We start from the raw sequence: 70,860 nt of genomic DNA, 5'->3' as shown, positions 1-70,860 counted from the left end.
ATGTTAAAACTGTTAGTTAGTGTAACTTCCCCTGACAGCAGTCAAGAAAAAAGTGCAGACATTCAACTGTTAGTATTAGACAGAACCGTGTAGGAGCCACATTATGTTATTTGTCCATGAGACACTGTGGTTCGTATATTTTAGAAGTGTATTAAACACATTGCATTTATGGTAGTGGTCTGGGTCACACCTGAATCAGCACAGTCACTCTGAGAAATGGACAGCCATTAAAGGATGTGGCCTCAGCTACAGTGTGACACGTCTATTGTTATGATGTCAGAGTCACACACATCATCTGAGTGTCCTGAGGCCAAGTCCAAATCACTGAGGTCACATCCTAGTAAGCCAGGCTGCACCTGAGTCACTGACGTCACCCGTTTCCAAGCCACTGAGACCATATGGAGAGTTCACGTCCAAGTAACAAGTAGTTAGATTCGTCTCCTGCAGGATCCAAAAGTCTGAAAACATTTGATCAGATACATTAAATTCAACAGAATCTCTAGCTGCATGTAGACTTTTGGAACAGACTGCATGTCATGTCTTTCTGACTATTTGACTCTTTGACATGTAGGAGCCCTGTTGGACATCCTCCAGAGGACAGGGGTCAAAGGTTACACAGCCTTCCTGGAGAGTCTGGAGTTGGATTATCCTCAACTGTACAGTCGAATCACTGGAAAGGAGCCCAACAAGACCTTTAGCATCCTTGTTGGTCTGTTTACTTGTCTGTCTGTTTACCTATCTGCAGATTTGCCATCAATAATCAAACCATTTATAAATGCATGTCTCTCTTCAGATACAGCAGGAGAATCAGGTCTGACTCAGTTCTTGATGTCCGAGCTCAGTCGCCTGCAGAGGGCGCTGCAGGATGAGAGGCGAAGGCGGCAACAGGCCTGCACCGTTGCCAAGGAACAGGTTGGCATTGCGACCAGGTTACTAAGGAAGAATTAGAGAGGAGGTTCACAATGTGTCTGTAATGTTGGGACGAGTGTGTTAAATCTCTGTGTTTGGGTTTTGGTGTCCAGGAGGTGTGGTCTCGGCAGCAGCAGCTGAGGGACCGGGAGTTGAGGAAGCTGACTGAGCGCGTGCAGAAGTTTCGGGAGGAGCGGGATCGACTGAGTGAGGAGATGAAGCAGCTCAGAGATCACAACTACTGTCTGATGGCCGACATCAACACCCTGAACCAGGAGAAGAGCAACGCCCTGCTGGTCAACAGAGACCTGCAGATAGAGGTCAGATCAGAACGCCGACCCCCCCATAGCTCTGACATACAGCTAACCGCTGACCTCTGACCTCTTTGCGTTTTTGCAGGTGGAGCGTCTGAAACACATGGTGATGCGCGCTGAAAGTCAGACTCGACTGCTGAGACGTCGAACAGCAAAACCACTGCAGGAGGTAAAGAATGGTTGGGAGTCCAAGGTTTTAAGATATTCACGTCTCGTGAGCATCTTATGAGCCGTCAGAGAAGCTTCTGTGTTCCTTCACCTCCTTTGTCCTCGGTGGTGAAGGGTTCTGATTAGTCCAGTTTGTGTCTACACCCCTGGTCTGAGAATGTACCACATTGCAGTGGAAAGACTGAAGGAACCACTCTGTCCTGAGGCGGGTGGTTTGAAAATGTTTAACAGCTGTTGACTGTGGGTGAAATATCTGGGACCCCCAACCAGTCAGATCACATGTTCAGCAACAATTATCAGGGCCAGGTGTCAGTGAACAGAACCTTTGGTGAACTCGTTATGTTCGTTTCTTGCTCTGTTTACACCTTCGTTTGGGAGAGTAGATATTTCAACTGTTTACACAATTAGATCCTCTCAGGTTCTTCTGAATGTATTCTGATGGATCCAGTCCAAAATAAAACAAACTAAAGGTTAAAGTATGTGGACAGTCTGGGAAACGATCTGCTGCATTAGTGAGGACCAACACTGAAGTAATGTTCCTTAATGTGTGTTTTCAGAGTAGGAGCATGGTCCTGCCCGCAGAGACCTTCTTCCACCCTGGCAGACTGGAGGAGCAGAAAGAGGAGAAACGGGACGAGAAAAAAGAGGAAAAAGAGGAGGACACGAAAGAAGAGAAACAGGAGTTTAAAAAAGAGGAGAAAGAGGAGGAGCAGAGGAAAGAGGAGGAGAAGAAAGAGGAGAAGCGAAAGCACAGTCGTGGTCCTCAGATGAACCTCCTGGCTACAGTGTTCAAACTGAGGAGAGAACTCCACAGGGCGGAGGAGCAGAAAACCAGGGTGAGGTCATTTATCACTGTGTTACTATCGGATTGTATTAAGGCTTTTATTATGGAAGAGATTGAATAAAGATATGACCTAAGATTACAGCATGAGCAGATTTAAAAGTCTATGATCAAGAACTGTCATTTGCATCAAAAACAGTCTGGAGATGACTGATGGTGGCACCTGAGGCCTATAAAACTGTTTCAACCTGTAAAGTGATGTTATTTATTTAGGACATGACCCCTGAGGCACATCATTATTTAGCAGCAGCACAGTAAGGACCCAAAGTTTCTACTTTATTGATTTTTTATGGGTCACAGTGTGAAATGCTTTAGAAAGGTTCTGGCTGGATAGTGTGGTAAGTAAGGCTGTGGACGGACCTCCTTGCTCTTGCCCTGCCTTTGCCCTGTGCCTCACTTGTAGGCCGCGTTGGAGAAAAGTGTTTGCTAAATGTTAATGTTTAAGGTCAGAGAAACAGGCCTTGTCAGTGTCTCCTCGGTGTGTTTGTTTTCAGAGTCTGGAGGAGAAGGAGGAGCTGGAGCTGCGATGTGCTGAGCTGAAAGGAGACGCCAGAATGTACCGCCAACGAAACAAGCAAACCCTCAGACAGCTGGATGAGGTGATCAGAGAGAGAGACAAGGTAAGGAGCAGGAGTCAATATGTTACACATGTCAAACAACGTACTGCAGAAATAGATGAAGAAAAAACAGAAAGATGACGATGATGGTGTCAGGGTTAAGTCTGTGGTTGGTGTTCAGGCTCTGACACTGCAGGCCGAGCAGCAAGAGGAGGCGCGGCTGCTCCTGCAAGAGAAAGACCAGTACCGACAGCAGGTGAGAGAGCTCACCGAGAAATGTGATAAGCTGGAGCTGCTCCTGCTGAGGTCACAGGGGGAGGTCCTACAGCTGAGGACACGACTTCGCAGACTCACCTGCAACACCCACCAGGTGAGGGGGAGCGGGAGGTGATGTAATGATAATATAGGTGATGGTGTACTGACAAAGGCTTTCTCATTTAGTGTGAGAGGAGCAGTGAGGAAGAGGAGTCGACGACAGAGAATGCTGCTAAAGGTCAGTAATGTTAAATGCACAAGTCTGGACAGTGACAACATCGTGTTGATCCTCCACAGTGGATCTGAACTGAAACTATTCACATGTGGTTTCCATCTTACTCTGGAGAACTGTTGACTGTTGGCTCTGACACAGATCCTCTGTCTCCTGGAGGCTGTTCTGGAACAACAAATGTTGTAAAAAGGTTTTTCTTCGTCAGGAATTAAATTCTATGTCGTCCACCACAGTTGTCCTGAACTTAGTTTTTCAGTCTAATGATGTGTGTTCACTGGTGACTTCATATTGACGGTAACATCAACAGGCTCCAAATGCAGCACTTGAAATCAACTGTAGACCTTTTTTCTAATGGTTTATAATAAAATACACATCTTTTGGGGTGAGATGTTAGTTTAAATAAAAGTAGTATCAATCTAGTATCTAATATGTTTGATCAACCCCATAAATTAAAGACTGTGAGATAAAGATAAGATTCAAGATAACTCTTTGGAACATCTTGTTTATTTAGTTTCAAATCCACTGTGGTGGCTAAAGAGACAACTTGATGGTGTCTGAATATACACTCACCTGACTGTCATGTGACGTGCTGCTGTTAAATTTACCATGTGACTGTGTGATCAGGCAGCAGTGAGGAGGTTCGCAGCGGGACGTCAGGGGAAAACGAGGAGGCAGCAGCGCTGCAGCAGCACAACTCACCTCTAGGAGACGCTGCAGAATCTGAACAGAAGCCCAGAACCACAGCATCATGGGTAACATACAGCAGAGCTCAGTCCTCTTCCTCTCTGAGTGTTTGGTGTTCAGACTGATCAGTCTTACATCTTTAACACAGATGTTAGCGTGCACAGTTTTAAAAGCCTGTTTCATTAGAGTCTTCTGTAGTAAACTCCAGGAACGTCTTGACCCTCCAGCTCTGGTTCTCACAGAGTTAATGTTCACTGGTGAAGCTGAAACCATGTTTGTCATGTGAAGCAGTAAATTCAGCGTCAGCTCCGGACGTTTTCTACAGTGACTCACCTGTCTGTCTCTTTCTCAACCTGTCTCTCTGCCACTGCAGGAGGAGCAGACAGACGGCTGTGTGACCTTTAGAAGTCGACAAAACTTCTTTTACCGCAGGTGAAAAGAGGATGTTTTAAACATGAATTAAAATCTGTTGCAGGTTTAATCTGAGCACACCACTGATCTGAGGATGTCTTTTTTCCATGACGACAGGCAGCGGGCCCTTAGGTCAAAGTTCACCAGTACAGAGTTCACAGCCTGTAACCTCGATGACAGCAGTGTCAGTGACATCACCGACTCTGACTGAACCTGATGTCACATGTGTGATGGTTCACCAGCGATGAACCATGATGACAAAATGACCCGAATCTCTTTTGCTTTTTCTACATTTTACTGTGATAATTGAATTGAAAATGCTATAAAATCTGTCAACACACTAACTATAAAGACAATGTTTTAGGTCCTTACAAGTTTATTTCACAATATAATTTCTAATGGTAGGAAATATATTGGTTTGGAATCAGTTTCCCCAGAGGAACATATACAAGCAGATAAATTATATTTATTATTATAACGATAAAAACAGAATGGTTAAAATAATTTAATGCAAAACTTACAGTAGATTTATTTATGTGTTCATCACTTTAATGTTGCAGCTGTATTGAGCTGATTTAAACAATTTATACTGTTTGATGATTGTGTGTTTTAATGTGATATTTATAATTAGAAATATTTGATTATTTACTAGGATCAATAAAATCTGATGATTCTACTGTATTTCTTTTTATTAAGCAGAGCAAGAGTATAAAGTAACTATAATAATAATACTAATATATGTTTCCCTGTGTTTTGTTTACCTGTGCTGAGCATCAGAGGAAGTTAAAGCTCAGAGTTGAATAAAAATCAGAGCAGTTTGAAAAACGACGATTTTCTGTTTTAAGATTTTACAAAGAGGAAGAAATGTTTTTCCACAATGTCCGATTTTTCTCAGCAGACCTTGAACGTCACACAGCGTCCGTTGTCATGGCGACGGAGAGACGCAGAACGAACCGGACCGTTTACCGGACGGTACCGACTGAGGGGGATAAAACCGAGTTACCGAGGCCACTAAACGAACCCGGAACCCCGCCGAACACTCACTGTCCCGGGGATTCGAGGAAATAATCACCGCAGCGTGTTTGCTCTGAGATTCGGTCCGGTTGATGTTAGCTAGTAGCCGGCTAATTTCCGTTAGCATGTGTGAAAGCAGAGCGGTTCCGAGTGGGAAGGTGTACCGACAGGTGTTTGACGCTCAGGTGGGTCCGAGAGTCCGGTTTTAAAGTGAATGTGTATTAGGAACAGGGGACAGGTAACGAACCGTAGGTGCAGAAAAAGAAACGGAAAAGTTTCTGTTTTCATCTCGACTAACGTACAAACCGAACATTGGACCACTTTGGACCAGGTCTAGACAGAAAACCTGTTCACTTCATGTTAAACTGATCAAATCCGGACCAGATTCTCCTGAACAAGCTGTAGTCTCTTTAAAAGACAACTTTAGATTGGTAAAAAGTGAGGAGTCCAAAAAGAACCAGTCCACTTCTTTTTACCATCTAGACCACATTGGACCAGGTCTAGATAAAAAAACACTAGACCCAGAGTTTCACATCCTGAACTAGATAATACCAGGATTGAGGAACATTTTTCAATTTCTGTTTAACTTGGACCAGTTCAGAACCCCAAACCAAGTCACAACTCACAATTTTACCTGAACAGTTTTTACAGTTTGTACGACGACACCTTTGTCCCGATGCTCAGAAAATTAACGTCGTGGTCGTAGTCGAAGGGTCGTGGTACCTTTTTGTCCTGATACAATAACAACTACTATTTCTACACCAGTGGTAACGTGTTAACTTGTCCAGGTTCAGCTGTCCAGGTCTCTGCTGGCAGGACGAAAAGACACGAGGACAAGCTGTCTGTCTGCTGAGGACAGCAACACACACTGCAGCACAACTAGCAGGTAGACAGTCGGGATTATCAGGATCATTAAAAACCTTCAGATTTAATGAGCAGATTAAACATGAGAAAGTAGTTTCATGAAATTGTCAACTCGTGTCTGTCTCTCAGGTTGTTGTGTTCGTCCTCCAGTGGACAGCAGGAGGTGGAAGATGGGGGGGACGAGGACGACGTCAGCAGACTTCCAGACACTGTGGGTTCGTATCATTGGGTGATTTCTCTCTATGTTGCATCATCAGTTCATTAATAGTTCAGTTCAGACTGTGTGATGTGTAAATGTCAACTTTGCAGTTCTGAGGGTTTACAGCATGTGCAGGTTTATAGCTACATAGACAATATATGAGTCCTGTAAACTGTGATACTGAAGGTTACCGGTATAACAAAAATCCTTCATGTATAAATGATGGAAAGTAAGAGGAACCAATAAAGCAGCTGTACACCTGAAGCATTCACTGGTCACATGTCATCTTGTCCCACCCTCACCAACCAGTCACAGCTGAAACTCCACCTGTTCACCCGTCGTTCTCTCTCTTTCATTCAGTGGTTGAGTGCCCGAGCTCTGACATCATCGAACGTCTGACAGAGAAAAGAAGTAAAAAACACGAAGAGGCTCTGAAACAGCTGGATACAGAACTGACAGAGCTCACTCAGGTAGAATATACACTGCTATACAACACCTGAGGTAGTGCACATGTTGGTATACTACATCTGAGGTAGTATCTAACACTCTTCAGCTACTAACTAGATCTATTTGACATGTTCTTTTCTCAGGTGTGTGAGATTCAGGTGAGGACTGTCAGTCAGGAGCTTTTGTCCTCTCTGCAGGAGGTTGACCTCAGATTGGACATCCTGAGGGACAGAATGGAACAGATGGAACACCTGGATCATGTCAGTCTGCAGGTACACATGAACACCTGGATCGTGGTTTGAGGTCATTAGCACCTAACATAGAACTGTATTGAATAATAAGTGTATGGTGAGCTGAATCAATTAGTCTAATTAATCTGAAGCCTTGGTCAACCACACATCACTACAAGAATGAGCAGCAGCTCAGTTGATTTTTACTAATAGAAAAAGTCAAATAACATGTTTAAATTGAGTCTGACTGTTTCTGGAAGCAGTCACAGTCAAACAGTGACTGATGTCACCATATGAATAAGTTCACTGCAAACAGGAGCTTATGACACAGAATTCAGCTGCTTGTAATTACCAGGCACTACTCAAGATGTGTTTGTTTTGGGAGGGGTGTGTGTAGTGTGTAATAGATTGAAACCACTGATGAGACCGAGATCATCTGTTCATTAAGATGTTTCAATAAATCCTATAGAGTTATGTGATGTTTAAAAATCACATGTCCTACGAATGTGGAGTGATTCTAATCGGCTTTAGCTGATACTGGTGTGTGTGTTTGTGTGTGTGTGTTTGTGTGTGTAGGAGGTGTGTGCTCTCTGGCAGCAGGTGGAGGAGGAGATTAAGCTGAAGAAGATCAGAATCATGGCGCTGAACCACAAACTGATCGAGTCTGAGAATCAACGCACTGACAAGGTCAGACAAGGTTTAACAGCACAGAAGGTGCATTATGGATCAATACAAATTAAACTGGTGTCGCTCTGAATGGAAACAGAACCAGGATCAGTCACAAGTCCTGCTGTGTGTGTGTAGATCAGAGCTGTGCTCAGGAAGTACTGTCACCTGCTGGAGAAGATCAGCTTCCTGCTTCCACCAGACGTCCACAGACTGATCCACACCGAGGCCACGGTAACTTCCAGGTACACTCTGACCTCTGACCTCTGACACCCCTTCTTTGACGTTACACTTCTTTCTTTGTGTCAGATGTTGAATCAGTCTCTCCTGGCAAACCGTCGCAGCACGGCCCGACTGCTGCTGCTCCTCCAGGAGGAGAACCTGCAGCAGGAGTCAGTGCTTCGCCTGCACTGGGAAGACTGTCTGAGCCGCTGCAAGAGAAGCAGAGTCAGAGAGGTCGTAGACCGCTTCAGGTGGGTCAAGAACCTGTTTATAGACAGGTCCAAAAACATAAAGAACCAGCATATAGACAGGTGCAAACAGGTGGAGAACCAGGCTACAGGAACAGCTGCTGCTGCTGTAATATCAGTAATAAAAGTAGCTGTACTACAGAGTTTAACCCAAAACTGCTATTCGAGAGTCTTCCTGGTAGATATGACCAGAACATCTTCATGAACTTAAAGCAAGTCCAATTACCATGAACAGCATCTTTGGAATAACATGACATGAATGGCCGAGACTCTTTACAGAGGTAGGAGTTTAGCAGCTGTGTGAGCAGTTTTGTGTAAACTGGTTCTGGATCCTCTAGAGTGAAGAGGCATCACTTTATTATAACAGGTTTGTGTAAACTGGTTCTGATCAACAGTGTTTGTGTTACAGGAGTTTTTGCAGCAGTTATGAGGACCAGCAGCCGGTCTCAGTTCCTAAGATGAATGAAACTCAGAGAGACCTGACTGAACATCGTCAGGACCTGATCAACAAAATCTGGTAACAACAGCAGCGACTGTGTTCTGATGGGTCCAGTTTGTCTCAACTTGTAGATCTGGTCTTGACTCCACCTCAGTGCGGTTTCTGTTGTTAACAGCGTGACCAGAACCTGCAGCCTCACTACAGTTCAGAGAACTAATAATGTTAAAATGAACTCACAGAAGCACAGAAGCTGGGAGATGTGATCAAAATATCATAATGATCATTACTGATTATTTAATATTATTAACCAGGGGTTGCAAAACCTGGTCCCCGAGCTCCAGCCCCTACCTACTGCTGTTTACCTGGATCAGGTGTGTTTAGTCAAACAGAACCTGGAAGCTACCAATTCACCTTGTCTTCTCTGACTCACCTCAGATGGCAGCTTCCAGTTTATCTCATCCTCCAGTCCGAACAGATCAAATCAACCATTTTCTACTGAATCTGACTCACTGCGTTTTCAGCTCTTATTTCAAACATATCCCATCTGCCATCTGTTCTAGTTCCCTCGTCCCACCCACATGCTCCACTGTTCTGCTCTCTGATTGGTTCAACCAGCTGTCAGCCATCAATCAACAAATAGGTAACTGCTAATAATACCTGCTTCTAAATAGTTTTAACCTAAGAGGAAACATCTGAGCAAAGCAAATGTTTCCTGTTCCCTCAGGTTTAAAAGTTCAGTGTTTTGTCTGAGTGCTGGAAGAGTTACTCGTTACCTGAACAGTGTCAAAGTAAAGGTTCACTAAAGGTTTGTTGAAGTTAAAGTTTGTTTTTTGGGCCGAAACCTGATTCTAGTCTCACTGTGTGTGTGTGTGTGTGTGTGTGTTCAGAGAGTTTTCACACCGACTTCCTCCATCAGCTCCGATGTTCTTATGAGCAGAAGTGGCAGGATCGACTGGCAGAGGTGGAGCACTGTAAGGTGAAAACACACGACCGGGAGTGATCCTGCCGTTTGGTCCTGCAGCAAACAAAAATGTCAAACACGTGGTTTAACCCCTGTATGAAATGAGGAGTGCTGATTTTTGATTACTGATTGTGTTATAATGTTTCCTCCTGCAGGAGGCGCTCTCAGCTCTGCAGCTGTCAGAGGAGGAGGTGAATGATGTCGTCAGCTCACAGCTCCTTACTCTGATTGGACAACACCAGCGTCAAGATGAGGAGCGATTGGCTGCTTTAGATGTCAGTGACACAAACCTTCAGAAGATTTTATCAACTGAAGCTGAGTTTGATTCAGTATTTACTTATCAGACCCACCTGTCTGCAGGTGTGCTGTGACTCTGTGGCCCGTCATGCTCTCAGTCTCAGCAGGTGTGTGTTTGCTTTGATGCAAGGAGCAACGTTTCTATGGGAGACACACAGCCACAGCTTACAGAGCAGAGAAGAAGAATTACAACAACACCTGGGTGACCTCCGACGAGCACAGCAACGACGCCTACAGGTAATTCTAAATAATGACACATACAGGTAGTAAGTACACGTATACCTGAGTAAACCTCAGGAATGCTTCTCAGTAATGATGGATACAGGTGACTCATCTTGCATCTAGTAGCATAAAGGTCATACCTTAACCTGTGATGGTGGGAAGTATCTGTCAGTAGGTTGGAGTGTCTCCCATGATGCTTTGCTGTTGTGTTAACAGAGGAAGAAGGTGCATCTGGACAATTTGTTGGGTGGCCTCCGTCAGGAGAGCAATGAGGATGCTCTAAAGAAGTCTCTGGAGAAAACTGTCCTCTACCTGCAGGACGTCAAACACAGGTAGTGCTAGTACAACAGAGGTTAATGATTCATCAGCTGATTACAGGAAACTGAATCTGTTGCTTTTTCAGAATATATGTTTAAGAAGTGTGGTTTTTGTTATTGTCAGTGAATGTTTTTAGATTCTTTACTTCAATTCGAATTAAAGAGTGTGTGTGTGTGTGTGTGTGTGTGTGTGTGTGTGTCTGTGTGTGTGTGTGTGTGCGTGCGCGCGCGCAGCTACAGACAGTGTGTCTCTGAACAGTGGGAGGTGTTGGATCATCTCCCCTCTGTTGTAATGGAGGAGCTCCATGCTTACAGCAGCAGCCTCTGCTCTTTCTACCGTCTCAACCACACTTACACACCGGTAACCAAGACAACCACTCCTCAGACACACCTAGAATCAAAATATAACTGTATAATGTTAAACACAACAGATTATTAGAATATTGGACTGTGTATTTTACCCACTGTATGTCGGGCCAGTGTTTACATCATCAGTCTGTCAGTGAACAGTGCTAGTGGCACCTAAAGAAAGACTACTGTTCTTGGTAAGAGGTAAGAAGTCAGTCTAGAGCTCACAAATAAGATGGTGGATGCTCATCTTAAAGGGAAAGACTACTGCTATTTGTAAGGGTTCCACAGTTTCTAGAACAACTGTATGTTGCAACACTGCAAAGAATAAGGAGACAAATTCTGTTAGAAGCAAACCTAGGTGTGGTCGAATGTGCAAGTTTCAAAATCTTTGGAGAGAAAAACAGAGATGACTGTTGCTGATCTGGCTCCTTCTGGACTTGATGTTGCAAGGGAAACTGTTGTGGGGGTTCTTTGGAGGTCATCATCCAAGAAAAACTTGATTGCTCACTCAGCAGCACATCAAAGACGAATTGAAGTTTGCCTGTGAAGATTTGAGACGTGGATGAATTTTGGAAATGAAGGAAGGGAAGGTCCTTCAACGCTAAAAACACAGTTCTCACAGTTAAACATGGTGGTGGGAGCATAATGCTGTGGGGTGTTGAACTGCGTCAGGTATAGGAAACCTTATTTGGGTGTCAGGGATCATGAATAAAGAAGATTATGCTCACATCTTGAAGGATAACAGTCTAGCTTTAGGTTATTGTTGAGCGTCTCCAGCAAGAGTTATCCTCTTGTAATTTTTAGTCTTTTTAAAATGTTTCTGTCTTCTTATTTCTGTTTTTATAAGGTTCAGTCTGAAAGATTTTCTTTGTGTTTTCTAGGATGAACTTGAGGTTGCTGGATACTCAGTTAAACACGTACAGGCAGATGAAAGAACTGTGAGTGCAGACCCTGCCGAGCCTTCTCAGGATTGGCTGATTGAGGTGAAGCTCTGATGACTGACGAGAAACTGACTTTGTTATTGCTGCAGAAATAATTATGTGTGTTTGTGTTTGTGTGTTCAGGCGGTGTCCACTCTGCTGGATCTCTGTGACACCAGCAATGATGTCACATTTACATCATCAAGAGGTGTGGCCTACACAGGCCCTGCCTTCCAATGTCCTACACCGGACCTGCCACAGGACCTGCAGCAGGAAACACACCTGAGTCTGTTTCCTGTGGAGCTGCTCACACACACACTGAGCAGGTACATTTAAACAGTCTCACTGAGCAGTGACGACTGTGCACAGTAACAAGTGTACTCGCAATGTCTTCACAGTGACAGAAATGTCCTCACAGTGACAGAAATGTCCTCACAGTGACAGAAATGTCCTCACAGTGACAGAAATGTCCTCGCTATGATGGTTTAAACACAGCTCTCTGTTTGTGTGTTTGATGTTCAGGACTCGGACTCTGTTCTTGGATCACCTGGAGCAGCATTTCCATGCTGTTCTGAGTTCTGTTGTTGCCATGGTATCAGAGAGAAAGGAGGCTGTGTCTTCCGAGCAAGAGTTCCAGTTGGTTCAGCTGGACCCTCAACACATCCAGAAGCACATTTACCAGCCCCGCCTGGGTAAAACACACACACAGTTTTTGCACACTTTCATCTTCAGTCCACAATTGTATGAATCTGTAATGACACATTTTCAGTCGTGGTGCAATCACATCTCTGTGGATGAAGACGTCAAACGTCCACCACTTTAGTCCAGAGTGAAATATCTCCGTCACGACTGGACGGACTGTAATTAATGTGGTTCCATTCCTCACGTTTTCATCAGAATCATTTAGATAAATTTATTTAGTGCTTTGTCAACCTGTGTTCACATTCTGGATGAAGACACCATGTAGACGTCTACCAACAGTGTAAGTTGTTTAGCCACTGTGGAACTGAACCTGTGTGTGTTTCAGCTGAGCTGCAGCTCCACTGCCAGCGTGTGGATCTTCACTGTGTGGAGGTTTCGGATGTGTTGACCTCCTGCCGGACGGAGCTGCAAGAGCTGCAGACCTCCATCAGCAGAAAGAACCAGGAGTTCACTGTCACTCTGTCTAACATGGAGGACGACATCTTAACAGCCAAAAGCAGCAAACGGTAAGAGCTGACCTGTGATCAGGTGACTGATTGATGAAACATTCTCACAGGTGTGTGTTTGTCTGTGTGCAGACTGGAGGTGGTGAGCTCCACCCTGCAGGACTGTCTGGATCAACACATTAAAGACACCCAGTGCTGTCAGACCACTTTCAGACAGACACTGCAGAGCAGACTGGATGAGGTCAGAAACACAACAACACAACTCCTCAACTCCTTCAGGTAACACCTGCCACACCTGGAACAGTCACCTGCAACATGTTCCACATTAAACTCAGGTGTGTTCTCTACTGCTGCAGGTTGTTTAGTGAAGGAGGCGACTTTGCTCCTCAGGAGGTGAAGATGTTTCAGAGGAGGCTGAAAGACAAAACCAAAGAGATCGGTGTGACTGAGGAGTCCATCTGCTCCGAGCTCGAGGTGTTTGAGTCCAAGAGTTTACAGCAGGTGTGACCTTTGACCTTTTATCATCATGAGCTTCACCCAGACCTCTCCCAGAACAAAACATGGCAGGGCTGTAATAGTGTACAGTTTTATGTTTGGAAACACGGACACACACACACACAGAGGCAGGCTGGGAAATGTAGCAGAGAAACAGGTTCAGTAAAACCAGACTGGGACGGCGTAAGAACTAAGAGACATGATGTCTGAAGATGAAGAACATGGTGAACAGACCAGTCAGGTGACCGGGGAACTGAGGGCAACGAAAAGAGTGTGTGATGGGGGGAAGTTTGGTTTGCAGTCATCAGTCAGTAAAAAAAAATTGAATAGAGCAATGAAAGGTTTGAAGACAGCTTCACTGTTGTCATCAAGGGAAACTCACAGAAGAGAATCGAGAGGACGACAGATCCCAGCTAGTTTGAAACACCAACAGTTAGACCTGAATGTGTGTTTCTAATAAACAGACCACTGCATGAATGTGTGGTACAGTGTGGTGAGAAGCACACACAGCTGCTCACCTGTTGAACTGTCCAATAGAAATTCTGATTATCATTGGTCCAGTCTGACAGGTGATGTTTGTCGTGCAGGTGAAGGAGGTATCAGATCGTTTGGAAGAGAAAGTCTCCTTCCTCAAGTCTGAGGTGAAATTCACAGAGAAGGTCCAGAAAATCATCAGCAGCACACAAGTTAACATCAAGGCTGAGGTACCTGTCTGTCTACCTGTCTATCTACCTGTCTGTCCGTCTGTCTGACTCTCTGTATTAACCTGCAGGCAGCTGGCAGTAACCAGCAGCAGTCAGTGATCAGCAGCAGGTTGGAGGAGCTAAGGAAGATGTTGGAGAACACACAGGTACACACAGTACTACTGCACTACTACTACTACTACTACTACTACTACTACTACTACTACTGTGTTTTATTTCTATGTTAATATACCTTCATCACTGCAGTACTATAATTTATTTCTGTGTTTACGCCAGAGAGGGACTAGAACTCCAAGTTCAACTTAAATATTTCTATCATGTCTCGGTTTATTGTCCCTCTCTGGCCTGTCTGTGTCTCTCTGGCCTGTCTGTGTCTCTCTGACCTGTCTGTCTGCAGGTGTCTCCAGATCAGGTTTTTTCTTTACTGTCATCAGTCAGTGAAGAACTCAGGATGCGCTGTCAGTACCTGGACTTTGAATTGGTAGGTTTCCTGTATCACCTGTCTATCTGGACTACTACCTGTCTATCTTGACTACTACCTGTCTATCTGGACTACTAGCTGTCTATCTTGACTACTACCTGTCTATCTGGACTACTAGCTGTCTATCTGGACTACTAGCTGTCTATCTGGACTACTACCTGTCTATCTGGACTACTAGCTGTCTATCTTGACTACTACCTGTCTATCTGGACTACTACCTGTCTATCTGGACTACTAGCTGTCTATCTTGACTACTACCTGTCTATCTGATCCACCTGCTGACACCTGGATCTGTTTGTCCCTTTTTCTGTTCATGTGGGTTTCATTGTGTTGTTTTTGTTTTGAGGACCCCACCCTGCAGGACGACCTCACTCTGTCAGCTCGTCCTCAATCCAGTAAGCAGGTCCGATCTGGCCCCCCTCCTAGTTTACTGCAGCCAAGCAGGACAGGTGTGGACCTCCTCGAGGACCCCGTTGTGAGCGTCATCAAGTCCTTAAACAGGTAGATCGTGCAGCTGAACCTCCTGAATATTACTGGAGAACTGCTGATGGTGTTTTTGCCACATGACGTTAAGATTTCTTCTTCTGTCCAACAATTTGGATCATCAGGGTCTTTGTGATCCAGAATGGTCCAGCAGACAGAACAGAGACAGAGGAGAGAGGACAAACGGGTGATTAAATCACACTTACAAGTCATTGAACTGTAACTCTCCAGGCGTGCTTCCATCTACCTGTTCATGTTGTAAACTTGATAAAAACAAAATGTAACTGAGTCGAGAATTTAGATTTTGTATCTTTAAAGAATCATATTGGATGAAAACCCGCCTGCAGAGACTTTATGTCTTTTACAGACTAATCTGTTTTCTGTGGTCAAATCTAAATCTATCATCCATCTTACAGCAGTTTGTATTTTTCTGCAGGACACAGTCCAGTCCAGCGTCTTCCTCACAAATCTACAGACTCTGTCAACGCACCGAGGTACAAACACACACACGTTAGTCTTTCTCCAATTGTCCCCCAACCCAAACCTGATCCTAACCTGCACCATAAACCAGGTCTCGCTAACTGTCTCTGTTCTTTTCCTGACCTGTGTGTTGGTGTCAGTGTGAGGAGGGGCTGCAGGTCCATCAGGATGGACCGAAGGTTCCAGATCTTTGGGCCCAAAGCAGAACAGAACCCACAGTGAGTTTAATCTGATTGTCTGATTTGTACCTGGTGAAGTGTCACAGCCAGGTGTTGATCAGCTGTAAGTCACCTGTGTGTTTGTGTTTCAGCTCCTTCAGCTCCACAGTGAACTCAGTGTTGTGGAAAACCAACGATGTCCTGCTGCTGGTCGCCGAGGTAACAGTTCAAAATATGTTAATAATGTTAATCAAGGTTATCTAAAGTCTCTTCACGTCACAGTCACCTGTTCAGATCCTCCTACACAGCTCTGACAAACTGGCAGATTCACAGGTCGCAGCGTCTCCACCTGCACGTTCAAACATTTCTCTGTCCTTCAGGACTTTTACCTCAGCGAACGACTCAGCAGGTTCCAGCTGGTTCCGGACACTTTGGACCAGTGGGCTGAGAGTATGCAGCAAAGGCTGCTGGGATACCAGGAACAGGCCAGGAGGTTTCTGAGCACGAGCAGAGACGGTACCAACACTTTTGTCTTTTTGTACTTGTGAGGACCCTCTCTGACTCAGATTCACTGCTCTGGTCACATCCCCTAGTGTCACTAGAGTCCGTCTGTGGGTTTATTCAGTAAATTATTGTTCACAGTGTTTCCTGTTACACAGAAAAGTGAAGGATCTGATCAGAACTCCTGTCCGATAACCACTGTGTAAACAGGAATGTGTTTAATAATCATGATTATTAACAAAATGACCTTTTATTTCCAAACCAATAAAACCAGAGTTTATTCAGTTTATTCTACGGCTTTATGACTTCCTGGTGTCCGCTGACTCTGAAGGCATCATAAAGTCCTGTCTGCCTCTCCCTGTCTGTCTGACCCTGTCAGAGCTGATGGTCCAGCTGTCTGTGTTGGACGAGCTGCTGCGTTCGTTACCTTCAGTTTTGACTAGTAACCATGAGCGATGGCAGGGGGCGGAGCTTACAGAGGCGATGAGCAAAATTAGAAAGAAGCTGGAGGAGACACTGGCAGCGAGTGAGAAAGAGAAGGTAAGAACCTGAGACCAGAATATTCTGACACTAAAGATCTAGTCCAGGTAAGAACCAGGTTTCTGTGTCTCAGGGTGTGAATGTCCGTCAGCTGCGAGCGTCTCTCAGAGAAGATGAACTGCAGACTCTGAACAGCAGAGAGGAGCTCCGTCAGCAGCAGCTGCTGAGCGCTGTCCACAGTTCACACCTGGAAATACAGGTAAGAGGAGGGAGGGCTCAGTGGGACACCTGGTATCATCAGGACCTGTCAGACCTGCTGCCTCAGTCTGAGTCTGTCTCTTTTCAGGAGTGTGTCAGAGTCAGAGGGGAGGAGTTTGTGACGTCACTGACATCACTGACAGAGAAGCTGTTTTATCACATGGACAACCTGGTCACACCTGCAGGTAAACTTTCACTTTAACCTTTGACCTTTAGATTAGAATACACTGCAGCAACGATGTGTTGGTGTATTAGACAGAAATCTGTTGTTCAGTGAGTTCTTTATTCCGGTTCTGTAGAAACTGATGCAGCACAGACACAACAGAACCCAGAAGACATCCCCACTACCATGGAAACAAGAACTGAACCAGGACAGAAACCCTGCCCAGGACACAGGTAACATATGATGTCTGGATACCTCAGGTCTGTAGCTCCAGCGTGTGTCTGTCATGTATTAGTTACTCTGGAGTCACAGAGAACAGCTGATAACCAATAAATCAACGTTTTAAAAATCCATCACTCTCCACTGTAGTTACAGTGTTTCTACAATCTTCTTCTCACCGTGCAGATAATTTAAGAATAGATCAGTATTTATATTTATAAATGTAGTAACTTCTGAACTCGTTCATTCAGAATCAGCAGCAGCTGTGTGGTATCCAGCTTCAAACTGTCCACTGCTGACACTGATGATGTAACATGTCTGTAACATGGGTTTAGAGAAGAAGCTGTTATAAAACTAATCTCAGATTCAAGGCAAACAAAAGAACTACACCTCCTTCACAATAAAACTCCTCTAAATCCTTCACAATAAAAGCGATGGCTTCTCACTGATGGATGAGGCAACGCTGTGTTGTGGGTGTTTTTGTCAGGACCTGGTCTGGAATCACGAAACTGTCTCTACCCACAAACAGCACTCTTGATTCACCATCATCTGTTACCACGGTAACAATGGCTGCCATCACCACAGCCAGTTGCACCATGGGACATCAGGCTGTGATCGAGCAGAGAGATGCTGCTGTGAAGGTACACAACATAATAAACATAAAAATCATGAAATCATCAAAAGAAAGATCGTGATTAACGTGTGTGTGTGTGTGTGTGTGTGTGTGTGTGTGTGTGTGTGTGTGTTCCTCAGCGGTGGGAGCAGCTGATCAGGTCGGAGTTGTTGCGTTCCGACGACGACCAACGAAGACGACTGAGTGAACTCCAGAGCTGGAACACACACTGGAAACAACAGATACAAACTCTGAAACACACCCTTCAACATTAAAAACACCTGAGGTGGTGACAGCAGCTGATTGGCTGTGAACGCTGTGATGTCACAATGTTTATTAATGAACCACAGAAGAAGAAGCATGGTGGTGTTTTCTGTGGAGTTCCAGTTCTCCAGCAGCTGGAGGAGTCGCTCCACATTCAGATCCTTTGATGTTCTGTGTCCACAGAATAAATCATATTATAAACAGTTTAAAGTGAGTTTGGTTCTAATGTGTCGGAGCAGGTGACGTCTGTGTGAATGTACAGGTATGTACAGGTACAGGTGTGTCACAGTGCTGGACCAGAGCCCGTGTGTCTGTGTGAATATGTTTCATACAGTTCATTCTCTGGTATTTGTTTTATTCAGTGTGTGATGTCGCTCTGTCCTTCTTCATGAGTCTGGACCAGAACCAGTTTGAACCTGTTAACAAACTGTTTCTCAGTTTCTGAGAATAAAGATGTTTGTTCTCTGTCTGTTACAGTGGTACCTGCATCTCTGGCTGTTTGTTGGAGATGATATAAAGCTGATTTAGTTCTGTTGAGGTTCTGATCTGACTCTATGAGATCCCTGGTTTCTTCCATAACGACGCTGAGCAGTAACTTCAAAAACCTTCTTGTTGCCTATTTTAAAAACTAAAATATTCTTCTCTTAGTGGTCAAATGATGAAAATGGAAAAAGTGCAGTTAGCTGTAGATTAGTTTCCGTTTGTTCTGAGCTGAGTTGTTCACATTTTGTTTCTGTTTCTATTTGAATTTATATCAAGAAGAGTCGAGACTCAAAGAACTTAATTGACTTATTATTTATTCATATTTAATAAATAATAATAAATATAATAATAATAAATACATTTATATCCTTGGGGAGGAAGAAGGAAAACATCACAGCAACATTACGACTGTACCTACTGATCCCTAAAACATACGTCAGTAGGAATAAAGAAATGTGGAGATGAAAACACTGAAGGAGCAGATAAAGTTGTGATGAGGACAAATACACTTCCCTTCAAAAGTATTGGAACAGTGAGGCCAGGTCCTTTAAGTATTTTTCAACAGCTGATTTATGGTTGAGCTGCACTTCTCAGCTGTATTTGAGTCTGACCATTTGATTCACACCTCATCTGTTATTTTTTCCTATTAGATATGTTAACCTGTAAAACTATATATTTTAAATTAGTTTAATTAAAAACTTGATGTACGTAAAATGATGTAAAATAAATGTCTGCTTCTAGACAAAAGGAACCTAAGATGTACTTGGAACAATGGACGTGTGATATAATGCTATTAACTTGTCTTTATAATTTATGATATTAAATCATAAAAGATTGAAACGTGTCCACGATCTGTGTTTACAGCAAGATTGTTATTAACGTGCTGCAGTTCACATTCTATCAGTTGTAATTCTATGACCTATATCTAATGTGCAGCTTGATGTACTTGATGTTTCCTTTTGGCAACTGTGCAGACAACAAGACACGAAGACATTAGTCTCTAAAAAGAATTCAGCTTTGGTAAAACTGAACTGACTTTCTAAAAATGTCTCAGTGCAACAATCAGTTCACGTCAGATGGCAAAACTTAGAAATAGTTTTGAAACAGAGAGTAGGGCAGCATGTCGTTCAGTTGGTAAAACGGTTATAAACCCCAGAGTCAGTGTTTAACTCCTGGTTTCTCCTGACTACGTGTTGAGGTGATCTTGGACAAGATGCCAAACTTCCACAGTAGCACAGTGATCTACTACAGTCACCTATTGTTAATTTAGTGTGTGCTCGTAAATGATTCAAAGGTCAGGTCACTGACATGTTGGCTGTGGTTCTGTGTTGGTTGATGTGAGGTTCCTTTTCATCAAGCTACACAAGTACAGCGGTTATTTCAACATTGTGTCAGTTTACATGAATCATGTTTTTTTAATTTGACCTATTGGACGTCTACTTGTCTTCATGGAGACACAGCTGCAGTGTGTGAGAGTGTGTTGTTGTGGACTTTTTAACAGAGAGGTCACAGGAGGACGCCCTTTTGTCCTCCACAGGATCCCCCCAGGGCTTCGTTCTTTATTTACTTTAAATACAAAAGAATGTCACTGTCATCGTGGTGACCAAAATATCATCAGCTCTACAGATGGTTTAGTTACAGAGTCCCTTCTTAGTGACACAGTGACCACTCAGAACAAAATACAGACATGAGACAAAAATCAACAATTTCAGCTTTTATCTTTTTGTTTTTACATGTAGACACTAAACAATACAGAACATCATACGTCTTTCACCCAAAGTACTGGAACATTTGACTCATTCAATCAAAAATATAAATAAAACTTACTTAGTTTCAAAACTTGATTCTTTTTTATTAATTTCTCTCTAAATGATCAGACTAAATTTTTCTGTCTTCCTCTGAATTCATCCTGCTGCTGCTATTGTGGCTGAGATCCTCAATAAAAAGCACTAAGCAATGACTCTGACACACAACGATAAGAAACACAGACTGAGACTGAGGCAGCAGGTCTGACTGGTCCTGATGATACCAGGTGTTACACTGAGCCCTCATTACCACGGAACACGTGTCATCCACCAACCTTTGATCCCCTGTCCACACTTGTTGGCTGTAGGTTTGCTGTATCTGATCTGAGTCACCTCTCATTCAAGAACTTTACTAACTATTAACTAGCGGCTGTCTGATCAGGAGTGTTTGTATTTCTTGGTGTCAGTCAAGATTAGTCTGTGTTCACTGTGATGATGTGTCATCAGATCGATGGAACCAAGGTGAAGGTTGGTGTGAACAAGTTAATGGGACGGACATCTAACATGTGGATGCCTCTGCTGAAGTTTCAAAAACAGTGGTAAAGCTGCAATGAAAGTAGAAAATCATTGAGTTTTCTGTATCAATATGAGAAGATAGTTGGTCAGTGGACAGGAATTTATATATAAAGGTCAAAGGTTAAAGCATAAGGAATGAGTCACAGTAGGAGCCTGAGCAAGACTTCATTCTCCTTTTAGAAAAACTCAATTTGCTGTGGTATTAAATCTGCATATACTGTAACACAACTCCACTCACACAGTGTAGGTTGTTGCTTTAACACTTTAACACAATGTTGTAACTCATAAAGCTTAACATGAACTGTTCCATTTATTTTCACTATCGAGTCTAAAGATTTATGTAACATCATAAGTGAACACAGCAGGTGTAAACAGATGAAGATGATGATCAGGAAGCTCTATTCAGTCTTGAGGGCCATATGATACCTTGTGTGACGGGGCCTGCTGTGTTATTTTCCACCTTCTTTAATCTGAAGAAACATGAAGAGGCAGCACGCACACTTGAATTTATTAAAAATCTAAACCTTTCTTACCTTGTTGATGACATGCTTTTGCACATTAACAGTATATGTTTGCTGCTGTTTATTGTGCTGTTAATCTGAGTGAGTAACATAACTTGATTTGATATAGTGCCTGAAGAAACATTATGATTTTTCAGGTTTTTAATTTAAAGAAACCCTGAGAGCGGCACCAACGCTGGGCGGGGCAAAGTCTTACCAAAGAAAACTGGCAGAGTCACCAACAGAGAGACAGCAACAGTCAAACACAGGTAGCCACCCTGCTTGGGAGTGGGACTTCATTTAAGAAGGTGAGCTACTCAATTCTCTTTATGAGGGATATTCTCTAAACAGCGAATTGATTAATTCCTCTACTAATTCCTCTTTCTTCACTCTGCTTCTCTTTGGGTTGTGTTTCCATTGGATTCTTATGTTTGTGAGCGAGCTGCAGTTTTTGTTTTTGACATTTTTTTTTTTTTTTGGTGTTGCATTATGGTTTTAAGGAGATTTTACAGAGTCTGAATCTTTCTCTACTTGGTTTGTATAACGACGTGTAAAAAGTGGATCAATGTGATTTTAAACCAAATGTTAACTTTAAGAACCAGCTTATTATTGTAGTAATTAAGTACATGTAACTTAAGAGGTTCTTCTAAATACTGGATAAAACAAACTTGAAAAACTTCATGTGTTCATGTTGCCAATAATGAAGTTTGTAGGACACAGAGAAGCTGACTCCACTTACAGAGTGTAGGTTGTTGCTTCAACTTTATTTCAACATGATGTTGTAACTTATAAAACTTGACATGAACTGTTCCATTCATTTCCTCTGTTGAGTCTAAAGATTTATGCATCATCATTAGTCAACGTGTTATGAAGCAGCCTTTGACCTTTGTGACCTGAAGTTTTAGTGTGTTTCTCATGTGTAAAATCTTCCAGCTCACTAAAGCAAGCACAGATGAACTTTTCCAGATTTTACCCAGGTGGGCTGCAGGTGAGAACAGAAACGTGTGCTCATGTGTGAACACAGCAGGTAATTCTGCTGTGTGCTTTTTCTGTCACATATTGTCTGTTTAAACCTCCATAGAGCAGGGTGAAGGTATCACAATCCACCATTCAAACTAGACCTGATGATCAGAAACACAGAGGCCAAAATACAAACTCTTCATCAGCAGGAAGAATCAGAGATGAGTTATAAAAGTTCTGGACTGATGAGACTCAGATGTACCTCTACCAACATGATGGAAAGACCCAAGTGTGGAGGAGGAAATGATTTAGTAATGATCCACACAACCATATATGAAGCACGGTGGAGGTAGCGTCATGACCTTGTGCAACAAGAGCTTCATTATGCTGGACAATGTTCTAAAACGCTCTTCATCAGAGGACGGAACAACGACGTTAGTGCAGCAAATACACTGCCCATCCAAAAAAAACCTGGATTGAACTAAGCAAACAGGTAAGAACCTCCCATTGGATAATTAATGCATGGCTGATTATTTTTCAGCTGCCAAAAGGTTATTTAACCAGAACTGATGCAGTGAACTACTGAAACTGGAACTACTGAACTGTCCAATGGAAGAAGGTCATGTGGTCTGATGAGTCCAGATTTACCCTGTTCCAGAGCGATGGAGCATCAGGGTAAGAAGAGAGACAGGTGAAGTGATGCACCCATCATGTCTAGTTCCTACTGTACAAGTCTGTGGAGGCAGCGTTATGATCTGGGGTTGCTGCAGTTGGTCACGTCCAGGTTCAACAACATTATGTGTCCAAAGGATGAGTTCAGCTGACGACCTGAATGAACTTTTTTCTTCCTTTATGTCACGGTCATATTCTAAGATGATAATGTCAGGATTCATCAGACTCGTATTGTAAAATAGTGGTTCAGGGAGCAGGACACATCATTTGATGACTGTATGTTTGCCGGACTGTGCAGTTGGTTACTGTGGTTTTAAATATGTTTGGATTTATTGTAGTTGATATATTTGACACGTCTTTGTAAAATACATTAAAACTCTCTCCTCTTAACGTGATCAAGTTCATCGTCAGCTTGGGGAAAGTGCTGGATTTAAAATATTAACATATATGAAGTGTGTGTGTCTGGTATGACTGGTAAGTTGTTGTTAATGTTAATATATTTAGTGGGAGAACTGTGAATCATCCTCAGTATTTTACATTAAAATCTCTACATGTCATCTTTAGGTGTTCAGGACTATTACTGTTCTCTTTAATAACTTTTATACTTTTTATGTTGTTCTACTTTTTACTTTTTTCTTTTGAACTGGAGTCAGTGGGAGTCGTCGTTAAACTTCATATTAACTTTCCTCTTTCAATTATCTTCCTATTTCATCATACTTTGGTGCAGAAATGTAATTTAAATTTTCAACAGGTTTGTTAAATGAGTGCCACCTAAATAGAGCTCTATGAACCACCGATTTCTGATTCAGCCACTGTCTGTGTTACTGTCTGTGTTACTGTCTGTGTTAAGTCTCTTATAATCCAGTGTTTTTGCCGTCACCTGCCATCACTGCAGTTCTTGCAGTTGTCTACAAATGCTAGAATTGATGGTTTGATTCCAGATCCCCCCCATCAACTCCTAGCCACATCTCAAAGAGTCACTGGACAAGACATTTATCCCCATACCCTTAACATTCTCTGGCCTATCCATAAGAATTTCCCCAAGGGGATCAATAAAATATCAATTATTATTATTATGTCTTATTATATTCACATTATGATGAGCTTCATTATACATGTTAAAAGAAAATAAATTATTTAGACTTTAGAAGTTACTTAGAATTGACATAGTTTACTCACTTTTACTATTTATAAGATTTCTGCATTTTTTGCTGATCATAACTTCAAATTCAAGGAAATAAATTGGAGGAGATAAAGAAGACAAACTGTTTTCTACACCTTTGTGACGTGCATTGAAACCACCTTTTGCCACAACTACTGCTGCAAGTTTTTGTGGGTGTTTCCACCAACTTTGCACATCAAGAGAGTGAAACCTTTGTCTATTCGTCTTTGTACCATTCATCCTCCCATCAACTCTGACCAGTATCTGTGTCCCTGGTGAAGTAAAGCACCACCACAACATGATGCTGGCACCACCATGTTTTACAGTGGGGATGGTGTGTTCAGGGTGATGTGCAGTGTTAGCTTTCCACCTCACTTCGTGTTCTCCAGTTACCCCAGAGCACCTTCTTCCACATATTTGCTGTGTGCTCACACGACTTGTCATAAATTGCAAACTGGACTTCTTATGGTTTTCTTTCTATTTCCACTTCCCCATGAAGGACAGATTTGTGGTGAACACGACTACTAGTTGTCCTGGGGACAGAGTCTCCCACCTGAGCTGTGGATCTCTGCAGCTCCTTCAGAGATATCATGGGTGTTAGGAACTAACACACGGGCGAGGATAAATCAAAAGGTTATTTATTAACAAAGGTGCAGGGAACACAGGGATCTAACACAAAATACAAAATAATAAACCAACCAAAACATACAAAGTACCAACTAATAAAGCAATGCACAAACATACAAACTACAACTCACCAAAATAGGAATACAAAGTAACAAAAGAAAATCACTGCCCAAGGTAGGAGAACATTAACAAACGGACGAACCAACAGTACAAAGTATCAACTCAAAATGCTGCATAAACGCAGACAAAACAATTCAAACTTACAAACAAAAACAAAGAGGATCCTGACAAACGTACGAACAAACAGACTGACCAGATTGGTGGAGGATATGGCGCTAACAAGACAAGAACATGAGCACAGCAATGAACACCATGAATAACAACAAACCAGCAAAAACCAGAATACTGAGGGGTCCTTATAAAACAACAGGGACTGACAGGTGAAACGAGTCAGTAATCAGTCCGGAGAGTGGAGAGTGGAAAGTGGAGGAAGTGGCAGGAGAGTGAGCAATGAGCAAAAACAAAAACCAAACCCACAGACAGGGGCGAAGAGAGGAAGTGTAACAATGGGTCTCTTGGCTGCTTTTCTAGTAAATGTTCTCCCTGCCCCTTCTATCAGTTTAGGTGGACGGCCATGTCTTGGCAGGTTTTCAGTTGTGCCGTACTTCAGTTTCAGATTATGGATTCAACAGTTCTCTGTAAGATGTGAAAAGCTTGGAATATTTGTTTCCTGCCTGTTGGCGCAGCTGATTCCTGTTTTTGCCTTTTGCCCTTTTGTTTCCTAACCTTCACAGGACAGCTGTATTTATACTGGGATTACATTACACACTGATGGACTGATGGTTGTATGAGTAGAAAAGGGGGCTGAATACAAATGCGCACCACGCTTTTCAGATATCTAGTTGTAAAAACAAATTTAGAAAACCATTTATAATTTTCCGTCAACTGAACAATTATGTGAAATTTTTGTTGGTCTATCACATATTGTATAGTTAATAATATGTTATTATCTGTTAACTTACACATTTTGATTTGTGGTTAAATAATGACGAGAGGTCAGAACACTGAAATGTTTTAAACTGACAATGAACTTGTTTTATATGATAAAATTAAACAATTTAATTCATTCCCAAGAACTCAGATTTGGTAAGTATTGAAATCTTACTTATACAGCTGCCATCCCCCTCCCCTTTTCTTACCACTGTGCCTGAAGTCTTCAGCCCCCACAGCCAGGAAGCTGCCAATGCTGCCATAGGAATTCGGGATGTGTTCCTGCAGCCATGTGTCAGTAAAAAACATCTTACTTCACTCTCAATATTCCCGCTGGGTCAGCCTGGGTTTCAGGCTTTGAAAAACATTGACCCAACCAGAGCTACTGCAACACACAGCCACTTGATGTAGCAGTAAGTAAAAACATTTTAGTGCCCTTATAATGCCCCTTTGGGGCTTCAAAAACAGGTCCTTGAAGTCCCTAAAATGTGCCCGTCCACTGTCACACTAAAAAGCTGTGTGAGTGATCTAGATTGTAGATTAGAATAAACTACTTACTGTATAAGTAGATGAGAATAAACAAGTCTCACACGTCATCTCTGGGACATCCTGACTGTTCCGCTGTGTAATTAGTCCAAAGGGTTCTCCTGCTCCAGAGACTGAGAGAAGCTAACTTTTAGCAATACTATGCAGCTAATTGGGCTGCATTTAACAAACAAGGACAAAACTGTTTATAATGGTAACACTGGAAAGAGGCCCAGGTTTAAATCACAGAATTAGTCCATCTTTGAGCTTGATACAGAAAACCAAACAATCCCTTTTGAGCAAGATTTAGGCAACAGTGGAGAGGAAACTCTCTTCAGAGGAAGAACCCTCCAGCCGAACCAGGCTCATAATGGGCGGCCATCTGCCTCGACCGGTTGGGGTGAGTGGAAAGAGAAGAGAGAAAAGAACAGAACAACAACAAGCATCAAGAACATTGGGCAGATTAACTGGATTCTGGAGATGTACAGCTCCAGGCCGAGGATACCTGCAGAAAAGTACAGAGAGAGGGAGACAGAGAGGAGGAAACACAACTACAGGAGAGAGAAGACAAAGTTAATGACATGAAATGGTAGAATTTGAATGGATAGAGGAGAAAGGAGAGAGGAGAGGAGCTCAGTTTATCAGTAGAGGTCCCTCAGCAGACTAACGTATAGAGATGGTCCAGAGTCACCTGATCCATCTCTAACTATAAGCTTCATAAAAAAGGAAAGTTTGAAGTCTAGTCTTAAATGTAGAGAGGGTGTCTGCCTCCTGAACCTGAACTGGGAGCTGGTTCTACAGGAGAGGGGCTTGGTAGCTAAAGGCTCTGCCTCCCATTCTACATTTGGAAACTCTAGGAACCACAAGTAAGCTGGTGCTTCCCCCCGCGCTGGTGCTTCCCCCCGCGTTCTTATTTTGGCAGCTTCCTGTTTCCTCTTCCCAGTCTGATCACATGCACACACCTGATTGATTACACCTGGTTTCCCCCTCAGTATAAATACTGGCCTGCTCACCTGTTTCCCCTGCCAGATAGTCTGTTCTTTGTACCCGGACACTATCCCGCACGTTTCCTTGGGCTGTTTGTTTATCTTTTGGACTCTGTCTGTTCTGGACCCCGTCTCTTGCCTGACCCCCTGGTACTGTGAGTTCTGTTTATTCCCCGTCATTCCCCCTGCTCACGGTACCAGACCTGTACCATTTTGTCCATGTGCTCTCTGTTGGTCGGCCATCTTGGTTTCAAAGTCACTTCCGGTTTTCAACCAGACCACCATACTCACCCTGCACTGACTTACTCCCCTGTACCTTGGTTATTAATAAAACCCATGAAAACCTTCTCCTGTACCTTGTCTTATCTCTGGCCATGGAGTCCTTCCTGCAGCTCGTGACACTATTAATAATGAATTACAGTAGTCCAGTCTGGAAGTAACAAATGCATTTACTAGTTTTTCAGCATCACTTTGGGACAGGATGCTCCTAATTTTAACAATGTTTCTTAGGTGAAAAAAGGCAGTTCTAGAGATTGCTTTGATGTATGAAGTGAAGGAGATATCCTGATCAAAGATAACTCAGAGATTTCTTACAGTATTACTTGAGGCCAATACTAAGTCATCAATGGCGAGAACGTGATTAGACAAAGTGTCTCTGAGATTTTTAGGCCCAAACAGTATAACCTCTGTCTTGTCTGGATTTAGGAAAAGGAAATTGGAGGACATCCAGGTCTTTATGTCTTTTAAGCAGCTTGAAGTTTGACTAATTGATTAGTTTCTCCTGGTTTCATAGATAAATATAGCTGGGTTTCATCTGCATAACAATGGAAATTTATAGAGTGTTTCCTAATAATATTGCCTAAAGGGGACATATATAAAGTGAAAAGAATCGGTCCAAGCACAGATCCCTGTGGAACTCCATAGCTGACTTTGCTGTGCATGGAAGACTCATCATTAACGTGTACAAACTGAAATCTATCTGATAGATACGATTTAAACCACTCTAGTGCTGTTCCTTTGATTCCAATGACATGTTCCAGTCTGTGTAATAAAATGTTGTGATCTATAGTGTCGAATGCATCACTAAGATCTAACAAGACGAGTATAGAGAGTAGACCATTGTCTGATGCTAATAGAAGATCATTAGTGACCTTTACCAGTGCTGTTTCTGTACTATGATGTACTCTAAATCCTGACTGGAAATCTTCATACAAGTTATTACTGCGCAGGTGGTCATATAATTGCATGGAAACTACCTTTTCCAGAATTTTAGAGCTAAAGGGCAGATTGGATATTGGTCTATAATTCACTAAAACCCCTGAGTCCAGAGTAGGCTTTTTGAGTAGGGGCTTCACTACAGCAACCTTAAAAGCCTGTGGTACGTAGCCTATTTGTAAAGACAGATTGATCTGATCAAGTAGGGACGTGCTGATCAAAGGTAAGACATCTTACCTTTGATGGGGTCTAACAGACATGTTGATGGTTTAGAGGAATTAATTACTGAAATTAATTCAGAATGATCTAGATAGATAGATAGATACTTTATTGATCCCCAAGGGGAAATTTTGGTGTTGCAGCAGCCATTACCCAGAAAAAAATTTGAACATTAAGTAACATAATCTACACAACAATACACTTATTATTATTATTATTATTATTATTATTATTATTATTATTATTATTATTATTATTATTATTATTATTATTATTATTATTATTATTATTATTATCTCACAAGTTGTTCCCTCTCTGATTGTCCATTCTTGTATCATAGTCTGGGATTCTGAGTTATCAATCTTCATGCATTACATATTCAAACGTGTCTTTATTTATCTCATGTTCACATTTAGTTTATTGTCTTCCATGTTATTCCATAATAATAATAATAATGTATACTTTATTGATCCCCTTGGATCAACTACTACAGCGTTCGGTGTCTTGTCCAAGGACACCTCAGCAAATAGCCAGGAGGAACAGGGAATCTAACCACTCACCCTGGGGTTCATAGTCCACAGGGAGGAAGCAGTCTAAGTATGAGCGTGGTTTTACAAATGAATCTAGAGTTGCTGTACAATCCATACCATATGCAGGGAGGATCTGATCAATTTTTTCTCTAATAGTAAGTATAGTAATAGTAGATTTTATTTGTAAAGAAATTCATGAAGTCATTGCTGCTGAGAGATGAATACTAGGCTCAACCGAGCTATGACTCTTTGTCAGCCTGGCTACAGTGCTGAAAAGAAACCTAGGATTGTTCTTATTTGCCTCTATTAATGAGGAGTAATATGAAGTTCTAGCTTTACGAAGGGCTTTTTTATATATTATTAAACTATCTTTCCAGACTTGGAAATATTCATCTAAATTGGTGGAACGCCACCTCCTTTACGTGATTTCTGCTTTAAGCTACGGATTTGTGAATTGTACCATGGAGCTGAATTCCTCTGATTCACTAGCTTCTTTTTCAGAGGAGCAACAGTATCAGGTATTGTTCCAAGTGAAGCAGCAGTACTATTAACAAGATAGTCCAATTGTGCTGGAGTAACGTTGAAATAACTGCCTTCCTCTGTGTTGGTACATGGCTCTGAAATAAAAGATGGAATAAGTTCCTTAAATTTGTCAACAGCATTTTCACATAAACATCTACTGTAGTGAATCTTATCTGTAGGTTTAGTAAAGTTTGGTACTGTAAATTCAAATGTAATTAAGAAATGGTCAGATAAAAGAGGGTTTTGGGGAAAAACTATTAACTGATCAACTTCCACACCGTATGTCAGAATAAGATCAAGGGTGTGGTTAAAACAGTGAGTGGGCTTATTTACATTTTGGTTAAAACCAATGGAGACTAATCGTGAATTAAAGTCAGTGTTGAGTCAGTTATCATCAACATCTACATGGATATTAAAGTCACCCACTATAATGACTTTATCTGCACTAAGAACTAAATCAGATAGAAACTCTGAGAATTCAGTTAAAAACTCAGAGTAAGGGACAGGAGGACGGTACACAATAACAAACAGGACTGGTTTTTGATTTTTCCAGTTAGGATCAGAGAGGCTAAGAGTGAGGCTCTCAAATGAATTCAAACTATGTTTAGGTCTGGGGTTGATTAACAAACTTGAGTGGAAGATTGCTGCTCCTCCTCCACCCCGACCTGTGCTTCTAGGAACATGATAATTTATATGACTTGAGGGGGTTGACTCATTCAAACAGGCACACATACGAGCCTCTCCACTGGAGGTCTCCACGAGACCTCTCCATCAAAAACAAATAAATCCACAGTTTTTTCAGATCCCAAGAGGATGGACGATGAAGAGAGAATTTTGAGTTTGTGGTGAGCAGTGTCTGTGCTGTTTTGCTGTAGCCAGAAAAAACAAATGTCGACTGCGAGTGTTAGGCCGAGCAGGGATTGGTTCCCTGAGACTCGGCATACATCATTTCAAGCATGAACTTTGAATGGACTGCTCAGGACAAAAAGGACATGAAGGAGTGCACTTCTAACACACTTGGTGTGTGTCTGCATGCACCAGAGTCACATTTATGAACCAAAATGACCAAAAAGTGGTTGCATGATATGTGCACTTTAAAGTCAATGTAAAAACCCAAACTGATCTACAGCAAAAATTATTTGAAAAAGACAATATGACAATACAATACAATATGTACAGTACAATACAATGATGAAACCAGAATACTGAACCTAAACACTGTCAAAAATATTTAATGGTGTTTTCACAGTAATTGTGACCATAAAACTGCAGTTTTCCACAAGCTCAGTTTAGGTGAACGATCCACTGGATTTCATCCAGTGTCTCAGAAACTTTACAAAGTGTCCACCTTCTGTAAGGAGGAGAGGGACTGGAACTCAGACTGGACTAAAACCAGTAACAAATACTAAGAATATTAATGTGTAAAAACACAGCTCTATAATCAGTCATGTATTTGTCATAATCACAACTAATTTATCTGCTGCTCTAGTTCATCATACATCAGACTCGAAGTTTTCTTCACATTTCTTTATTTCTACTGACATATGTTCCAGGGATCAGTGTGTACAGTGGTAATACTGCTGTTGGTCTTTACGTGTTCCTGAGCAGAATAAATCAAATAAAAAATAAAAAACTTTTTGAACATCCCAAGTAACGACTCAGATCATAAGATAAAATAAGACAACAAGGGTGGACAGGGGTTCAAAGGTTGGTGGATGACACATGTTCCATGGAACAAGATTTATGAAACACATGGTTTCCTAACAATGTTATTCTGATTTCCCAACCGTCCTCAGTATCTCTGTGTCTATAAAACAGCAGCTGATTCTCAGTGTGAACATCAGGATTCAGCTGATTCCTACAGACAAACACCGACCGTCTACTCACACGTAAGTCTGCAGCTACTTTTTCATTTTTATCATCTGACACTTGATAAATATGGGTTCTGTAGCCATGCTGACATATTAAAATTAGCTACTGACTGATTTTTATTCAGTTTTTGTTAATAATTAAAATCATTTGACATTGTGTGAAAGGGCATGTTTTGTATGTACGACTGATCTGCAGATTCTCTTTTGATTCTTTTTTTTTCTCTATTTTAAAAACAGCAGAGTCAGAAAGTTCAGCCAGGTTCTGGATTCACAGGTACACTTCATTGTTGGTTTTAGTTTAGTTTATGAGACTTGTTGGCATCTGCCTTATCCTTTAAATTATCTGTTTAACTTATGATTATGATATGACTTCAGCTACTTTCAGATTTTCTAAAACTACTTGATGGTGTTTTCACAGAAAATAATAATATATATAAACATCTACCTGCAAACTTTCTAATAAACCTTCAAATATTCTGAATGATAATATGTAAATAAAGTTTTTAATGTTATTTAACCCTGAAAACATTGTTTATTCAGCCTTCTGTAGATTTGATGATTTTATATTTTAAATTCACAGTGACCAGATGTTGTTCTATGCACATTTATAAAATCTGTGTTTCACTCATGAATCTTTAACTTTCTCTGATGCAGGAAAACAACATGTCTCAGTACATCACAGAGCTCCAGGTGTCTCTGACTGAAGCTGAGGAGGAAAGGTTAGAGGACCACGACTTCACCAAAATCAGTGTTAATCTGAACCAGGGGACCAATGGAAATCGAATCTACCTCTGGTACAAAAGAGGCAACGAGAATCCAATCACCAGAATCCAGTTTTCCTTCACTGATGACATGAATCAGGGCCTGAGCAATGCAGGGTTCACAAAGATCGACAAGAACCTCAACACTGGAACAAGAGGAGACCAGATCTACCTGTGGTTTAACAAAGTCACTTCACACCATGATGTTCCTATCGTCGACCTTCGAGTCACCACAGAAGCAGCTGCTGAAGCCCCGCTGTTCGGAGCTGACTGGGAGAGACTGGCCTCTGACCTGAACTGGAAGGCTGGAGGAAAGTGGATCCACCTGTGGGTGAAGAGAGAGAAGAAAACTTACATCTGTGACATCACTGCCAATAATGGCTTTGAAAAAGATGCTGAAAACTTCCAGAAGGGATACATCCGTGTGGATGAAGACACCAACACAGATGCAGGAGGAGAACCCACCTTCATCTGGTACCGTCAGACCACTGACAGCACGCAGGGTCTCACTGATCTGCAAGTCTCCATCAATGATGAAGAATACAGGAGCTTTCAGGAGCAACAATATGAGCTAGTGGATGTGGATCTGAACAAGAACACTGGAGGTGACCGGGTTTATCTGTGGTACAAGAAAGGTGACCCCAGTGACCCCATCAGAGCTGTCTCTGTGATCATCAACAAAGCAGCTGTGGGGCCGTTTCAGGGTGCCGGGGTCAAGGTCATCCAAAAAAACCTCAACATTGATAATAAAGGTGATGTTATGTACCTGTGTTATTATGCCTGAGAGCTGTAACAGCGCTGAGTGTGCTCTCTGAGGAGAAACTAAATCATTAAGTTTTAATCAAGGAAGATTTGTTTATTTTTTCCTTAATGAAATTATTAAATCACCGTGATCTCAGATGCATCTTAACATGTGATAGATGCTAGTTACATTAGCTTCAGTCTAATCAAACACATTTTAGGCATCAATCAATAAAATAAAATAAACTACTCTGTCATTGTCATTTAATCAGTTTGACATAATGATTTTATTCTGATGAGTTTTTGCTTCTCAATAAAGTCTCATTTGAATTTGAAACATGTTTGATTCTCTTTTATTTGACTATATTTTACCACAACATTAAATACAGTACATAAATATACCTATACCTAATTATTGAACAATAAACAACACTTTAAAAACCCTTTTTAACCAGTGGCCTGTTGTTGCATAGTTATGATACTAGTGCACCAGTTCAACCGCTTTATTTTCCTTCACAACAGAGGAGATGACGCTTGGGTTTGAATTAAAATCAATGCACGTCCATTTTGTTTAAGCTATGTTAATGTTTTAAAAAGATTTATAACAGCCAATAAAATCATCCACTAAAAGACCAGGTTCACAGTCGTCAGGCTGTTTACATAAAACTCTTATCGACTCTATTCGACTTCTTTTGAGCAGCCTGGTTTAATGAGTTGAGAACGACAGCAGCATAGTCAGGGTGACACTGCACTAAAGTCTCTGTCGGTATATTTAAGTCGGATCCCAATTCCCTTAATTACATCCACGTTTCCCTCACTTGCATCCTTTCCTTGCTTCTTAGTTCTTACTCCTATTAAAGATAGTGTGGGGATGCAAGGAAAAAGGAAACAAGGAATGAGCAACTAAGGGAACTAGGATGTACCCTTAGTGATGGGCTATCCAGCAGGGCAGCTTTTCTGGCCAAGGATTTAGTCTTTTGACCAGATTTAAGTGTTTTTGTGCCATCTCCTCACAGATGATTGTCTAATATACATCCTAAACAAGTAAAACTAGTTTTAGATGCTGTCATGATCTAAGTTTATCTCCACCTCAGTGCTCAGTATATTTTCTACAGCAGCTTTTTCTTTTACCAGCAGCATCATGTGCATAAATGATTTCTGCACATTCTCCATCAAACCTGGCAGACATGTCATGTCCTTGTAAGGTGAATGGTGGACCCAATTAAATTGGTTCCACTGAACCGCAGACACAAGAGGTTCAGGATTATTTATTCAATGAATGATGAAGAATGAAGATAATGAAGATAAAAGGTTTTATTCATACAATAAGAGTAAAATGTAGTAACGGTGCAGAACAATGAACAGTGGAAAAGCTTCCACAACAGTGAGGATTCCTGGTGGGGTCTAAAGAAGAGACGGGTGATGAGAACAGAACCAGGAGAACCAGAGAATGTGCAAGTAAACTGATGGAGGGAAAACATGATGACACGATGAGTCAGTGGGAGTAGAGGAAGCAAACTGGAAGGGTTTGTAGTCTGAATGCTAGGAGGTGTAGTCAGGAGGCGGAGGTTGAGTTGGCGTCCTCCATAAGGCTGAAGAGAAGGAAAACCACTACTGAAGGAACAGAACCACAGGAGGTCCTTTCTACCTGTGGCCATCAGTCTCCCCCCTCTGTAAGGGGGGAGGAATTGTATTGATGTCTTATAATTTTTTCTATATTGATGTTATTATGTATTTCTGTTGATGTGGAACTCTCCTGGTTATGGTTCCCTTTCTTTCTTTCTGTGTTGAGAACAACTGTAATGAGGCTAAACAATTTCCCAGATTAATAAAGTGTTTTGAATCTTGAATCTTGAAGATTCTTGTGGTCTGTGTAGACCAGAAACTGTTGACCAGACTCTGTCCCAGTTTCAGCCCGGCACCTGCCCAACTGTGGGTTTTCCTCCTCTCTCCCTCTGGTCTCCACCCACCAGCCACTTCTCTCCCTGTGCTCCCAGTAATTGGCTTCACCTGTGTTCCCCTCTCCCTACAAAGACTCTCCTCAGTCCTCTCCCCACTGCCAGATCGTCGTCATTCACCTGTCTGCTATCAGCCTGCTATCAGCCTGCTATCAGCCTGCTAACAGCCTGCTTGGTTTCTTGTTTTGTTACTTTGTTCCTTGCCATATTGGTAGTTTTGTGTTGTTACTTGTGTTTTTGCCTGCTTTTGTAGTGTCTGTTGACACCCCCCTTAGTTCCCTGTTTTGTGTAGTTTTCTGTAAATAAATCTAGTTTTCTATTCATCCCTGCCTCGTCCCTTCTCCCATTTGTGACAGCCTCCTTCCAGCCAACGCCCTCACTCCTTCAGTACTAGCTTCATAGCTCGCAACTTGTAATCTTCAAAGTCGGAACTACATTTGGCTGAGGATGGGCAGTGTGAAAAGAAGATACAGGGGTGCAGTTCCTGGTCCTTTTCAGACCTTTGGGACAGGTTTGCCCCCACACCAGAACCCAAAGGGTTAATGGAGAGTTAGGGGGAGCATGGGGGCCAAGGTCAACTTCTCTCAGAGCTGTTCGAAGGCTTTCTGAGCCACAGTGAACCAATCTAACTTCCTCTTAGAAGAAGTGAGTTGATGGAGAAGTGCAGCGATGGAGCTGAACCTTTGGATAAACTTCCTGTAGAAGTTTGCAAAGCCAATTCATTTCTGGACCTGTTTACAATTCGGGGGGTTCTCGGGGATGGGCCGGAGCAGCTCTGACAGCCGGGGCATTGTTCAGCCAAATACTGGCAATGACCCGTGGGAGTGTTGAAAGTTTTCTTTCACCTATTGCCCTCTCTGATTCGGACCAAGTTGTAGGTGTTCCACAGGTCCAGCTCGGTGAAGATCTGTGCGTCCTGCAACGGTTCAAAGGCAGATTGGAGGAAGAGGAACAGTTCTTAACAGTTCTTTCATTTATCCATCTAAAATACAGGGACGAAGACACCTGGTTTAACCGTACAGAAGCGGAGCGAATAAGACAAGCTTTTCAAAAGACAAGAAGCAAAACAGGTGGGATTCCATTCCAGGATTTTATGGAAATGTTCTACTGTGAAGACTGAACAGAAACCGGTCTGAAGACTGATCCTGAACCTGAACTCACCATCAGCGATGATCAGCCTCTTCGGTCCGGACGTGATGACCCACAGGTGAACACACAACAGGTGATGGTTGGTAGGTGGGAGTTCCCTCCGTCGTCAGCAGATCTCAGTTCTCATGGGCAAAGAACCGGGATGGAGTATGACTCCTGTCAGTCCCCTCTGTTTCCCAGTCAGGAAGCTTAAGTTCTGCTTCTCTATACAGCCGGCCTAGTCCTGTCACCTGGTGTGGAGATGAGCACGTCAAAGTCTACTTTAGTCCAGCCCAATTTACGAGAGATGGGCCAACAAGAAGCACTCTCCAGCCCCAGGATTAAAGGTTGGTCTGAAGGTCTTTTTTTTTATCCACTGCTGACCTGAGAGTAGAGTGTGGACAGTTGGCTCTGTGGCAGTCCGTCAGCAGCCCCCCAGGGCCCTCAGCATTCACCCCACCTTTCACATCTCCCATGTAAAACCAGCCTGCAACAGCCAACATTTATTTTGAAATTCCACTTCCTGTCCTGGTCCGTTTGCATTCCCTTCATCTTCACATGAATCACCACTACTTGTTTTCACCTGTTCTCCTGTTCCTATATAAACAGTATCCAGTCCTTTCATGGACTCTCCAGCCTTCTTCTGATCTCTGCTCTGAAATCTGGAACCCGGATCTGACTCAGATTATTCCCTGGACCTGTCTCTCTGCCTCTGGTTCCTGCATATCTGTGACTTATTTCTCATTTCCCGGTGTTTGGTTTGATTCCTGGACTTCTCTTTGGCTTCTCCCTCAGGCTGAGTAAATACTGATCTGGATTCTCTGATCTCTCTGAATTTGAACCTTTCCCGTGATCTGTTTGTGGCCTTGACTGTGTTTTTGGACTCAATAGATTTGGATTTTTTTTTTTTGTTTTTTGTTTGCTCAAAAGAAGTCGATTAGGGTCGATTAGAGTTTTATGTAAACAGCTCAACGACTGTGGACGTAGCTTAAACAAAATAGATGTGCACTGATTTTAGTTAAAACCCAAGTGTCATCTCCTCTGTTGTGAAGGAAAATCAAGTGTTTGAACTGGTGCACTAGTATCATAACTACTACTTTTTGGCTGGAGAGGTTTTTAAAGTGTTGTTAAATTGTTAATTTATTGTTCAATAATTAGGTATAAATATATTTATTTACTGTATTTAATGTAAAAAAATAGCGACATGAATAGAAGAAAATTTAAAGATGTTTCAAATTCAAATGAGACTTTATTGAGAAGTAACAAATCATCAGAATAAAATCATTATGTCAAACTGATTAAATGACAATAACAGAGTAGTTTATTTTATTTTATTGATAGATTTTATAATGTCTATTTGATTAGACTGAAGCTAATGTAACTAACATCTATAACATGTTAAGATGCATCTGAGATCACATCGATTTAATAATTTCATTAAGGAAAAAATAAACAAATCTTCCTTGATTAAAACTTAATGATTTAGTTTCTCCTCAGAGAGCACACTCAGCGCTGTTACAGCTCTCAGGCATAATAACACAGGTACATAACATCACCTTTATTATCAATGTTGAGGTTTTTTTGGATGACCTTGACCCCGGCACCCTGAAACGGCCCCACAGCTGCTTTGTTGATGATCACAGAGACAGCTCTGATGGGGTCACTGGGGTCACCTTTCTTGTACCACAGATAAACCCGGTCACCTCCAGTGTTCTTGTTCAGATCCACATCCACTAGCTCATATTGTTGCTCCTGAAAGCTCCTGTATTCTTCATCATTGATGGAGACTTGCAGATCAGTGAGACCCTGCGTGCTCTCAGTGGTCAGACGGTACCAGATGAAGGTGGGTTCTCCTCCTGCATCTGTGTTGGTGTCTTCATCCACACGGATGTATCCCTTCTGGAAGTTTTCAGCATCTTTTTCAAAGTTATTAGTGGCAGTGACGTCACAGATGTACGTTTTCTTCTCTCTCTTCACAAACAGGTGGATCCAGTTTCCTCCAGCCTTCCAGTTCAGGTTACAGGCCAGTCTCTCCCAGCCAGCTCCAAACAGCTGGGCTTCAGCAGCTGCTTCTGTGGTGACTTGAATCTTGTCGATCTTTGTGAACCCTGCATTTCTCAGACCCTGGTCCATGTCATTAGTGAAGGAAAACTGGATTCTGGTGATTGGATTCTCGTTGCCTCTTTTGTACCAGAGGTAGATGCGATTTCCATTGGTCCCCTGGTTCAGATTAACACTGATTTTGTTAAGTGTTGGTCCATGAGCCTTTGCTGATCCTCAGTATTCAGAGACACCTGGAGCTCTGTGATGTACTGAGACATTTTGTTTCCCTGCATCAGAGAAAGTTAAAGATTCATGAGTGAAACACAGATTTTATAAATGTGCATAGAACATTTGGTCACTGTGGATTTCAAATATACAATCACCAAATCTGCAGAAGGCTGAATAAACAATGTTTTCAGGTCTAAATAACATTAATAAACTTTATTTACATATTATTATTTAGAGTGTCACGTCATCTCCCACAGACATCAGGTCTACATAGTGCTGAACAATAAGGACAAGGAACTGAACCTGGTGCTTAAGCTGAAGGTTGATGATTTTGATTATGTTCTGTTTGTAACATGTGAGACCATGAAGTGTTATAACTGTGGGAGGGAAGCAAAGGTGGAGAAGAGATGGACGGACAGGAGCAGGGTGGAGGTGAAGGGTGGGCAGGAGAAGGAATCTGAGGGGTGACCATGCTGAGGTGGCGGTGATTGCTGCTGCTGATAACACATCAGTTGTAGAGACAGTGAGTAAAGGACGTGTGCTAAGGAGCTGAGGACTGAACAGGAAGCAGTGATGGATGAAGGTGAAAGTTGTAAAACAGTAACAGGTGGAAAAAGAACAAGTGAAACTAATGTGAGCAGCTACCAGGACAAGTCTGGGGCTGTGAAAAAGGTCAGAGTTCGGGTCCTGAGGAGCCTGAAGGCGGCTTGGTCGGACTGTAGAGGGGTCGACGACTCTCCCGGCACTGACGCTGAAATGTCCGTCTTCTAATTCCTCTCAGTCTTAGAGACAAAGAGCGTACAGTGTTGAAAAATTAAACTGTTTCTGCTACGACCTAAAAACTCAAAGGGAGTGAAGATTGAAGATTATTTTTCTGATAAAGAACTGTTTGTGAACTCAGTCTGGGGTCAGATGAGGAGCAGAGGTAAAGGGGGCTACACGGACTAAGATTTCCAGACTAAAGAAACTGAGCCAGGAACCTGAAGATGATGGAGGGAAGTGCTCACTCCCTGCCCTGAGTTTCCTGTTGTTGATCTGTGTTGATCTGTGTTGGTTTTATCTTCTCTCTCCCCATGACTACTTCCCAAAAAAGAGAGTAGTTTTATATGAACTAATGAAACTGAATCACGTTGACGTGATGTTGGTACAAGAAACACACAGTGACAGCAGTAACGAGGTTGACTGGCACAGGGAGTGGCCTGGACAGGTCGTACTGAGTCATGGCAGCAGCAGCAGCGGGAGTGTAGGTATCCTGCCCTCCTGTCTCCTTCACTACATCCAAAGTGGTTCCTGGCGGTTTTTGAACGTACCACAGTGCTCTTGATCAATGTTTATGAGAGAGACTCCTGCTCCTCATTGAAGTGAACTGAGGATTATTTGTTCTGAACGACTATCTTGACAGGAACCACATCAAGCTTCATCCTGCATCAAGGCGTGTTTTAAAACAGGTCACGGAAGCTCATGAGTGGGTCGTTGTCTGGAGGCTCGACAGACAGTAAACGTGGTCCCATGTGAGGGATGATATGATCTCCTTAGCGAGATTTGACCGTTTTTATCCTTTTAAACACCAGATGAGTTCTTTTAGGTCCTGTTCGATCACACCTGTTGGTTTTACTGATCACTCCATGGATTTATGTCATGTTTTTATTAACAACATAAAACACAGGAGCACATACAGGATCTTTAGAGCAGGTACATCCAGGTACATCCTGTGCTCTTCTGCAGAGGTCGAGCAGAAGGAACCTTGTGACATCAGGAGGAGGGCTATGTTGGACCTGTAGAGCAGTGAGTACTGTGCTATGAGACTTTCTGTGGTGGTCTTTCTCAGGTCTTGGAGGAAGTTAACGTGATCCTCGGTGAACCTCTGTCTTTACAGGAGCTGTCTGTAGCCTTGCAGAGTATGAAGGGAGGGAGAGCTCCTGAGCTCTATGGTCTTTCGGTTGAGTCCTTCAAGGCTTTTTGGCCTGAACTGGGGCAGGATCTGCTCAGGTTTATTGCCGAAAGCTTACTGGAGAACTGTTTGGCCCTCAGATGCAGACGAGCGGTTCTTACTTTTCTGCTGCAATTTACTGTGAGAAATCTTGGAGTTATCTTTGAGCAGGATATCTCCTTCACTTCATACATCAAAGAAATCTCTAGAACTGCCTTTTTTCACCTAAGAAACATTGCTAAAATTAGGAGCATCCTGTCCCAAAGTGATGCTGAAAAACTAGTCCATGCATTTGTTTCTTCCAGACTGGACTATTGTAATTCATTATTAATAGTTTGTCCCAATAGCTCATTAAAAAGCCTCCAGTTAATCCAAAATGCTGCAGCCAGAGTTCTGACTGGAATTAGTAAGAGAGATCATATTTCTCCAACGTTAGCTTCTCTCCATTGGTTCCCTGTAAAATCCAGAATTGAATTTAAAATTCTTCTCCTCACTTATAAATCCCTTAATAATCAGGCTCCATCTTATCTTAAAGACCTCATAGTCTTTAAGATATTTTCCCAGCAGAATGTAGAAGGGAGGCAGAGCCTTTAGCTATTGAGCTCCACAGTCTGAAGCCACTGAGCATCTGTAGGAGATGGTTTGAGTAAATCACTTTCTGTGTGGTTCAGCTGAAGTTTTTTCCCATCTCCTGGAAGGGGTTTATAGAGTGTGAAATGAATATAACTCCTCCTACATGAACCTGCAGACAAGAGACAGGGGAATTGTCCATAAATATATTCTTGTGTTACTGATCTTGCTACAGACCAGGAGTTCTCACTCATAGAGGGACCCAATAATGTCAGGCACAACAGGGGTAAAAATAAAAAGGTCTTAATAATAATAAGTAACAAACTACAAACATGGTGAAAACCGGGACTCACTAACATGAATCAACTCTATATTACACAAAGATAATCAAAGTAATTACAAAGTGCAATAAAGATATAAAGTGTAAGAGGAAGCGTAATGCAGGGGACAGATACTCTGTCGACTTTGTTTCCTCAACTCAGTGTTGGCTGCTCTTCAAACTAACTCTTCAGTAATATACCAGGAAGAAAGTTGTCCTCGTGACATCATGTTGTCTTTCTCATCTGTTTAAACTTGACATACTTTGTGTTACCTGTATTCCTGCTTTGGTTTGTTAAAATGATTTGTTCCTCTTTTTTTTACTAAAAATTGAAACTCAAAGATTCATCTGGTCAGAATGTGTATTTGTCCATTACTACTAGTTTTAAGACCAAATACAGTCTGTTGTTTGTTTTTTTTCATTTGTTTGTTCAACAGTTACATGGGTCATACTATGACATATACTGGGTCATACTATGACATATACTGGGTCATACTATGACATATACTGGGTCATACTATGACATATACTGGGTCATACTATGACATATACTGGGTCATACTATGACATATACTGGGTCATACTATCACATGTACTGGGTCATACTATGACATATACTGGGTCATACTATCACATGTACTGGGTCATACTATGACATATACTGGGTCATACTATCACATGTACTGGGTTATACTATCACATATACTGGGTTATACTATCACATATACTGGGTTATACTATGACATATACTGGGTCATACTATCACATGTACTGGGTCATACTATCACATATACTGGGTCATACTATCACATGTACTGGGTCATACTATCACATATACTGGGTCATACTATGACATATACTAGGTCATACTATGACATATACTGGGTCATACTATGACATACTAATTGCAAAAGTATGAATGTAACGTGTTCCTTCTGTATCTATAAGATCTCTCTGAAGATAAATAGTTTCCTGGTTTCAGTAATTGAAGGATTCCAGAAAGCAGGTTTGTCAGACTGAACCTGAAATCTGAGGTAATGAACCCTGTAGTTGTCAAGTTTCCAAATGTAGAACAGAGCCTTTAACTATCAAGCTCCTCTCCTGTGGGTCCAGCTCCCAGTTCAGGTTCTGGAAGCAGACACCTTCTCTACATTTAAGACTAGACTTAAAATGTCCTTTTTGATAAAGTTTATCAGAGTTGACTCAGCTGACTCTGAACTGTCTTAGTTAAGCTGATATTTTTAGTCTCCTCTCTCTCTTTATTCATTTATATGAAGCCATTGGATGAGAGGCAGGTTCCACTCCAGACCAGGTCACCAGTCTATCACAGGGCTCATATAGAGACAGAAAACCATTCACCCTCACATTCACGCTTGTGGTAACCTTAAACTCACCAGTTGACTTAACATGCATGTCATGGTTTCGGCCCGGCATCAGGCCAAGCTGAGGCTTTCCCTCACTGCTCCACCTCACTCTCCCTCTGGACTCCGCCCACCAGCCAGTTCTCTCCCTCTGCTCTTGCCAATCAGCGGCATATTGGACTCACCTGTGTTCCCCTCACACTACATAAGCTCTCCTCAGACCTTCCTCCCCTGTCAGATCGTCGTCATTCCCCCTTCTTGTTTCCCTTCCTGTCTCCAGCCTGTGGTTCCTTGCCTGTGTTTCTGCCTGTTGCTTTCCTTGACTGTTGCCCAACCTTGCCTGCTCCTGCTCACTCCTCCTCAGCCCTGTCTTGCTTCCCCCCCTGGACTCTGGATTTTGTGCTTTCCTCTCTGGATTCCCTGGACTATGTTCCCCCCTCTGAACTCTGGACATTGTTACCTGTTCCCGTGAGTGTTTTCCTGCCATCGAGCAGTGGTTTTTGGTTTTGTACTTTGGTTCCTGTTTTGTTACTTTGTTCTCCGCCATCTGGGTAGTTTTCTGTTGTTACTTTGTCCTCGTGTTTTGCCTGTTTTTGTAGTGTCTGTTGACACCCACCTTAGTTTCCCTGTTTTTGTAGTTTCCTATTAAAATCCTGTTTCAGTTAATTCCTGCCTCGTCCCCCTCCCTTAAAACTGTGACAATGCATGTTTTTGGAAGGTGAGATGAAGCTGTAGAGAAAGGCACCTTTCAGCTTTTTCCAACTTCTCTCTGTTTTCCTCTCTTCTCTCAACTTTCAGTTTATATGTAAAAGATTTAAACGAATGAGTCAGAAAATGTTCCTCTCATTTTGATCTTGGGACTTCCAGCCCGTACTCAGCAGAGATGAAAACTTCTTGCTAAACAATTTTAACACTTACAACAACCAACAAAATTTAATTTTTACAAACAAACACCAAATAAATATCACTTTCTAACCAACTTCACACTTGTGTGATAAACAGAACACGCTCCTCCCTCCAGTCTTTTTAGTTTTCAGTCTGCAGGGTGCAGCAGTGCTGTAAAAGTTGATCACAGACTGTTTATTTCAAATTTATAGACACACAACAACACATACAGTTTACAGGTTATTTATGTTGTAATAGAAAACAAAACAATTAGGACAAATTGGTCCTAATTATCTTCACCTGGGACGACTGGGTTTAGGTAACTGGTGGATGGTTCTGGCTTTTGAATGTCAGTGTCTTCAAAATAAAACACAGTGAAATGAACTGACATGAAAACTGTGTTCAATGAGAATTCTACCTTATTTCCTGTGGAGTTGCTGACTCATGTGGATGTTAAACTATGAAATCATCTGTGCAGCTTTTTAACAACAACAGAGAACAAGTCTTTATTGGCAGAGAACAAAATCTGATTTTATTTAATCAGCATTCGATCTTACAGAACTCAACTATTTGTGACTTCCTGCACATGTTCCAGACATGACTGAACTTCCAGATAAACTCTGCTCGAACATGGTGAATCTTCACAGAGTTGTTCCTCTGAATTATATTTATATTTTTCAAAAAGCTGTGGAGAAACAACCATGAAAACATTCAGAGCTTTGTTCTGTTCTTCGGCCTCTGTTACCTGTTCAGTCACAGAAGAAAAGGAAACATCTGGATCTTATTTTGATATGTTTTTTATTTTTCTTTTATGAGACAGTTCAGTGAACATCTGGATATCAGCACATTAGATATGAACGATGTCCATAACATTTTCATAAAGGAACACTACAGTGATTCATTCATTCAGGATGAATCAGCAGAGCGTTGTGTGAAGAGGCTGCAGTCACTGAGCAGCTTCTGAGAAAGGTGGGAAAAGATCGAGTGGATCATTTTCAGTGTGGTTCTCCTGAACACCGAACAGGTTTAGTGCTCCCCCGTTACATGGAAGGCTTTGAAACAGCTGGATATGAATATAACTGGAGCCTCCAACATGAACCTGCAGACGAGACAAGGAAATTGTCCATAAATATATTCTTGTGTTACTGATCTTCTACCATCAAGAATCAGTTTAATAACTCGTAGTTGTCACAAATAATTGAATCCACTGAAAATCTGAAGGTTTTTAAATAAATTAATAAAATAACAACAATAATCACCTTGATGAGGTAGTTTGTTCCGGCCACAATCTGATGTCTGTACTTTTTAGCTGTGAATTCTTCAAAGGTCTTGTTGGTCATTTTCTCCACATCAGGTTTCACCTGTGTGTGAAAGAAATAAGATCCAGAATGAAATTCAGAGCAGAGAGTTGTGTGAAGAGGTTTTAAAAATGAAGATAGACTGAAGCTCACCTCATCACAAATCTTTTGAACTTCCTCAGTGGAGTCCTCCGTCCCTGACCACTCTCCAGTCATTCTCTCAAAGTCTGTAAAAGTTAACAAAGAAATCTACTGTTTGCTTTTACTTGTCTCCAATGTTCAGTTCATGATGATCAGATGTATTTATACTGTGTGACGTCCCTTTGGTAAAGAAGGTGGATCAAATTCACAACACTTTGGGTGGAGCTACAGTCCATGTGTGACCACAGCCCTCATCCTCTTGGTTGGTGTTGTTCATTCATCAATGACTACTACTACTCTGGAAACTCAGTGATTAAAATTAGGTTTAAAATTTAATGTAGATTGTGTTTGTTTTTTGAAAGCAGCTGTGATCAGTACTTTAATAATAATTGTTGTAACAATGAACAATGTACATTTGTACTGTGTGAAACAGACTTTACTGACACTTATCAACACAGATGGTCACAAAGAACACAGGGTAGATGTACAAGGGGCGTGTTTACAGTATTACATTTTTTACCAAGCACAGTAAAAGTTTATTTCTACTTTCTGCATACAGTGAATATTATAATACAGGAAAAAAATTGTAATTAACTGTTGAGAATTACTGTGAGCTATATCCTGTGTCCTACTACGTGGGACTGGCCACAGCAACTCATCAATATCACAAACAATGATTTCTCTGAACACACAGCAGAGGAACTAGTATCCAGTCCTGGCATGACGTTTTTGAACTCAGTGAGAAGCAGCGGTTTTCAGAGACAACACTGTAAAAAGCCACTTTCCACTTCCTGTGTCAGCAGCAACAGCAGACAGTGATGCAGTTAGAGACCACCTGGTGAACAGCCAGACAGGCTGTGTTCAGCAGCTTAGAAACTCCTGTAATATAGAAAACAGTCCAATACATCAACACAACATAGAAGGACCACTGTGCTCCAGTGATCAGCATTCTTATCTTTTATTAAATGTCATAAATTTCCTCATACTTTCTTCGTTTTTAATCTTGAGTTTAAAAACACAGAGTTACAGGGACTTGTTATTCAGATTCAATTAATTAAAGTCTAATTTTAAGTTCAAATGACATTAAGTTGAGTTGTAAACACTATCACATCAACACAACTCCTTAATGCAGATTTTTAAAATTTCAAAAGTTTATCTGAACCAACAAATTGTAATTCTTCTTTTTTAACCATGCACTGTGTTATTTTTTAGAGTGAGCTGCTGTCTGATCAGGAAGATGGAAAAACCAACAGCGATATTAAACTGTACATACTGATCCCTGCCACATATAGTGCAGCAGTCTACAACAGTAGAAATAAAGAAATGTGAAGATAAAAAATATCCCTTAGATGTTTGCCTGGTTCTACATGTCAGACCTGTGGTGACCTGTCCAGGTGTACCCCACCTTTTGCCAAATAACAGCTGGGTTAGACTCCAGCACTCCTGCAACCCTTCAGAAAACAAGTGGTAAAGATAATGGATGAAACATCACAGTTTACTCTGCGTCTTGTTTTTGTGTATTTAATGAAAACAACAAAGAAATAAAAAAGAATCAAACCTGTTTTAAATTTAAATGAGACTTTATTGATAAGCAGAAAATCATTTAGAGTCAAACTGATTTAATGACAAGTAGTTTATTTCATTTTATTGACTGATGTTTTAATTTGTATTTGATTAGACTGAAGCTAATGTAACTGTAGCATCTATAACACGTTGATGGTTTCTGATGCGTCTGAGATCACAGCGATTTAATTATTTAGGACAAAATAAACTAATCTAAACCTGATTAAAACTTTTGTTATTTCTCCTCAGTGAGCATGCTCAGCACTGTTACCATGACGACTCTCAGTATCAGAAACACAGGTACTGAACCAAGCCTTTGTTTCCTGTGTTGAGGTTTTTGCTGATGACCTGGACCCCGCACAACTCGAACTTTGGCACATCTGCTGTGATGACGATCACAGAGACGGTCCTGATGGGTTCACCAGATCTCTCTTTCTTGCTACACAGGTAGAAGCTTTGGTTCCCTTGTTGAGGTCCCCATCCACTTGGTCGTATTGTTGTTTTTGAAAGCTCTTAAACTCTTGATCATTGGTGGAGATTTGCAGATCATTGAAAGCCTGTTCGGCATCAGTGGTCTGACGGTACCAGATGTAGATGTAAGGTCCTCCTGCTCCTCTGTTGGTGTCTTCGTCCACACGGATGAAACCATCTTGAAAGAGGCTGGCGTGTGATGCAAAGTCATCAGTGATACAGAACTCACAGATGTACGTTGGTTCCTCTCTCTTCACCCACAGGTAGATCCACTTCTGTCCAGTACCTTGGCTCAGATCACAGGCCAGTCTCTCCCAGCCAGCTCTGAACTGCTGGGCATCATCCTCCGGTTCAATTGTGACTTTAAGGTTCATGATGGGAATGTTGTACGATGAAGAACCTTTTGAGGAACCACAGGAAAACTCCATGTGTTGAGGTCCTTGTCGATTTTGTGGAACCCAGCAGAGATCAGGCCCAGTCCCATCTCATTGTTGAACGTAAGCTGAACCCTGGTGATCGGACCACTTGGCCTTTTTTGTACCAGAGGTAGACGGGATTTTCTTTGGTCCCTGAGTTCAGATCCACATCAATTTGTTGACATTTTCTCAACAAAGAGAAAGGAGAAAATGACTTTAATAAAATAAGTCCTCTGATTATTAGATTAGTAAATTTGTCCTGATGTCTGCCTGGCTTGAAACCTCAATCAACAATAAAATATTTTAAATGCAAATTATTTCACATAACACAGAGTTTCTATCTGTAGAGTTAAGAATGACTGTAGATCAGAATCACAACAAGCTGCAGCTTCACTTTAAATTTGACTGTAAATATAAAACTGTGTGTTTGTGTCTTCAGTCTGTGTCAGGATGAAGAAACTGTCCATCAAACCGACCAATCAGCAGCAGCTATTCCTCCACCTGCTGTGATGTCATCAAAGGTTCAGTACAGGTGAGTCCTGAAGGATCAAATCTGCACGTTCAGTGACTGAGACCTTTCTGGACTGTTTCCAGTCAGAGTTGTTGTAGTGGTCTGTGGTCTGGGGTCCTCATGGGTCTACAGTGGTCTGAAGAACTTCAGGTCTCTGTGTGGAGGTTGGAGATCTTGTCGATGGACTGTAGCAGCTGAGAAACCAAACAGAGAGTTTCTGCTTCCTCTAACAGCCGACTGCAGACGGACACACAGGAAGAGGTCACAGTCACTTTTACTTCACCTCCATCTGACGTGTAGCTGTCTACCTGTCTGTGTGCAGGTACTGACCAGATGGAGGAGTGGGCGTGGCTTCACGCCACCTGAGCATTCACCTTCAGACGGTTCAGCAAAACATGTTGTCATAAAGTTTGACCTTTAGAAACAAGCGACAGAATCTGCCAATCTGAAACAACATCCTGCCACTGACAGAAGCAGAAAAACTACGACTCAAAGTCTCTGCAGCTCTCTCCAGTGCTCAACCTCCAGACACCAACCTCACCAAGGATGAGAGAACTGCGCTGACATCACTCAGCAGGGATGAAACAATTACCAAAGGAAGATGGACTGTCATCCTTAACACTGCAGATTTCAATGGAAAGGTCATTTTGCTTCTGAAGGACAAAAATACATATGGAACCTGAAAAGAGACCCAACCAGCAACTACAAAAAGAAGGTAATAGACTGCAGGAAACACTTGGAATTGGAGAATGCCATTGACAAGCTACTATGATGTCGGTCTTGGCCTCGGCGGACGTCGGAAGCTGTTTCTTGGAGGTCTCGACTCAACGCTCGATAGTCAAGGAATGGAACTAGTCTGCCTGCAATAACTAACTGGACTCCACATTAACTTAAAGACATTAACTGTTATACTGGACTGCTGCCTACACAGCATGTAATCACCCATATGAGGATGGGTTCCCTGTTGAGTCTGGTTCCTCTCAAGGTTTCTTCCTGTTGCCTTCTCAGGGAGTTTTTCCTTGCCACTGTCGCCCTCGGCTTGCTCATCAGGGACAATCACATTATTATGACTCATACACATACACTGTTCATGTACTGTTCTTTGGTTGTGTAAAGCTGCTTTGTGACAATGTCAATTGTAAAAAGCGCTCTACAAATAAAATTGAATTGAATTGAATTGAATTGAATTGATAAGGGAACCTATTACAGGTTGTGTCCTGGGGGAGACACTCCTTGCCTTTATGGCCTTCCCAAGATACACAAGGAAGGAGCCCCTCTCAGACCCATAGTCAGCAGCATTAACTCTTTAACGTACAACATTGCCATTGGATACTGGTGAAACCATGGTACCCTTTGATGTCACGTCCGTCTTCACCAGCATCCCCAACAAGGATTCCTTAACATCCATGAAGAGAAGACTGGAGAAAGCAGCACCAGAAGAAACCTCAGTCCAGACCAGATCTGTTTCCTGCCGGACCTGTTCCTCAACATCACCTATTAGTATAGTGGAGGTGACTTCTACAAACAGAGACACAGCTGTGCCATGGATTCCCCATCGTAGCAAACTTATACATGGAAGAAGTAGAGATAAAAGCTCTCAACTCCTTCTTGTTCATATGGTGCTGATCAGACTCCCTGAACTTTACCGTCACCTGCAGCAGGAAATCGAAATCAGAAATACATCCATGAAAACTGTCAGTACGTTTCTGCTGTCAGACAGTTTGGTCAGAGTCACTGAACATGAAGCCAACAGAACCACATCAGAACACAGAGACAATACTGAGTTTCAAAAATCACAAATACAACTGGTAACAAAAGATCAAAGTCCAAAGTCAAAGGTCTGGCGTTTCCCACATTCCTGCAGCTCCTTCATCAGTGAAAAGACCAGTTCTCTAAGAACCGGACTGTGAACCTGCTGGTTGAACCCACATATTCAGAAGCCCCCTAATATTTTATCTTATTTGATTTATTTCTTGGAGGAGCTGTCTGCTCAGGAGTGTTGGTATTTCCTGCTGTCAGTCACTAGAGGATGAGATTAGTCTGTGTTCACTGTGATGATGTGTCATCAGATCGATGGAACCAAGGTGAAGGTTGGTGTGAACAAGTTAATGGGACTGACGTCTAACATGTGGATGTTCTGCTGAAGATGAGGTTTCCTCTGCCACGAGTCTCTTGTTCAGACACAGTTCCAAAAACAGTGGTAAAGCTGCAATGAAAGTAGAAAATCATTCAGTTTTCTATATCAATGTGAGAAGATAGTTGGTCAGCGGACAGGAATTTATATATAAAGGTCAAAGGTTAAAGCATAAGGAATGAGTGGTCACAGCAGGAGCCTGAGCAATACCTTATTCTCCGTTTAGAGAAACTTCATTTACTGTAGTATTACTGCATATACTGTAGCATGATGTGATCATCAAAACAGTGTTAAAATAAACTTGAAACACTCTGCAGAAAAAAACCACACACTGTAAAAATAATATGTCCACTTCATTAAAGGCTAATTTAATGGTTCAGATAAACTTTGCTGAAAACCTACTTTAGTGACATCATAATGTTGTTAATTAATCTTAATTTCATGTAATTTAAATTCAAAGTTTAGCACTGATTGGTTGAAAACCAAATTTAAGTTGTGGTAGCATATTTAAATTTTCCTCTGGTACTCGTTCTCTGTCTTCTAGTCCATCAACATAAAACAATGTCAGAAGTAAAAATAATATTTACTAAGTTTTATAGAGGAATTCTACCCATGCTTTGTCTTATACAGTAGTAACATGTTATATTTGTAAAATCTGTTAATCTAGAGAGATTTTTTGTTCTTAACACTGAACTACACAAGGCCACACCATATAAAAGTTCTGAACTGATGAGACACAAAAACCCCGTAGTAGCACCAACATACTGTCTGACAGCTGTCAAACCGCAAGGGGATCAATAAAGTATGTCATTTTTATTATATGTGCCCTTTATGATAGAAGGATTCAGCAGATAGACATATTTCTTAAACTCTCTTTCTGCCTTTCTTCATCTACAGTAAATAACATGAAAAGATTCAGAGAATCTGGACAAATCTCCAAAACATAATATGGGATACCTGTGATCTTCTGCCCTTCAGATGATGCTGTAATAAAAACAGACATCCAGAAACACTGTCTTCTCTGAGCCAAAGCTCATTTAAAATGTGATCAAATTGAGGTCAAATTAATCCAAATTGGACTTTTTTATTAAAACCCATGGGTGCTGTGTCCTCCAGACTAAAGAGGAGAGGGACCTTCCAGCTTGTTAGCTGTGCTCCTGGTATAGGGGGTCCATTAGCGTCTATGGAATGGGCAGTTTGCACATCTGGAAAGGCTCCAACACTGCTGACATATGTATACAGACTACAAAAATTATGGGTTTATGACATTTGTAAAATTTTGCATTCTTTATATTTATCATTGCTTAGGTGCTTATTATTATTCAACTTAATTTTTTTTTTCATGTTAAAATGAAAAAATGAAGTTTGTGGGAAACAGAGAAGCTGACTCCACTCACACAGTGTAGGTTGTTGCTTCAATTTTATTTCGACATGATGTTGTAACTTATAAAGCTTAACATGAACTGTTGCATTTATTTCTTGTATTGAGATTTATGCAACTTTATTAGTTAATGTGTTATGAAGCATTCTTTGTTCTTTATGACCTCTAGTTCATCACGAAGTTCTGAAATGTTCCCTTGGAGTTCAGTGGGCTGCAGGTGAGAATAGAAAAGTGTGCTCATGTGTGAACACAACAGGTAATAGTCTGCACAATTCACAGTGAGTGAGGTCATGTTCCCGCTCAGCACAACACCAGACAGTAAAGGAGCGATTGATTTGGATTTCATGTGATTCTCTCCTTCAGGAAATCAGAGTTATATGTCACACACATTGTTTCTAATCTTGTAATGGGCTCAACTTCGATGTGCTGTACACAAAACCTGATTTCTGCTGTGTACTTTTTCTGTCACATCTTTCCTCCTGCACGCTCCATACAGCAAGAAGTTACACATATAGCAAATAGTAGTGAATAGTAGCATAGACTAGTGTTTAGAGAGGTACACTGGACTGTGCTGCAGAACAGAAAACCTGATGGAATCTGTTGTCGTACGATGTGTAGTGTTCTTTATATTTAAAAACATTAGTGAAAAGAATGATAAAGGGCCGTTTGTGAAATCTGTCAATCTAAACAGAGCTTTGTATTTATGGCATGTTGAGTGTTTGTGTACAGTTACCTTCCCCTCCAAACAGAACAGATACTGTATTTTCCTGAGGGAGAATCCATGTAACCCAGACTTTCTCCTGCTGTGTCCTGATCATATAAACACACAACTCTACACAATATTCGGTCCAGATTCTCCAGACAAAGTCTGAAGTGCATATGTGAAACATCATTAAAACATTTGGTTTCTCTGACATCCCAGCTCTCTTTAAACCAACTGAACTGATCCTAGTCTTGACTGATCTTATGATCACCACAGGATCTATAAGGACCCAGCTGGAAAAGAGGAGAAGTTTGTCGTCATCTTGGGGAAACTTTAGATTTCGAAGAATTCAGCAGCTAATTAGAACTTTACAGATTATTGTCTATAATCAGACAGCACAAGGAGCTCATTTTAATTTCTACATCTAAGTTACTGCGTGGACACATATTTAGCAAGTGAATCAATGAAGCATAATGATAATCCTGCAAGTGTAAACAGATGAGGTATTATGGAGATGATGATCAGGAAGCTTTATTCAGTCTTGAGGGCCACATGATACCTTGTGTGATGGGGCCTGCTGTGTTATTTTCCACCTTCTTTAATCTGAAGAAACATGAAGAGGCAGCATGCACACTTGAATTTATTAAAAATCTAAACCTTTCTTACCTTGTTGATGACATGCTATTGCACATTAACAGTATATGTTTGCTGCTGTTTATTGTGCTGTTAATCTGAGTGAGTAACATAACTTGATTTGATATAGTGCCTGAAGAAACATTATGATTTTTCAGGTTTTTAATTTAAAGAAACCCTGAGAGCGGCACCAAGGCTGGGCGGGGCAAAGTCTTACCAAAGAAAACTGGCAGAGTCACCAACAGAGAGACAGCAACAGTCAAACACATGTAGCCACCCTGCTTGGGAGTGGGACTTCATTTAAGAAGGTGAGCTACTCAATTCTCTTTATGAGGGATATTCTCTAAACAGCGAATAGATTAATTCCTCTACTAATTCCTCTTTCTTCACTCTGCTTCTCCTTGGGTTGTGTTTCCATTGGATTCTTATGTTTGTGAGGGAGTTGCAGTGACAGGTACTCATCTCTCTCATCTACATCATCATCTGCAGTAAATAATATCATCTAAAGAGGTGAATCCCTGTGATGATCTGGCCTGTGGTGACGTCACTGCGTGGGCTCAGGAATACACTCGGTGCTGTCTTCTCTGAGCCAAAGCTCAATTAAAATGTGGAAAATGATTCTGTGGTCAGATAAATTTTAATGTGCCATTATTTTTGGAAACCATTGGACATGTTTTATATTTATATTTAGTTTTTGACATTTTTTTGGTGTTGCATTATGGTTTTATGGAGATTTTACAGAGTCTGATTCTTTCTGCACTTGGGTTTGTATAAAGACGTGTAAAAAGTGGATCAATGTGATTTTAAACTGATTGTTAACTTTAAGAACCAGCTTATTATTGTAGTAGTTAAGTACATGTAACTTAAGATGTTCTTCTAAATACTGGATAAAATTAACTTGAAAAACTTAGTTATTTGTGATTATTGAACTTTAAACTTGGGGTTCATGTTGCCAATAATGAAGTTCGTGGGAAACAGAGAAGCTGACTCCACTCACACAGTGTAGGTTGTTGCTTCAACTTAATTTCAACATGATGTTGTAACTTATAAACATGAACTGTTGCATTCATTTCTTTAATTTTGCCTTAAGATTTATTAATGTTAATGTGTTATGAAGCATTCTTTGTTCTTTATGACCTCTAGTTCATCAGGAAGTTCTGAAATGTTCCCCTGGAGTTCAGTGGGCTGCAGGTGAGAACAAAAACCTGGGTTTAATGTGTGAACACAGCACGTAATAGTCTGCACAATTCACAGTGAGTGAGGTCATGTTCCCACTCAGAACAACACCAGAAAGTAAAGGAGTTATTGATTTGGATTTCTGGTGTTGTATCGTGCTTCTCTCCTTCAGGAAATCAGAGTTATATGTCACACGTTTTGTTTCTGATCTTGTAATGGGCTCAACTTTAATGTGCTGTAAATAAAACACTGATTTCTGTGTCACATATCATTGTACTATTGAAGGTACCACGATCCACCATTCAAACTAGACCTGATGATCAGAAACACAGAGGCCGAAAACATCTGAGGAGGCTGATGAAACTAATAAACCTGGGTGAAGAACTGTCCAATGGAAGAAGGTCATGTGGTCTGATGAGTCCAGATTTACCCTGTTCCAGAGTGATGGGAGCATCAGGGTAAGAAGAGAGGTGGTGAAGCATGTCTAGTACAAGCCTGTGGGGGCAATGCTATGATCTGGGGTTGCTGCAGTTGGTCAGGTCCAGGTTCAGCAATGATATGGGTCTAAAGAATGAGGTCAGCTGACTACCTGAATGAACTTTTTTCTTCCTTAATGTCACAGTCAAATTCCAAGATCATAATACCAGGATCCAGTGGGCTCATATTGTTGAAGAGTGGTTCAGGGAGCATGACACATCATTTTCACACATGGATTGGTCACCACAGAGTCCAGACCTTAACCCCACTGAGAAACCTTGGGATGTGCTGGAGAAGACTTGCACAGCATCCAACTCTCCCATCATCAACACAAGATCTTGGTGAAAGATTAATGCAACTCTGAAATAAATGTTGAGACTCTTATTAAAACAATGCCATGGTGAATGTGTGTGTAACCAAAGCTAAAGTTGGTCCAACGTAATATTAGAGTGTGTCTTTGTCTTTGGACGGGCAGCACATATACAGTGATGACTGTATATGTGCCGGACTGTGCAGTTGGTTATTGTGGTTTTACATATGTTTTGATTTATTGTAGTTGATATATTTTACACGTCTTTGTAAAATACATTAAATCTCTCTGCTGGATTTAGTGTGTGTGTCTGGTAAGTTATTGTTAATGTTAATTTATATTTAGAGAAAGAACTGTGAATCATCCTCAGTATTTTAGATTTAAATCTCTTAAGTGATCTTTAGGTGTTCAGGACTATTACTGTTCTCTTTAATAGCTTTTATACTTTTGATATATTTTTCTCTCTTTTTTGGAAAGAGTCATTGTTAAACGTCCTATTCATTTTCCTCTTTCGATTAACTTCCTGTTTCATCATACTTTGGTGCAGAACAATTTCAGCTTTTTCCCTTTAATTCCATCTCTTCTTATCTTCTAGAGTAAAGGTTTGGATTTCTAACCCTGACCCATCATGATGAGCTTCAGTAAACGTGGTACAAAGAAGAAGTTACTTTAGATTAGATTAGATTAGATTAGATTAGATTAGATTAGATTAGATTAGATTAGATTAGATTGGACTAATAAGATTTCTGCATTTTTGGCCGATCGTAAGTTCAAATTCATGCATTCTCTCACACACACACACCTCAGTCACCTCCCTTCTTCCTAGTTCAGTTCAGTTCAAAAGCATCAAATCAGTTCCTTATAATGGGTCAACTTCTTCTTAAATTCTACTTTTTAACTGTTTCTTTATTTCACCATTTGTTCTTCTTGCTTAATTTTTCTTGTTTTCTCCACATCCGCGATTTTAAATGCACAACTACAGTGCCTTACAGAAGTATTCGTGTCCCTTGAACCTACACATTTTTGGATGTTATGTGACAGACCAACACAGAGTGGCACATATTTGTGCAGTGCAAGGAAAAGAATTTGAGGAGTTAAGAAGATGAACAGTTTTCATGAACAGTAAATTAGTGAAATTTTTGATGTGCATTTGTTTTCTGCTCCCCTGAGTCAAAAACCACCTTTTGCTGCAATTACTGCTGAGAGCTTTTGTGGGTGTTTCCACCAACTTTGCACATCTATAGAGTAAAATGTTTGTCTATTCGTCTTTGTACCATTCATCCTCCCATCAACTCTGACCAGTATCTGTGTCCCTGCTGAAGAAAAGCACCACCACAACAACATGATGCTACCACCACCATGTTTTACAGTGGGGATGGTGTGTTCAGGGTGATGTGCACTGTTAGTTTTCCACCTCACTTCGTGTTCTCCAGTTACCCCAGAGCACCTTCTTTCACAGATTTGCTGTGTGTTCACATGGCTCGTCACAAATAGCAAACAGGACTTCTTAAGGTTTTCTTTCTATTTCCACTTCCCCATGAAGGACAGATTTGTGGTGAACACGACTACTAGTTGTCCTATGGACAGAGTCTCCTACCTGAGCTGTGGATCTCTGCAGCTGCTTCAGAGATATCATGGGTCTCTTGGCTCCTTCTCTGATAAATTTTCTTCCTGCCGGGTCTATCAGTTTAGGTGGACGGCCATGTCTTGGCAGGTTTTCAGTTGTACCATACTCCATTTTCAGATGATGATTCAACAGATGCTCCAGAGTCTGAGAGAAGCTAACTTTTAGTAATACTATGCAGCTAATTGGGCTGCATTTAACAAACAAGACAAAACAGTATATAATGGTAACACTGGAAAGAGGCCCAGGTTTAAATCACAGAATTAGTCCATCTTTGAGCTTCAGTCCTGAAATTATTCCAGCATCAACAAACTGGTTGAAACTTAACATATTTACACACATACGAGACCTCTCCATCAAAAACAAATAAATCCACATGGATGGAAGATGAAGAGAGACTTCTGAGTTTGTCCATATATCCAAAAGGTGAGCAGTGTCTGTGCTGTTTTTCTGTAGCTGTGTATGTTAAACTGCAAGTGTTAGGCCGAGCAGGGATTGGTTCCCTGAGACTCGGCATACATCACTTCAAGCATGAACTTTGAATGGACTGCTCAGGACAAAAAGGACATGAAGGAGTGCACTTCTAACACACGTGGTGTGTGTCTGCATGCATCAGCGTCACATTTATGAACCAAAATGACCAAAAAGTGGTTGGATGACATGTGCACTTTAAAGTCCATTTAAAAAGCCAAACTGACCTACAGCAAAAATTATTTGAAAAAGACAAAAAGACAAAACTATTTAATGATGTTTTCACAGTATTTGTGACCATAAAACTGCAGTTTTCCACAAGCTGAGCTGAACTAGCTCTAGTTGAACTCTGATAGAAAGTTCAGTAACCACCACTACAGAATTTTCCTGCTGTCATTAAAAGTCTTTATGGAAAATTTAAGTTTAATGAGTTTTTCTAATAATTTGGGTCAAACTTGAGCTGTGATCATGTAAGGTCAACAAGCTTCACAGCAAAGTCCAGAGACGGCTGTAGGTTCTGTGGAGGCTCAGGTTGTCATCCAGTGGCTCAGAAACTTTACAAATTGTCCTGTAAGGAAGAGAGGGACTGGAACTCAGACTGGACTAAAACCAGTAACAAATACTAAGACTATAAATGTATTGATATCCTGTATCAATGCAAATGCCACCATTGAATGTCATTAACTTTGTGTCTTCTCTCTCCTGTAGTTGTGTTTCCTCCTCTCTGTCTCCCTCTCTCTGTACTTTTCTGCAGGTATCCTCGGCCTGGAGCTGTACATCTCCAGAATCCAGTTCATCTGCCCAATGTTCTTGCTGCTTGTTGTTGTCTTTATTGCCTGCTGTTCTTTTCTCTCTTCTCTTTCCACTCACCCCAACCAGTCGAGGCAGATGGCCGCCCACTATGAGCCTGGTTCTGCTGGAGGTTTCTTCGTCTAAAGGGAGTTCTTCCTCTCCACTCAGCTTGCTCAAATGGGATTGTTGGGTTTTCTTTATCATTTTTTGTATAATTATTCTCTGTAAGGTCTTAAACCTTAAACACTGTAAAGTGCCTTGAGATAACTTCTGTTGTGAATTGGCGCTATACAAATAAAATTGAATTGAATTGAATTGAATTGAATTGAATTGAATTGAATTGAATTGAATTGAATTGAATTGAATGAATGTGCAAAAACACAGCTCTATAATCAGTCATGTATTTGTCATAATCACAACTAATTTATCTGCTGCTTTAGTTCATTATATTTTAGTTCATCTATGTTTTCTTCACATTTCTTTATTTCTACTGACATATGTTCCAGGGATCAATGTGTACAGTGGTATACAATAACTTGTATGAAGATTTCCAGTCAGGATTTAGAGTACATCATAGTACAGAAACAGCACTGGTAAAGGTCACTAATGATCTTCTATTAGCATCAGACAATGGTCTACTCTCTATACTCATCTTGTTAGATCTTAGTGCTGCATTCGACACTATAGATCACAACATTTTATTGCACAGACTGGAACATGTCATTGGAATCAAAGGAACAGCACTAGAGTGGTTTAAATCGTATCTATCGGATAGATTTCAGTTTGTACACGTTAATGATGAGTCTTCCATGCACAGCAAAGTCAGCTATGGAGTTCCACAGGGATCTGTGCTTGGACCGATTCTTTTCACTTTATATATGTCCCCTTTAGGCAATATTATTAGGAAACACTCTATAAATTTCCATTGTTATGCAGATGATACCCAGCTATATTTATCTATGAAACCAGGAGAAACTAATCAATTAGTCAAACTTCAGGAAAGCTTAAAAGACATAAAGGCCTGGATGACCTCCAATTTCCTTCTCCTAAATCCGGACAAGACAGAGGTTATACTGTTTGGGCCTAAAAATCTCAGAGACACTATGTCTAAACACATTCTCACCATTGATGACTTAGTTCTGGCCTCAAGTAATACTGTAAGAAACCTCGGAGTTATCTTTGATCAGGATATCTCCTTCACTTCATACATAAAAGAAATCTCTAGAACTGCCTTTTTTCACCTAAGAAACATTGCTAAAATTAGGAGCATCCTGTCCCAAAGTGATGCTGAAAAACTAGTCCATGCATTTGTTACTTCCAGACTGGACTATTGTAATTCATTATTAATAGGATGTCCCAATAACTCATTAAAGAGCCTCCAGTTAATCCAAAATGCTGCAGCCAGAGTTCTGACTGGAATTAGCAAGAGAGATCATATTTCTCCAACGTTAGCTTCTCTCCATTGGCTCCCTGTTAAATCCAGAATTGAATTTAAAATTCTTCTCCTAACTTATAAATCCCTTAATAATCAGGCTCCATCTTATCTTAAAGACTTCATAGTTCCTTATCTTCCAAGCAGAACTCTCCGTTCTCAGACTGCAGGTTTACTTGTGGTTCCTAGAGTTTCCAAATGTAGAATGGGAGGCAGAGCCTTTAGCTACCAAGCCCCTCTCCTGTGGTACCAGCTCCCAGTTCAGGTTCGGGAGGCAGACACCGTCTCTACATTTAAGACTAGACTTAAAACTTTCCTTTTTTATAAAGCTTATAGTTAGAGATGGATCAGGTGACTCTGAACCATCTCTTAGTTCTGCTGCTATAGGTTATTCTGCTGGGGGACCTCTACTGATAAACTGAGCTCCTCTCCTCTCTCCTTTCTCCTGTATCAATGCAAATGCCACCATTGCATGTCATTAACTTTGTGTCTTCTCTCTCCTGTAGTTGTGTTTCCTCCTCTCTGTCTCCCTCTCTCTGTACTTTTCTGCAGGTATCCTCGGCCTGGAGCTGTACATCTCCAGAATCCAGTTCATCTGCCCAATGTTCTTGATGCTTGTTGTTGTCTTATTGCCTGTTGTTCTTTTCTCTCTTCTCTTTCCACTCACCCCAACCGGTCAAGGCAGATGGCCGCCCACTATGAGCCTGGTTCTGCTGGAGGTTTCTTCCTCTAAAGGGAGTTTTTCCTCTCCACTGTTGCCTAAAGCTTGCTCAAATGGGATTGTTGGGTTTTCTCTATAATTTTTTGTATAAATATTTTCTGTAAGGTCTTAAACCTTACACTGTAAAGTGCCTTGAGATAACTTCTGTTGTAAATTGGCGCTATACAAATAAAATTGAATTGAATTGAATTGGTAATACTGCTGTTGGTCTTTTCGTGTTCCTGAGCAGAATAAATCAAATAAGAAATAAAAATAAAGTTTTTGAACATCCCCATTAACCATCATAAGATAAAATAAGTGTGGACAGGGGTTCAAAAGTTGGTGGATGATACGTGTTCCATGGAACAAGATTTATGAAACACATGGTTTTTTAACAATGTTATTCTGATTTCCCAACCATCCTCAGCATCTCTGTGTCTATAAAACAGCTGATTCAGTGTGAACATCAGGATTCAGCTGATTCCTACAGACAAGCATCAACCATCTGCTCACACGTAAGACTGCAGCTACTGTTTCATTTTTATTATCTGACACTTGATAAATATGGCTTCTTTATACATACTGACATATTCAAATGATTGTGATGAAGTGATTTTTTGTTATTTTCATGTTTTTTTTTATTTATTTCAACTAATTCAATTCTGGATCTAACTATCTTAACATGAGTCTTTTTAGGTTCTAGGTTAAATTCAACCATATAATAATTGACTGGGTCTGGAGCTCTGAACACACATTGGGATCTTAAATAATCTATAATATATAATAATATCTTATCTACACTTCATTGGCTCCCCGTGAAATTTCGCATTGATTTTAAAATACTACTTTTGACATTTAAAGCATTAAATGGTCTTGCGCCGCATTATCTAAGTGAACTGCTAGTGTCTTATGATCCACCACGCCTACTTCGATCAAAGGATGCTGGCTGCCTGTCAGTGCCTCGTATCATAAAAACTACAGCTGGGGGCAGAGCTTTTTCTAACAAAGCCCCAAAGTTATGGAATAGCCTTCCAAATAGCGTTCGGGACTCAGACACAGTCTCAGTGTTTAAGTCTAGGCTGAAAACCTACCTATTTAGTCAAGCATTTGAGTAAATAGATCTGGGAAGGACTCATGGACGTAGAGCATTATGGTGAACTGGTATGTTTAGATGCTGTCTTCCCAACTCTCACTGATCACTCGGGTTTGTTGATGGTGAAGTGTTTGGTTGCTCTACATCCCAGTGAGCCCTCATGTCTGTGTTTTCTTCTGAACCCACCCTTTTAGTAAGGCTGTCATAATTAGTCCTGCCGGAGTCCCTGCTGCACTCCACTAAATATACATTCACCTCAAACTTTATCTGACTGTGAATACAACTAACTGCAATCTCTCCTCTTCTCTCTCTTTCCCTCTCCTTCTCTCTTTTCCCTCTTCCTGTCTCTCTGTCGAGCTACACGTCATTCCACCCTTTGCCCTCTGGACCTGTCTGACTCGTCCTGATGCCCAACTTCTGGCTGGAGATCTCGTCGCCTGGATCCACCGTTTGCCTTTTGGGATGCGTTTGGAGACTGGATTGGTCACACGCTACTATGATGTCGGTCCCGGCCTCGGCGGACGTCGGAAGCTGTTTCTTGGAGGTCTCGACTCAACGCTCGATAGTCAAGGAATGGAACAAGTCTGCCTGCAATAACTAACTGGACTCCATATTAACTTAAAAGACTTTAACTGTTATACTGGACTGCTGCCTACACAGCATGTAATCACCCATATGAGGATGGGTTCCCTGTTGAGTCTGGTTCCTCTCAAGGTTTCTTCCTGTTGCCTTCTCAGGGAGTTTTTCCTTGCCACTGTTGCCCTCGGCTTGCTCATCAGGGACAATCACATTATTATGACTCATACACATACACTGTTCATGTACTGTTCTTTGGTTGTGTAAAGCTGCTTTGTGACAATGTCAATTGTAAAAAGCGCTCTACAAATAAAATTGAATTGAATTGAATTGAATTGATAAGGGAACCTATTACAGGTTGTGTCCTGGGGGAGACACTCCTTGCCTTTATGGCCTTCCCAAGATACACAAGGAAGGAGCCCCTCTCAGATCCATAGTCAGCAGTATTAACTCTTTAACGTACAACATTGCCAGATACCTAACCACAGTTTTAGCTCCATTAGTTGGACACACAGACCACCACATCCAGAACTCAGAGGACTTTACCGTGAAGGTCAGGGACCTGAAACTGGATTCTGGTGAAACCATGGTACCCTTTGATGTCATGTCCGTCTTCACCAGCATCCCCAACAAGGATGCCTTAACATCCATGAAGAGAAGACTGGAGAAAGCAGCACCAGAAGAAACCTCAGTCCAGACCAGATCTGTTTGCTGCCGGACCTGTTCCTCAACATCACCTATTAGTATAGTGGAGGTGACTTCTACAAACAGAGACACAGCTGTGCCATGGATTCCCCATCGTAGCAAACTTATACATGGAAGAAGTAGAGATAAAAGCTCTCAACTCCTTCTTGTTCATATGGTGCTGATCAGACTCCCTGAACTTTACCGTCACCTGCAGCAGGAAATCGAAATCAGAAATACATCCATGAAAACTGTTTCTGTCAGTACGTTTCTGCCGTCAGACAGTTTGGTCAGAGTCACTGAAGATGAAGCCAACAGAACCACATCAGAACACAGAGACACAATCCTGAGTTTCAAAAATCACAAATACAACTGGTAACAAAAGATCAAAGTCCAAAGTCAAAGGTCTGGCGTTTCCCACATTCCTGCAGCTCCTTCATCAGTGAAAAGACCAGTTCTGAACCTGCTGGTTGGACCCACATATTCAGGAGCCCCCAAATATTTTACCTTATTTGATTTATTTCTTGGAGGAGCTGTCTGCTCAGGAGTGTTGGTATTTCCTGCTGTCAGTCACTAGAGGGTGAGATTAGTCTGTGTTCACTGTGATGATGTGTCATCAGATCGATGGAACCAAGGTGAAGGTTGGTGTGAACAAGTTAATGGGACTGACGTCTAACATGTGGATGTTCTGCTGAAGATGAGGTTTCCTCTGCCACGAGTCTCTTGTTCAGACACAGTTCTAAAAACAGTGGTAAAGCTGCAATGAAAGAAGAAAATCATTCAGTTTTCTATATCAATGTGAGAAGATAGTTGGTCAGCGGACAGGAATTTATATATAAAGGTCAAAGGTTAAAGCATAAGGAATGAGTGGTCACAGCAGGAGCCTGTTCAATACTTCATTCTCCGTTTAGAGAAACTTCATTTACTGTAGTATTACTGCATATACTGTAGCATGATGTGATCATCAAAATAGTGTTAAAATAAACTTGAAACACTCTGCAGAAAAAAACCACACACTGTAAAAATAATATGTCCACTTCATTAAAGGCTAATTTAATGGTTCAGATAAACTTTTTATGTTGAAAACCTACTTTAGTGACATCATAATGTTGTTAATGTAATCAGCTTAATTTCATGTAATTTAAATTCAAAGTTTAGCACTGATTGGTTGAAAACCAAATTTAAGTTGTGGTAGCATATTTAAATTTTCCTCTGGGACTCGTTCTCTGTCTTCTAGTCCATCAACATAAAACAATGTCAGAAGTAAAAATAACATTTACTAAGTTTTATAGAGGAATTCTACCCATGCTTTGTCTTATACAGTAGTAACATGTTATATTTGTAAAATCTGCTAATCTAGAGAGATTTTTTTTGTACTTAACACTGAACTACATGAGGCCACACCATATAAAAGTTCTGAACTGATGAGACAAAGATGAAGTTCTACCAACATGATGCAAAGACCAAACTGTTAAGGAGGAAATGATCTACTCATGATCTAAACCATACAACCATCTATGAAGCACGGTCGAGGTAGGGTCATGACCTGGGCTGCAGTCTGTACAGTTTGTTACTGTGGTTTGACAAATGTTTTGATTTATTCTAGTTGATGTATTTTACAAGTCTTTGTAGAGCAGTCATCTACGAACCCCAAGGTGAGTGGTTCGATTCCCAGTTCCTCCTGGCTACTTGCTGAGGTGTCCTTGGACATGACACAAAAACCCCGTAGTAGCACCAACATACTGTCTGACATCTGTCAAACCGCAAATGGGTTCAATAAAGTATGTCATTTTTATTATATGTGCCCTTTATGATAGAAGGATTCAGCAGATAGACATATTTCTTAAACGCTCTGTCTGCCTTTTAACATATCTACATCTACAGTAAATAACATGAAAAGATTCAGAGAATCTGGACAAATCTCCGAAACATAATATGGGATACCTGTGATCTTCTGCCCTTCAGAGGATGCTGCAATAAAAACAGACATCCAGAAACACTGTCTTCTCTGAGCCAAAGCTCATGACATTTGTAAAATGTTGCATTCTTTATATTCATCATTGCTTAGGTCCTTATTATTATTCAACCTAAAAGTTTGTGTTCATGTTGCCAATAATGAAGTTTGTGGGAAACAGAGAAGCTGACTCCACTCACACAGTGTAGGTTGTTGCTTCAATTTTATTTCGACATGATGTTGTAACTTATAAAGCTTAACATGAACTGTTGCATTTATTTCTTGTATTGAGATTTATGCAACATCATTAGTTAATGTGTTATGAAGCATTCTTTGTTCTTTATGACCTCTTGTTTATCACGAAGTTCTTAAATGTTCCCTGGAGTTCAGTGGGCTGCAGGTGAGAACAGAAAAGTGTGCTCATGTGTGAACACAACAGGTAATAGTCTGCACAATTCACAGTGAGTGAGGTCATGTTCCCGCTCAGCACAACACCAGACAGTAAAGGAGCGATTGATTTGGATTTCATGTGATTCTCTCCTTCAGGAAATCAGGGTTATATGTCACACACATTGTTTCTAATCTTGTAATGGGCTCAACTTCGATGTGTTGTACACAAAACCTGATTTCTGCTGTGTACTTTTTCTGTCACATCTTTCCTCCTGCACGCTCCATATAGCAAGAAGTTACACATATAGCAAATAGTAGTGAATAGTAGCATAGACTAGTGTTTAGAGGGTACACTGGACTGTGCTGCAGAACAGAAAACCTGATGGAATCTGTTGTCGTACGATGTGTAGTGTTCTTTATATTTAAAAACATTAGTGAAAAGAATGATAAAGGGCCGTTTGTGAAATCTGCCAATCTAAACAGAGCTTTGTATTTATGGCATGTTGAGTGTGTACAGTTACCTTCCCCTCCAAACAGAACAGATACTGTATTTTCCTGAGGGAGAATCCATGTAACCCAGACTTTCTCCTGCTGTGTCCTGATCATATAAACACACAACTCCACACAATATTCGGTCCAGATTCTCCAGACAAAGTCTGAAGTGCGTATGTAAAACATCATAAAATTCTTTGGTTTCTCTGACATCCCAGCTCTATTTACACCAACTGAACTGATCCTAGTCTTGACTGATCTTATGATCACCACAGGATCTATAAGGACTCAGTTAGGAAGAGAGGAGAAGTTTGTCATCATCTTGGGGAAACTTTAGATTTCGAAGAATTCAGCAGCTAATTAGAACTTTACAGATTATTGTCTATAATCAGACAACACAAGGAGCTCATTTTAATTTCTACATCTAAGTTACTGCGTGGACAAATATTTAGCAAGTGAATCAATGAAGCATAATGATAATCCTGCAGGTGTAAACAGATGAGGTATTATGGAGATGATGATCAGGAAGCTTTATTCAGTCTTGAGGGCCACATGATACCTTGTGTGGCGGGGCGTGCTGTGTTATTTTCCACCTTCTTTAATCTGAAGAAACATGAAGAGGCAGCATGCACACTTGAATTTATTAAAAATCTAAACCTTTCTTACCTTGTTGATAACATGTTATTGCACATTAACAGTATATGTTTGCTGCTGTTTATTGTGCTGTTAATCTGAGTGAGTAACATAACTTGATTTGATATAGTGCCTGAAGAAACATTATGATTTTTCAGGTTTTTAATTTAAAGAAACCCTGAGAGCGGCACCAAGGCTGGGCGGGGCAAAGTCTTACCAAAGAAAACTGGCAGAGTCACCAACAGAGAGACAGCAACAGTCAAACACATGTAGCCACCCTGCTTGGGAGTGGGACTTCATTTAAGAAGGTGAGCTACTCAATTCTCTTTATGAGGGATATTCTCTAAACAGCGAATAGATTAATTCCTCTATTAATTCCTCTTTCTTCACTCTGCTTCTCGTTGGGTTGTGTTTCCATTGGATTCTTATGTTTGTGAGGGAGTTGCAGTGACAGGTACTCATCTCTCTCATCTACATCATCATCTGCAGTAAATAATATCATCTAAAGAGGTGAATCCCTGTGATGTTCTGGCCTGTGGTGACGTCACTGCGTGGGCTCAGGAATATTCACAAAACTCAGTCTGTGACCACAGTTCACATTATACCGTCCAAAAAAGCAGGTTAAAGCTTTATCATGCAAAGATGAAACCATGTAAAACCATGATCCAGAAACACTCAGTGCTGTCTTCTCTGAGCCAAAACTAAAATGTGGAAAATGGTTCTGTGGTCAGACAAAGTTTTATGTGACATTATTTTTGGAAACCATTGGACATGTTTTATATTTATATTTAGTTTTTGACATTTTTTTGGTGTTGCATTGTGGTTTTAAGGAGATTTTACAGAGTCTGAATCTTTCTCTACTTGGTTTGTATAAAGATGTGTAAAAAGTGGATCAATGTGATTTTAAACCAAATGTTAACTTTAAGAACCAGCTTATTATTGTAGTAATTAAGTACATGTAACTTAAGAGGTTCTTCTAAATACTGGATAAAACAAACTTGAAAAACTTATGGTTATGATTAAACTTAGAAATTTGTGTTCATGTTGCCAATAATGACGTTTGTAGGAAACAGAGAAGCTGACTCCACTCACACAGTGTAGGTTGTTGCTTTAACTTAATTTCAACATAATGTCGTAACTTATAAAACTTGACATGAACTGTTGCATTTATTTCCTCTGTTGAGTCTAAAGATTTATGCAACTTTATTAATGTTAATGTGTTATGAAGCATTCTTTGTTCTTTATGACCTCTAGTTCATCACGAAGTTCTGAAATGTTCCCTTGGAAACGTGGGCTTATGTGTGAACACAGCAGGTAATAGTCTGCACATTTCACAGTAAGTGAGGTCATGTTCCCACTCAGAACAACACCAGAAAGTAAAGGAGGGATTGATTTGGATTTCTGGTGTTGTATCGTGCTTCTCTCCTTCAGGAAATCAGAGTCACACACTTTGTTTCTGATCTTGTAATGGGCTGAACTTCGATGTGCTGTAAATAAAACACTGATTTCTGTGTCACATATCATTGTACTATTGTTTTACTGTTTAAACCTCCATAGAGCAGGGTAAAGGTCTCACGATCCATCATTCAAACTAGAACTGATGATCAGAAACACAGAGGCCGAAAACATCTGAGGAGATTGATTAAACTAGTAAAACTGGGTTACGAACTGTCCAATGGAAGAAGGTCATGTTGTCACCGTTTCGGCTTGGCACAAGGCCAATCTGACATTTCCCTCACTTTTCCACCTCACTCTCTCTCTCTGGACTCCGCCCACCAGCCCTTCTCTCCCTCTGCTCACGGCAATCAGCTGAACATTTGACTCACCTGTGCCCTTTTTCCCTATAAAACTCTCCTCAGCCCTTTCCCCTCTGTCAGACCGTTGTCAGTTCCCAATCTGTTTCCAGCTTGGGTTTCATGCCTGTTGCTCAACCCTGCCTGCTCCTGCTCGTCCTCCTCGTCCCTGTCTGCTCCCCCTCTGGATTCCCTGGACTTTGTTCCCCCCTCTGGACCTCAGACATTATTACCTGTCTTCAGTGAGTGGCAGTGGTTATGATTTGTGCTTTGGTTTCTTGTTTTGTTACTTTGTTCCACACCGTTTTGGTAGTTTTCCGTTGTCACTTTAAATTCGTGTTTCCCTGCCTGTTTTTGTAGTGTCGGTGACACCCCCCTTACTTCCCTGTTTTGTAGTCTACCCAATAAATCCTGTTTTCATTTCATTCCTGCCTCGTCCTCCTTTTTAATTGTGACACATGTGGTCTGATGAGTCCAGATTTACCCTGTTCCAGAGTGATGGGAGCATCAGGGTAAGAAGAGAGGTGGTGAAGCATGTCTAGTACAAGCCTGTGGGGGCAGGCTTGTACTGCAGTTGGTCTGGCCCAGGTTCAGCAATGATATGGGTCTAAAGAATGAGGTCAGCTGACTACCTGAATGAACTTTTTTCTTCTTTAATTTCACGGTCATATTCCAAGATGATAATACCAGGATCCATATTGATAAAGAGTGGTTCAGGGAGCAGGACACATCATTTTCACACATGGATTGGCCACCACAGAGTCCAGACCTTAACCCCATTAAGAATCTTTGGGATGTGCTAGAGAAGACTTTCTGCAGTGTCCAACTTTCCCATCATCAATACAAGATCTTAGAAAAATGAATGCAACTCTGGAATAAATGTTGGGAATTTGCAGAAGCTTATTGAAACAATGCCATGGTGAATGTGTGTGATCAAAGTTAAAGTTGGTTCAACAAAATATTAAAGTGTGTCTTTGTCTTTGGACGGATCTTTTGATTTATTGTAGTTGATATATTTTACACGTCTTTGTAAAATACATACATACAAAACTCTCACCTCTAACGTGAACAAGATCCTCATCAGCTTGAGGAAAGTAATCTGTCAACTTACACATTTTGATTTGTGGTTAAATAATGAGAGGTCAGAACACTGAAATATTTTAAACTGAAAATGTACTTTATTAAATACATTGTTAATGATGAAAATAAACAGTTTAATATATTTCCAAGAACTCAGATAAGTATAAGTAAGATTTCAATATTTATCTTACAGCTGCAATCCCCCCTCCCCTTTAGTGTGCCTGTGGTCTTCAGCCCCCTCAGCCTGGAAGCTACTGATGGTGAAGTTGTATTTCAGGATATGTTCCTGCAGCCATGTGTCAGTAAAAACATCTTAATGCACTCTCAATATTTCACGTGGGTCAGAGTCAACACATCAAGCTTGTTCATTTAATTTTTTCCATAATGACGAAAGGTCCAAGTGGTGCAGGTTGGGAGACAGATAAAACCAGAATGGAACTCAGACTGGACTAAAACCAGTAACAAATACTTAGAATATTAATGTGTAAAAACACAGCTCTATAATCAATCATGTATTTATCATAATCACAACTAATTTATCTGCTGACTCGAGGTTTTCTTCACATTTCTTTATTTCTACTGACATATGTTCCAGGGATCAGTGTGTACAGTGGTTATCATAAACCAACTTCACAATGTACATTTTCAACGCTGCTATTCAGTAATATTCATATACGGTACATACTCACACTGCTATATATACTGTGCTTACATTTATATATTTTATTTATTACTGTACTGTTTGTACTATCAGGTTTCTTAGTTTATTAATCTCAGACTGTGCAAGTTTAGTCATTCGTCTTAATAAAGCCCATTTGGTCAGACTATCTTTCTGACATTCTAGTGTACTTAAACTGTTGTAAAAATACAATTTCCCCATTGTGGGACTAATAAAGGTTTTCTTATCTTATCTTATCTTATCTTATCTTAATACTGCTGTTGGTCTTTACGTGTTCTTGAGCAGAATAAATCAAATAAGAAATAAAAACATCCCCATTAACGATCATAAGATGAAAGAAACCAATAAGTGTGCACAGGGGTTCAAAGGTTGGTGCATGATACGTGTTCCATGGAACAAGATTTATGAAACACATGGTTTCCTAACAATGTTATTCTGATTTCCCAACTGTCCTCAGCATCTCTGTGTCTATAAAGCAGCAGCTGATTCTCAGTGTGAACATCAGGATTCAGCTGATTCCTACAGACAAACACCGACCATCTGCTCACACGTAAGTTTTGATTCAGTTTTTGCTAATAATAAAAAATTTTTGACATCGTGTACATGTTTTGTATGTACTTGTGGTACGACTGATGGGCCGATTCTCAATGGGAACAATCCCATTTGAGCAAGCTTTAGGCAATAGTGGCGAGGAAAAACTCCCTTTAGAGGAAGAAACCTCCAGCAGAACCAGGCAACCAAAATATTTTCTGTATTTTCATTTCAAACTGAAGAGGTGTTAAAATTTAAGGCCCCTTTTTATTTGACTTTTTAAAACAGTGATGGTCGTTCTGAAAGTTTTGAAACTCTTCTCTATTTTAAAAACAGCAGAGTGATTTACTGAGGGACAGAATGCTCAGCCAGGATCTGGATTCACAGGTACAGTTCATTGTTGGTTTTGGTTAGTTTATGAGACTTGTTGACATCTGCCTTATCCTTTAAATGATCTATACAACTTATCATTAACTTCAGCTACTTTCAGATTTTCTAAAACTATTTAATGATGTTTTCACAGAAAATAATAATATAAATTAAAATCTACCTTTCATTCACATTCTGAATGATAATATGTAAATAAAGTTTTTAATGTTATTTAAACCTGAAAACAATGTTTATTCAACCTTCTGTAGATTTGATGATTTTATATTTTAAATATTTGTTTCACTCCTCCTCCTCAGTCCTTTAATTTTTTCTGATGCAGGAGAGCAACATTTCTCCGTACATCACAGAGCTCCAGGTGTCTCTGAATAAAGCTGAGGAGCATATGTTCAAAGACCAAGGCTTCACTAAAATCAATGTTAATCTGAACGAGGGGACCAATGGAAATCAAATCTACCTCTGGTACAAAAGAGGCAACAGGAATCCAATCACTAGAATCCAGTTTTCCTTCATTGATGACATGGATCAGGGCCTGAGAAATGCAAATTTCACAAAGATTGACAAGAACCTCAACACTGGAACAGGAGGAGACCAGATCTACCTGTGGTTCTAC

The 70,860-nt window shown here is 41.0% G+C and overlaps 4 protein-coding genes and 1 long non-coding RNA gene across 7 annotated transcripts in view; 4 read left to right on the top strand and 1 right to left on the bottom strand.

The window, feature by feature from the left end:
- Positions 1-4,874, top strand: part of card9 (caspase recruitment domain family, member 9) — a 5,456-nt gene extending 582 nt beyond the window's left edge. The window contains exons 3-13 of the mRNA XM_026343326.1: positions 572-709; positions 794-912; positions 1,023-1,229; positions 1,309-1,392; positions 1,949-2,227; positions 2,727-2,852; positions 2,971-3,159; positions 3,231-3,282; positions 3,901-4,028; positions 4,334-4,392; positions 4,489-4,874. Of these exons, the coding sequence (XP_026199111.1) occupies positions 572-709; positions 794-912; positions 1,023-1,229; positions 1,309-1,392; positions 1,949-2,227; positions 2,727-2,852; positions 2,971-3,159; positions 3,231-3,282; positions 3,901-4,028; positions 4,334-4,392; positions 4,489-4,582 (1,475 nt within the window). The 3' untranslated portion in view covers positions 4,583-4,874. The remainder of the gene's footprint in view (positions 1-571; positions 710-793; positions 913-1,022; positions 1,230-1,308; positions 1,393-1,948; positions 2,228-2,726; positions 2,853-2,970; positions 3,160-3,230; positions 3,283-3,900; positions 4,029-4,333; positions 4,393-4,488) is intronic.
- Positions 4,875-5,289: 415 nt separating this feature from the next.
- ccdc180 (coiled-coil domain containing 180) lies at positions 5,290-18,880 on the top strand. Of its 2 annotated transcripts, XM_026343325.2 has the most exons (36): positions 5,292-5,570; positions 6,174-6,271; positions 6,379-6,464; positions 6,809-6,918; positions 7,039-7,167; positions 7,702-7,812; positions 7,930-8,025; positions 8,101-8,264; positions 8,671-8,778; positions 9,261-9,340; positions 9,588-9,676; positions 9,817-9,936; positions 10,022-10,195; positions 10,397-10,512; positions 10,732-10,858; positions 11,730-11,831; positions 11,913-12,094; positions 12,291-12,460; positions 12,796-12,976; positions 13,049-13,195; positions 13,273-13,417; positions 13,999-14,115; positions 14,184-14,261; positions 14,513-14,596; positions 14,943-15,097; positions 15,205-15,266; positions 15,516-15,573; positions 15,700-15,777; positions 15,870-15,936; positions 16,098-16,233; positions 16,598-16,758; positions 16,832-16,957; positions 17,045-17,141; positions 17,256-17,352; positions 17,826-17,979; positions 18,092-18,880. In XM_026343325.2, the coding sequence occupies exons 1-36, from the start codon at positions 5,478-5,480 to the stop codon at positions 18,224-18,226; spliced, it is 4,233 nt and encodes a 1,410-aa protein (XP_026199110.1). In that variant the 5' UTR covers positions 5,292-5,477; the 3' UTR covers positions 18,227-18,880. The 2 variants fall into 2 exon arrangements, with proteins under 2 accessions (XP_026199109.1, XP_026199110.1); XM_026343324.2 differs by lacking the exons at positions 17,826-17,979; positions 18,092-18,880 and having other exon boundaries at positions 5,290-5,570; positions 16,493-16,758; positions 17,256-17,508.
- Positions 18,881-32,052: 13,172 nt separating this feature from the next.
- Positions 32,053-33,376, top strand: si:dkey-30j10.5. The gene is made up of 2 exons (XM_026343834.1): positions 32,053-32,072; positions 32,453-33,376. Exon 2 carries the CDS (start codon positions 32,462-32,464, stop codon positions 33,341-33,343), a length of 882 nt encoding a protein of 293 aa, XP_026199619.1. The 5' UTR covers positions 32,053-32,072; positions 32,453-32,461; the 3' UTR covers positions 33,344-33,376.
- Positions 33,377-44,665: 11,289 nt separating this feature from the next.
- Positions 44,666-45,275, bottom strand: LOC113150920 (cystatin-B-like). The gene is made up of 3 exons (XM_026343671.1): positions 45,174-45,275; positions 44,982-45,083; positions 44,666-44,821 (listed from the first exon to the last, which is right to left on the bottom strand). Exons 1-3 carry the CDS (start codon positions 45,234-45,236, stop codon positions 44,669-44,671), a joined length of 318 nt encoding a protein of 105 aa, XP_026199456.1. The 5' UTR covers positions 45,237-45,275; the 3' UTR covers positions 44,666-44,668.
- An 8,037-nt stretch (positions 45,276-53,312) lies between these two features.
- LOC113150133 lies at positions 53,313-54,908 on the top strand. 2 transcript variants are annotated; one of them, XR_003297652.1, is made up of 4 exons: positions 53,313-53,483; positions 54,117-54,164; positions 54,435-54,607; positions 54,772-54,908. It is a non-coding gene; the product is annotated as an uncharacterized LOC113150133 (long non-coding RNA). The 2 variants fall into 2 exon arrangements; XR_003297651.1 differs by lacking the exon at positions 54,117-54,164 and having other exon boundaries at positions 53,314-53,483.
- Positions 54,909-70,860: the final 15,952 nt, after the last annotated feature.

This window comes from Anabas testudineus, chromosome 9, assembly GCF_900324465.2.
Source record: "Anabas testudineus chromosome 9, fAnaTes1.2, whole genome shotgun sequence".
Taxonomy (NCBI): Eukaryota; Metazoa; Chordata; class Actinopteri; order Anabantiformes; family Anabantidae; genus Anabas; species Anabas testudineus.
Note: the sequence above shows the minus strand (reverse complement) of the source record. Positions and strands in the feature narration are given on the sequence as shown.

What these genes read in the sequence shown, in the direction of transcription:
- si:dkey-30j10.5 (XM_026343834.1), top strand. Translation starts at nt 32,462, where the DNA reads ATGTCTCAGTACATCACAGAGCTCCAGGTGTCTCTGACTGAAGCTGAG.
- ccdc180 (XM_026343325.2), top strand. Translation starts at nt 5,478, where the DNA reads ATGTTAGCTAGTAGCCGGCTAATTTCCGTTAGCATGTGTGAAAGCAGA. An exon ending in CACAGCAACGACGCCTACAG is followed by an intron (nt 10,196 to 10,396) that starts GTAATTCTAAAT and finishes TTGTGTTAACAG; the next exon opens with AGGAAGAAGGTGCATCTGGA. An exon ending in ACAGCCAAAAGCAGCAAACG is followed by an intron (nt 12,977 to 13,048) that starts GTAAGAGCTGAC and finishes GTCTGTGTGCAG; the next exon opens with ACTGGAGGTGGTGAGCTCCA.
- LOC113150920 (XM_026343671.1), bottom strand. Translation starts at nt 45,236, where the DNA reads ATGACTGGAGAGTGGTCAGGGACGGAGGACTCCACTGAGGAAGTTCAA. An exon ending in TTCAAAAGATTTGTGATGAG is followed by an intron (nt 45,084 to 45,173) that starts GTGAGCTTCAGT and finishes TTTCACACACAG; the next exon opens with GTGAAACCTGATGTGGAGAA. An exon ending in GAACAAACTACCTCATCAAG is followed by an intron (nt 44,822 to 44,981) that starts GTGATTATTGTT and finishes TCTCGTCTGCAG; the next exon opens with GTTCATGTTGGAGGCTCCAG.